The sequence below is a fragment of the Heliconius melpomene genome, chromosome 17, assembly GCF_056956725.1.
Source record: "Heliconius melpomene rosina isolate 202511_hmr_F chromosome 17, ASM5695672v1, whole genome shotgun sequence".
In the NCBI taxonomy this organism is placed as follows: Eukaryota; Metazoa; Arthropoda; class Insecta; order Lepidoptera; family Nymphalidae; genus Heliconius; species Heliconius melpomene.
The window spans coordinates 9,288,469-9,360,557 of NC_140405.1; the positions used below are offsets into that span (position 1 = coordinate 9,288,469).

General features: G+C 31.7%; 5 protein-coding genes and 9 long non-coding RNA genes across 16 annotated transcripts in view; 8 read left to right on the plus strand and 6 right to left on the minus strand.

Moving 5' to 3' along the window:
- Positions 1-9,846, plus strand: part of LOC146530184 (membrane-associated progesterone receptor component 1-like) — a 13,386-nt gene extending 3,540 nt beyond the window's left edge. The window contains exons 2-3 of the mRNA XM_085200674.1: positions 7,167-7,316; positions 9,667-9,846. Of these exons, the coding sequence (XP_085056800.1) occupies positions 7,167-7,316; positions 9,667-9,758 (242 nt within the window). The 3' untranslated portion in view covers positions 9,759-9,846. The remainder of the gene's footprint in view (positions 1-7,166; positions 7,317-9,666) is intronic.
- A 19,826-nt stretch (positions 9,847-29,672) lies between these two features.
- LOC146530185 (uncharacterized) lies at positions 29,673-30,260 on the minus strand. Its single transcript, XR_014878941.1, has 2 exons — positions 30,103-30,260; positions 29,673-29,901 (listed from the first exon to the last, which is right to left on the minus strand). It is a non-coding gene; the product is annotated as an uncharacterized LOC146530185 (long non-coding RNA).
- Positions 30,261-31,224: 964 nt separating this feature from the next.
- LOC146530186 (uncharacterized) lies at positions 31,225-31,742 on the plus strand. The gene is made up of 2 exons (XR_014878940.1): positions 31,225-31,369; positions 31,514-31,742. It is a non-coding gene; the product is annotated as an uncharacterized LOC146530186 (long non-coding RNA).
- Positions 31,743-33,385: 1,643 nt separating this feature from the next.
- On the plus strand, positions 33,386-34,574 carry LOC146530187 (uncharacterized). The gene is made up of 2 exons (XR_014878939.1): positions 33,386-33,543; positions 34,320-34,574. It is a non-coding gene; the product is annotated as an uncharacterized LOC146530187 (long non-coding RNA).
- A 3,784-nt stretch (positions 34,575-38,358) lies between these two features.
- Positions 38,359-38,932, minus strand: LOC146530188 (uncharacterized). Its single transcript, XR_014878954.1, has 2 exons — positions 38,796-38,932; positions 38,359-38,603 (listed from the first exon to the last, which is right to left on the minus strand). It is a non-coding gene; the product is annotated as an uncharacterized LOC146530188 (long non-coding RNA).
- Positions 38,933-39,677: 745 nt separating this feature from the next.
- LOC146530189 (uncharacterized) lies at positions 39,678-40,305 on the plus strand. The gene is made up of 2 exons (XR_014878953.1): positions 39,678-39,838; positions 40,032-40,305. It is a non-coding gene; the product is annotated as an uncharacterized LOC146530189 (long non-coding RNA).
- A 2,184-nt stretch (positions 40,306-42,489) lies between these two features.
- On the plus strand, positions 42,490-43,533 carry LOC146530190 (uncharacterized). Its single transcript, XM_085201014.1, has 2 exons — positions 42,490-42,649; positions 43,277-43,533. The coding sequence occupies exons 1-2, from the start codon at positions 42,547-42,549 to the stop codon at positions 43,456-43,458; spliced, it is 285 nt and encodes a 94-aa protein (XP_085057140.1). The 5' UTR covers positions 42,490-42,546; the 3' UTR covers positions 43,459-43,533.
- A 1,251-nt stretch (positions 43,534-44,784) lies between these two features.
- On the minus strand, positions 44,785-45,389 carry LOC146530191 (uncharacterized). Its single transcript, XM_085201015.1, has 2 exons — positions 45,261-45,389; positions 44,785-45,024 (listed from the first exon to the last, which is right to left on the minus strand). Exons 1-2 carry the CDS (start codon positions 45,358-45,360, stop codon positions 44,840-44,842), a joined length of 285 nt encoding a protein of 94 aa, XP_085057141.1. The 5' UTR covers positions 45,361-45,389; the 3' UTR covers positions 44,785-44,839.
- A 5,298-nt stretch (positions 45,390-50,687) lies between these two features.
- On the minus strand, positions 50,688-56,845 carry LOC146530192 (uncharacterized). Of its 3 annotated transcripts, none has more exons than XR_014878961.1 (2): positions 56,535-56,672; positions 50,688-50,997 (listed from the first exon to the last, which is right to left on the minus strand). It is a non-coding gene; the product is annotated as an uncharacterized LOC146530192 (long non-coding RNA). The 3 variants fall into 3 exon arrangements; XR_014878959.1 differs by lacking the exon at positions 56,535-56,672 and adding an exon at positions 51,151-51,311; XR_014878960.1 differs by lacking the exon at positions 50,688-50,997 and adding an exon at positions 56,098-56,375 and having other exon boundaries at positions 56,535-56,845.
- LOC146530193 (uncharacterized) lies at positions 53,332-53,946 on the plus strand. The gene is made up of 2 exons (XR_014878952.1): positions 53,332-53,458; positions 53,683-53,946. It is a non-coding gene; the product is annotated as an uncharacterized LOC146530193 (long non-coding RNA).
- A 3,311-nt stretch (positions 56,846-60,156) lies between the features above and the next one.
- LOC146530194 (uncharacterized) lies at positions 60,157-62,048 on the plus strand. Its single transcript, XM_085200714.1, has 2 exons — positions 60,157-60,293; positions 61,818-62,048. The coding sequence occupies exons 1-2, from the start codon at positions 60,200-60,202 to the stop codon at positions 61,982-61,984; spliced, it is 261 nt and encodes an 86-aa protein (XP_085056840.1). The 5' UTR covers positions 60,157-60,199; the 3' UTR covers positions 61,985-62,048.
- A 4,576-nt stretch (positions 62,049-66,624) lies between these two features.
- Positions 66,625-67,879, minus strand: LOC146530195 (uncharacterized). Its single transcript, XM_085200464.1, has one exon. The coding sequence runs from the start codon at positions 67,601-67,603 to the stop codon at positions 66,629-66,631; it is 975 nt and encodes a 324-aa protein (XP_085056590.1). The 5' UTR covers positions 67,604-67,879; the 3' UTR covers positions 66,625-66,628.
- A 201-nt stretch (positions 67,880-68,080) lies between these two features.
- Positions 68,081-68,524, minus strand: LOC146530196 (uncharacterized). The gene is made up of 2 exons (XR_014878967.1): positions 68,408-68,524; positions 68,081-68,267 (listed from the first exon to the last, which is right to left on the minus strand). It is a non-coding gene; the product is annotated as an uncharacterized LOC146530196 (long non-coding RNA).
- A 1,393-nt stretch (positions 68,525-69,917) lies between these two features.
- Positions 69,918-70,435, plus strand: LOC146530197 (uncharacterized). The gene is made up of 2 exons (XR_014878921.1): positions 69,918-70,023; positions 70,229-70,435. It is a non-coding gene; the product is annotated as an uncharacterized LOC146530197 (long non-coding RNA).
- Positions 70,436-72,089: the final 1,654 nt, after the last annotated feature.

A 72,089-nucleotide genomic window follows, 5' to 3' on the forward strand; every position in this document is an offset into this window, starting at 1 on the left:
ATATATAGAAGATAACATACATAGAACTACTATTGTTAGAAAATCCATTAAGATAACATAAGCTTTTCGTATTTCATACATAATATTGTAATGATATGTGCGTTTTATTACATTTGTTAACAAATCGCCTATCGGAGGATCTCGATATTACTGCTCTATTTATATTTATATATAGGCTAGGCTGTAGGGGCACAAGTGTGTGTCTGTAAACGCGACTGGTTGTGAGCTCGATCTCCACTCGAGGAAATGAAATATTTATGAAAAAATATATTTTTATTTCTACGCTCTTGTGTCGAAGCAAAAGCGCGGCGTTGAGTTCCGCTACTCAGAAGGCAGAATAGAATTCAGTAGAAAATGAAGAACGGAGTGTCTCAGCACTAGGGTTTTCTGTGCGACGCTGATTATATACATTTTAATATTTACGAGTATAAGTGGCAATAACGTAGCTTATTTCTGTATTATTTAAGGATATTATTGATATTAATAATAATAAATTTATTTAATTAAGACATTGGTCCACTTGTTAGTAACAGTTAAAACTTACCCTATGTTAATACACACACAAACACAACTTTAAGTAATTATAAAATTTGGTTTTAATTACTTACAAGTGATAAATAAATGAATGTTCAAAATATATTTTTATTATATTATCATTGTTAATTATTAAGTTTTTCGCGGGTAGACATCAAAGTGCACAGACGTGTTTTTTGGTAGCTCTAAATTATTTTTAAAATAAACAAATTTAAGTGTATATATGTGCTAAAAATTATAATCCCGTGCTAAGTTGATTATCACAAAGTTTTCTTACACACTTTCCGCACTAAATAACTAATTTAACAATGGAAACATCAGTGAATCAGCTTTCCAAGAATCTGGAGGAACTTTCTTCTATGTTTTCCACTAGAATGGGTGAATTTGAGAAGTGTCTGTCTCAGTCTGGCCCTACAACTTCAACACCTACGGTAAAAACCCTGACAGCTGAATTTTACACATTCAAGACACTTGTCTGGAAAACCCTTGGCATATTAAAATCACAGTTCGAGCTTGTCGCTGATAGCCTGGATCGATTGGAGACACATTCACGGAGAAAGGTTCTTCTAATTCACGGTGTAAGGGAAGAAAAAGATGAAAATGTGCTGCAGAAAGTAACCGGTATATTATCCAACCACATGAAGTTGCCTGATATAAGATCTACAGCAATCGAATCCTGCCACAGACTAGGGGTCAAAAAGGATACATCCCGACCCATTATAGTTAGATTTACTAATATGCAGTTCCGTTCTAGTGTGTGGAAGTCTAAAACTACATTGAAAGGCAGTAAAATTACAATTACAGAATTCTTAACTAAAGTGCGTCAAGGCATTTTCATAGCAGCCCGTAAGCATTATGGAATAAAGAAATGCTGGACATCTGAAGGAGTGATAATTATATTACAACCTAATAAAATTAAGAGTAAAATTTCATCGATGTCCGAGCTCAAACAGTTAACAAAAGAATGTCCGGCTATGAAATCCAATGTCGACCACTAAACTGGTTTTGTTTTGCTTTTCCCATCTTAATTCTGTCGGTTATTGCGTAAATAGAACTAATATTACTATGTTTTCGTCTCAAGTTCAATCTATCTCTTTATTTATTTTTTATTTTTTTTGAAGGGTAGATTCACATCCTTTTATATTGATACATATTATTAAAAAACATTTTTTTTATGTTTACGATGTACCTCTTTATTTTGTATACAATCGTGATGACTTGGTATTAATTTATTTGCAACTGTCAGTATTGTGTTTACATTATTTATGTCACAGACTATCAATATGAAATAACTGTCATTACTTTGTTTATCTTTGTATCAAATTGTCTTTGGTTATCTTACGTTTCGTTTCTTGCTGTTATTTATCTAAAAAAAAATGTTTTTATGTGTGAATTTTTTCTGTCAACTTGTGCACGTGGATTTATTTTAATATCTTATTTTTTTTTGTTATATAAGTTTTAAATTTTTATTGTATTATTTATTTATTTATATTTTTGTATTAATTTATTTTATTTATTTATTTGTATATTAATATTTTATATATGTATATTGATGATGAATATTTCTCTTGTTCTTCCAGCGACTATGACAGTGCCGAAAGCAATGACACTTTAAATTCTGACTCTGAACCGCTTGAAAATAAACTATCAAAGATTTTTACCAATCCCTCTAATTATCTTTCCTTAGTGCATATCAACGCTCAGAGCATTCCTGCTCATCTCACTGATCTTCTCGCATCTTTTGGCTCCGGCGTAGTTGACTGTATACTTATATCTGAGACTTGGTTGAAACCATCCCTTCCCTCTATCAGTTACTCAATTCCAGGTTACCAGTTGTTTCGTAATGATCGTACTTTGCAAGGTGGTGGAGGCGTTTGTATTTACCTCCGCAATAACATTTCTGCCCGTATCATTAAATGCTCCCCCAACGTGTCTATAGGTGACTTGGAATATCTCTTCTTAGAAATATTATTACACCATAAAAAAATCCTTCTGGGAGTGCTGTACTCTCCGAGTGATAAAATAAATTACTTCAGTGCCTTGGATGATGTGCTTCATTTTCTCTCACCGAAGTATGAGCATGTTATCTGCATGGGTGACTTAAATACATGTCTTTTAAAAAATAATGCGAGATCCGATTCGTTGAAAGCCCTAAATGAGTCATATAATTTACACATACTTCCAATGTCGCATCCCACCCACCATTTTCCTAATTGTAAGCCTTCTCTTATTGATCTAATCTCTGTCTCTAATCTTAATCTCGTTGCTTCCCATGGACAAATGACTGCTCCATTCTCTTTCCATGATCTAATTTTTCTTTCGTATAAATTACGCCCCCCTAAGGTTAGAGATAAAATATTTCTTCAGCGCAACTTTAAGCATATGGACCTGGAACGCTTAAGGGAGGATATGAGCAACATCAACTGGTCCCCTATATTGTCATCAACTAATATTGACAGTATGGTAGATTCTTTAACTTCTGAACTGATTTACATTTATGATAAGCACGCCCCTGTGAGACCAGTTCGAATGAAACATGCACCCGCTCCTTGGCTAACACCTGTCATTAGACGTTCAATGTGTAAGCGCGACAGAGCCAAAGCAAAAAACAAGAAATTTCCTTCTACAGAACATCTAGCTGCATACAAAAAACTGCGTAACATTTGCAACAGAATGTGTAGGGATGCTAAGCGCCGTTACATCCATAGCACTATTCAGAATCTCTCTCAAGCGCAAGTTTGGAGATTCTTAGAGTCACTTGGGGTGGGTAATACCACCGATACTAATTCTGTATCTATGTGTCCACATCACTTAAATTCTTTTTTTACAACTCCACCTTTAAAAGTGGAGTTGTAAAAAAAGAATTATTGTGGGGTTTTATAAACCCCACAATAAAATCTGAAACACTTACGCTTCTATCTAAAATTGACCTACCCGACTCTGCTCCCTTTTCATTTAAAACGGTTACTGAGGATGATGTCAGGAAGTATATCAAATCTATTTCCACTAAAGCCATTGGTAGTGACAGTCTAAGTCTCGACATGATCCTTCCTGTGTTGGAAAGCATTATAACAGTGGTCACCCACATATTAAATTTTTCACTGACATGTAATGTTTTTCCAGCTCAGTGGAAAAAGGCCTGTGTCGTTCCTATACCTAAAACTTCCAACCCCACCTGTGTCACTGAATATCGTCCCATATCTATACTTCCAATCCTGTCCAAGGTCCTTGAGTCCATCGTAAATGATCAACTTTACTCTTTCCTTTCCTCCAATAACCTACTGTGTTCTTACCAATCCGGCTTTCGGCCTTACCACAGCACAGTTACTGCGTTGTTGAATATCACGGAGGACATACGGTGTGCTATGGATAATACCAAGCTCACTGTAATGGTACTTCTGGATTTCAGCAGCGCGTTCAACTCTGTTGATTTTGATATACTTCTAGGCACTCTTCGTGCAGTTAACCTTTCAACCTCAGTTATTGAATGGTTCTACTCTTACCTTTTCGGTCGCCAGCAGTGTGTTAAAGCTAACGATGTTGTATCGACGTGGTTAGAACTCACTGCTGGCGTCCCTCAAGGCGGCGTTCTTTCTCCACTTCTTTTTTCTATATTCATTAATAATATCTCTAAAATCATTTCTTCTCCCTACCATCTGTATGCAGATGATTTGCAGTTATATTGTCATTGCAACTTGAACGAATTACCCAAGGCTATTGCATCCTTAAATAAAGATCTTAGTGCTATAAAATCTTGGGCTGAATCTTTTGGATTGCTAGTTAACCCCAAAAAATCACAAGCAATTATTATTGGCAGTAATAAACTTAGAGTTAAAATAAATTGGGATTCAACGCCAAAAATTCTTTATTCAGGTGTTGAAGTTAAATACTGTAATAAAATTAAAAACTTAGGTCTAACTTTTGACAGTAATATGTCCTGGGCGTCGCATATTAATGACATCAGCAAACGCATACATTTCTCTTTCCATTCTCTTAAGCGTCTCCAATATTTCCTCCCTCATAAAACCAAAATTATGCTAGCGCAATCTCTTCTCTTGCCTATTCTTGACTACGCTGACGTCTGCTATTTAGATGTGATGGAGGAGCTACTTAACAAGCTAGAGCGACTTCAAAACCTCACTATACGCTTTGTCTTTGGTCTACGTAAATACGATCACGTTTCCCAATTTCGAGCTCAGCTTAATTGGCTCCCAATCCGACTTCGCCGAGATATGCACGTCCTCTCACTTTTGTTTAAAATCCTTAACTATCAACATTTCCCTTCTTATCTACGCTCCCGCTTTACCGTACTTCCCACTCCTACACGCTCTAGGAGGTCTTGTGTCATACCGATGCTTGACATTCCGAAGAGCAATACCAAATTCCTGCAAAAATCCTTCTCAGTCCATGCCGCATCCTTATGGAACCAACTCCCAAAATCCATCCAGAGAAGCTCATCCATAATCTCCTTTAAATCCAAATTAAAAAAATATTTTCTTGCTTCTCTAAGCACGTAGATCTTGAACAATTTTTAAGCTTTATTACCGCATTTTCATCTCTAATATATATATTATATAGTGTATGTATATTGTGTATATATATATATATATATATATATATATATATGTATTATATGTTTGTGTGTATATGTATGTATTTATGTATATATGTATTATAATAGTTTACTCTTATATATGTACGTATATATATATATTTTAGCTGTATTTTGTTACTAGTATATAATTTTTATTTCTTAAATTGTACTTTGTTTTGCTCGCTACTCCCTCATCCACTTCCACTGGTTGACTGGAAGAGATCTCTTATAGAGATAAGTCCACCTTTGTACACTAAATGTCTATATATTGTTTATTATGTATTTTTTTTAGTGCAATAAAGAATATTATATAAATTGGACGTTTTAATGAATTTAATTCATTAAGCTAAATTATGAAAATTATTTAGAAAAATGTTTTACAAATTTCAAATTAAGAGCTTTTCTATATCATTCTTGAAACTTTATTGTCCCAATTTAGTTTCAATCTTATTTGTCATTTTTTTTTTTTTGTATTTACTTGTCAAACTTTTACTGCAATACACTATGGTAAAATAGGATATACCAAATTAGCAATGTATACACAAAATATTAAAAGTTATTGTGAATGTTTTAGGAGGCTCCAATCACTAGTGATTTTGTAAGAAATTTGCTTAATAAAGTATTTATTATTTATTATTATTATTATTATTATTATTATGTCATATTTTTTTACTTATCAATCGGCTTATATGCTTACAAAATCTGAATATACAAACAGATAAGTATATTTTATTGCAGTATAAGCTCATAATATTTTATGACATATAACGTATGTCTCAGATGTATTAAACTAAAGATTAATTTAGATTCATACAATATATTATTCATAGATATTTTCATAGGTGAAGTTCAATTCATAGATATTTTCTTACGTAAAATATATGTTATATTTTTAAATGAAAAAACTAATATTACATCTTAATTATAATTTCATAGTAAGACTGTGGTGATAACTGACCGGTTTATGTTTGCTTTTTATATCATATCAAACAAAAAACTAATTTCTGACTGACTAATTCGATGACTCTATTATAATTGCATATTACCATACCCCGTACCCCCTTACCTCGTACCCCATATGTAGGTAGGAAAGACATTTGACATACACATATGGGCACAAGCGTGCCCATTCACCACAACGACCAGCGGACGAACAGGCGTTCGTACTGTAAACGCGATGCTTGCGGATTCACTTCCCACTGGCGGGAATGGATTCTTTAAAATTTTAATTTCCTCCCTCTGGTAAATAGGTAAAGTGCGGTATTGAGTTCCACTACTCAACTCACTCAACATGTAATGTCTCTAAAATTCGGCGAAAAACGAATAAAGGAGCGTCTTAACACTAGGTTCCCTTTGCCTACCCTGCTATGTATATAGTACTGAAAGAAAAAAATCCTAAAATCCAAATCAATATTCACAATAGAACGTTTTCCCGTAACTAAGTTCATTGTGTGAACTCAGCAATACACCACTGCATCAAGTAATGCATGTAGTCTGAGAATTAGAATTTGACTTGAGTGCGTCCGATTTCACCGAAGTATTACTTACTATTGTACGCCGTTGTTTATTGATTCAAACTGTGCGGTGAATTGAGTTACTGAGTCAATAACATCCTTGGATATGGATTCTAGTTAATAATTTGCTACAATTTGGACTTGTTTTATTTATGGGACCGTTATGGTGTAGGGGGTTTCAAGATTTGTTCGCGGTAGAGGCTTCCATTCTCACTCCGAGAATGAAATATGTGATACCGCTCTGGTAACGTAATACGCAATAAGAAATCTCGAGAATTTAGCGGAAAGTAGGAAGTGGAATGTCTTAACACTAGGCTCGCTCTGCCTATACTTCCACATGCAGGATATAGCATAAAGCTGAAAAAAATAGATTAAATGTTAGGGGGCCTACAAGGACTTATTGATATTTTCTGAAACAGTGAAAAGCGGTTTTTTTCACTTTGCGTCTTAAAATCCACAAAAATAAAGTTGCTGACAACGACCGGTATCAATAACTGATAATAATGATTGTATTTACATTCCAGGTGGACCTTACGCTGCATTTGCGGGTAAAGATGCAACCCGAGGCCTTGCTACTGGTCAAGTAGCAGCTTCTGATGCTGAATATGATGACGTCAGTGATTTAGGACCTGATGAGGTTGCTTCAGCCAAGGAATGGGAAGAGCAGTTCAGAGGTGATTAGTTGGCCTTTTGTATATGTTTTTAATTTTAAAACTGTATTATTAGGGTCGATGGTGTGGTAGCGTCACAGCATCTGCCTGATAACGTGACGTACCATCCCTCGCTCTGGTAAACAGACAAAGAGTGCCGTTGAGGCTAGCCACTTAACACACAATATTTCTTAAATTGGAAGAAAAGTGAGGTACGGTCTTAGCACTAGTTTACTTCTATTAACATATGTGTTATCTCATATATCACAACGCTCTATCGAGCGTGAAGGTATATACACATATATATATTTCTATGAGAAAATAGTTCAATTAATATTTTTAATTAAATGTATTATTATAAAATACATATTAAAATCTATATGACATTTTTTTTTACTATATTTAAATAATCGAATGAAACCAACATTTTAATATTTATAGAAGTATATTATTTGTACGTTTTTGTTTAGAACATCGTTATCCACTTATAAATATGTATTTATATTTTTTTTTGTGAAAAATACAAATTCAGTTTATTATGCATGCTTCTTTCTTTCGAGGTCAGGGTCGTGTTAGCAGCATCATTAGGCCACGCTTTAGCTTCCAAGCATTTTATTATTCATGTATTGATTACCTCAAAATGTTTAATACGAACGTTGTTGATAAAGTTTTTATTTTATAGAAATTATTTTTGTACGTATAAACAAAAAAAATGTATTTATTTTTTATAAGAAATACATTATTTATAACTTTAAACGTAGGCTCGTTGTACAAGAGTATGACTGTAAACGCGATGGTTATGGGTTCGGTTCCCAATCAGAGAAATTAATTAATTGATTGATTGATCTATACTAATATAATAAAGCGGAAGAGTTTGTTTGTTTGTTTGTTTGTTTGTTTGTTTGTTTGTTTGTTTGTTTGTTTGTTTGAACGCTAAGATCACTGGATCTACTGGATCGATTTACTTTGTTTTTGTTTTGTATGAAAGCTGCATTCTTCAGAAGTGGTATAGGCTATGTAATATTACATTACACATATATACTAATAAATTAAAATACTTTCTAATTTGACGTGCTATTTATTCTGCCATGTTAATAACAACCGTCGTCGCTACGCGACCGCGTTCGTTACCGCGTCATTTTTATATTTATCCTAATGAAAATAAATATAATAGTCACTTTTAGCATTTCATCTAGATTGAAATTATATTTGTATAGAAATTATATTCTTATATTTCAAGCAGGCGTAGCCGCGTCCGGGTCCGCTAGTTATTGATAAATGTTAATTATAATTTTTATTTCTTCGTTTTCGTAACATGGCAAAGCGTGGCGTTACGTTCTGTCATTCAACACACAATGTCTCAAAACTTCCATCTGCGTATCCTGCTATATGCATGATACAGTGTGAAGCTTATAATAATGAAGTTTATAATAGTGAAAAACTAAATAAAATTTATATGCTTAAGAATAGAAAATGTATTCTTGAAGTGACCAATTATTTAATCCTCATATCTGTTTTCCTTAGAACTAATATATTCAATTAAATTTAACTCCCAGAATAGTATCAGATATAAATGCAAATATACAAACTGACATACTCCACCTATAATATTATAACAACAAATCCAAGCCTGGCCTAAGCCAGCGATCCTCAAACAATGGACGTTTGATTGATTAAGCCGTGATCAACATAATAAGTGAAATACCCCGAATGGAATCGAACAGAAAAGTTTTAATTTCCCTTCGATCAAATTTACTGGAACTCATTGAATATTTATATAGACCGGGAATTATTTTGAATATATTATTGCGGTGATTTTACAAGATACGCTGCAGTGGTGTGTTATCGTTTCATCCTCGTGTTTATATTTGTATAAAAAATCTGCTTCACGCTGTATCCTGCATACAGCAGGGTAAGCAGAAGAAACCTAATGTTAAAACACTCCGTTCTCCATTTTCCGCCGAATTTTTTGACGCATTGCGTGTTGAGTAGCGGAACCCAACGCCGAAGTCTTTGCCTTGATGCCAGAGCGAAGAAGGATATAAATAGGAGAAGGATATAAAGGAGAATATAATATTTTTTCATTAATGGTTGATTGACAAAGCAGCTAAAATGGTGTTTGTCTGTTTATTCTGGTCGAATGAATGTCTGTATGAAATAGCCGAGTGTGTGAAGCGTGAATGTATTTAGATACTTAAAATTTAAAATAAACTTAAAATGAGTATAAACATTTTGAACGTAAAAATATTAAAATTTTCGTCTCCATACTTAGACTATACGAGTTATTCTAGGAACAAATTTATATATAAAATTTCAATAAACTTACAGTAATATCTATTTATAACATATTAATCAAATTTTATTGCAATTTCAGAAAAATATGATATCGTAGGAAGACTCTTGAAGCCCGGAGAAACGCCAAATAAGTATAGCGACGAAGACGGCGAAGATAAGAAATCGCAATAAGTGCTAGATATATTTTTGCTATTTTTGTGATATTTTTAATATAAGTGTTGGGTAATGTTTATTAATAAAATATATTTCACATGGAGAATTGTTTGTCTTTTCTATTATAATCAAAATAATGTAAGCAAATTAATATATTTTTTAAAACGATTATTATTATTAAATTAATTGAGACCATCATGGCGCATGGGCATAAGTGTATGAAGGTTAGGGTTCCAATCAATTCCCATTCGGGGAATATATAAAATTTGCATTTCCTCACTCTGGTTCCCCACTCAACACGCAACGTCTCGAGAATTCGAGAAAGTGAGAAAGGGTAATGTTTTAATGGGAACGGAGTGTCTAAACACTAATTTCCCAAGTTCCCTTTGTCTACCCAGGGTGCAGCTGAGAAATTAATTATTATTAGAACACCGTTTTACTCCGTTACTCAATACACAAATTTTGCAGTAACTAGTGTCTTAACACTAAGTCTCCTATACCTAACCTGCAATATGCGGGAAAGAGAAAGAGTCTAATAAACTATCACGTTAGTAGGTATAGACAATATGGTTACAAAGTAATACTTTATATTGTAAAATAAACAAGGAAACATGTACATGATAACAGTTTATAAACAACAGTTTAACAATGATTTATAATGTTCCATGTTGATTTGATTTAAGTCATTTTGTGATAAACTTCACTCGCATATTGCAAGTTACTAAAGTATTCTTTGAACTAACAACGATGATTTTATTAATAAGCACTTTCCTAAAAAATTGGATTTTATTATTACCATATTGCTTATGAGACCAGTCGTGGCGCTACTGGTTGTGGTTTCGATCCTCACTCGAGGAAACGAATTAAATATTTTTTTAAATTTATATTTACATTTCTACACTCAGATGTAGATGCAAGGCACCGCGTTAAGTTCCGCCACTCAATACGCAATGTTTCCAGTATTCGGCAGAAAATGAGGTACGGAGTGCCTTAACAAAAGATTCCCTCTGTCTATTTTACTGGGTGCGGGATGCAGCGTGAAACACAGCTGTTTTTTTTATTATTACCAAAATTAAAGAAATATTTCACACAAATAGAAGTACATAAATAGTAGGTGTGTAACCGACCATCGTGCGTTGGTTGCGGTTGCGGTTGATACGAAGACAACAAAGTGAGATATAAGTAATAATTATGTATACATATATAACATTTATATACTGTGAATTCTAATTATATTATTTAATTTATTCTATAAGGAAAAAACATAGAAAACAAATATAAAATACTTTAGGGAAAGCTTAGCACATCTATATTTTTTTAATGCAAAAGGGGGGGTGTTATAAGTTTGACCTGTATGTCTGTTTGTGGCACCATAGCTCCTGAATGAATGTAGGTACAGTTTTCTTTAATTTAAGTTTTAGCTATGTTTTATAAAAATCGGAATAACAGTTTAACAGCTTTCCTATTAGAGATAGCTATTTTGTTAAATAGCTTAAAATAAAGAGTTATTTTTATTCATACTTATTTAAATTCCCACAAGGTAGGTTAGGCAGAGAGAAATTAATGTCAAAATTCAACTCCGCCCTTTAAAAACAATTTAATTCGAAGTTTAGTTTATCAGATAAAACCACTAGCTCAACAATTTTCTTGATGATCTCGTTTCATTATTTAATAAATTTAACATTTATATATTTCAGTATCTGGAAATCTGACAAGTTGGACATCAATAAGGACAGTTTGCCAAGATGATTGATGTTTTTTTTATTTTCATTTTCTCCAAAACCATCTAGTTACTAGAAATATATATTTTTATTGAATCATCAAATAAAAGGAAAAAAAAAGAAATTAAAGACATAGCGGTGTCTATTATATAATTAAGTTATTTTTCTAAATTTATATAGTTGTACAATAAAATATTTTTCGTTATTGATATAGAGAATATATTCTATACTAATATAATAAAGCGGAAGAGTTTGTTTGTTTGTTTGTTTGTTTGTTTGTTTGTTTGTTTGTTTGTTTGTTTGTTTGTTTGTTTGTTTGTTTGTTTGTTTGTTTGTTTGTTTGTTTGTTTGTTTGTTTGTTTGTTTGTTTGTTTGTTTGTTTGTTTGTTTGTTTGTTTGTTTGTTTGTTTGTTTGTTTGTTTGTTTGTTTGTTTGTTTGTTTGTTTGTTTGTTTGTTTGTTCGTTTGATTGTTTGTTTGTTTGTTTGTTTGTTTGTTTGTTTGTTTGTTTGAACGCTAAGATCTCTGGATCTACTGGATCGATTTACTTTGTTTTTGTTTTGTATGAAAGCTGCATTCTTCAGAAGTGCTATAGGCTATATAACATTACATTACACATATGTACTAATAAATTAAAATACTTTCTAATTTGACATGCAATTTATTCTGCCATGTTAATAACAACCGTCGTCGCTACGCGACCGCGTTCGTTACCGCGTCATTTTGATATTCATCCTTATGAAAATAAATATAATAGTCACTTTTAGCATTTCATCTAGATTGAAATTATATTTCTATAGAAATTATATTCTTATATTTCAAGCAGGCGTAGCCGCGTCCGGGTCCGCTAGTATGATATAAAATGTCAGTAATAATTATTTATCGAATATAGTTTTCTCACCTTTTCTCAAAGCTAAATCTAACCTGTAAAGACTGCTTGACCTCCATTATTCTTACGTTGCCCTAAATCAACATGACTTAAGTAAGGCAATCAAATCCATTTTTTCAGCTTCACGCTTTACCCCACATAAGTATAAAAGGGTAGACTAGTGGGTAGATAGGTAGAATAGTGTAACTCCATTCTCGTCTTTCCGTATGAATTTAATAAATTGCATGAAAATTACCGATTTCTACGCCGTATATTTTCTGTCATCTATTTTGATAGAGATGCGACATAAGAATCAATAATTCTGTGAGTGAAATTGAATCCACAATCATCGTGTTGACAGTCACTATGTTGCAAATGTACTGAAAAAATAGTACTCTAGGTAGGTATATGTCAATATCTCAATGAGTTACGGAAAAAAAAGTATTTCTTGTAGCTTCATGATGTATCCTACACTTAACAGGATAAGCAGAGAGGGAACCTTAGTGTTAGTGCCGTTGCCCACTTTCCGCCCAATATTAAATATTTACTCTTATAAGTGGGAATCAAATCCACAACCGTCGTGCTTCTTGACGCATGGCTGCGCCACGATTAAAGCCTTAATTTTTTAAACCTATATAAACTAATTATTTTATATTAATAACTAAATACAGAGAACCTTACGCAGAAAATCAATCTGTGAATGCGCTGTTATCACACCCAATAAAACTAACCGCTAAGCCGAATGTTATAATAAATCGTTATAATTTATAGACAATAACGCAGTTACAATTTGTCTATTGTATAAACATTTGCGCGGAAACAGAGAATTTCAGGTTTCAATATAGCCCATTTACTCTGCCTAAATAATACTTTATAACTAAGTACAATTATGAATGTATGTATATGGATATGTGTATTTTTTCCCACATGCTCTTGCTATAAGATATATTTACAAATTTCCTACAATATTATACAATTCAATATAATCTTTGATTTTCGCGATTATAACACATTTTAAATCGAGTCACAGAAACTTGTTTCTGTACGCAACAGGTTGTGGATTCGATTCCCACTCGAGGAAATGAAATATTTAATATTTTCATTTCTTTGTTTCGGAATGCCTCCAGAATTTGGCTGAAAGTGGGGAACGTAGTGTCTTAACACTAGGCTCTCTCTTCCTTTTACATTCGAGATACATGGTAAAGCTTAAAAAAAATAAATGAGAGCAACAAATAATAAAAAACAACATAAAAACCAAATCAACAATCTCATAAGAACATTAAAATCCACACGTGTAATATACATTCACTGTAAAATCGTTTTTCATTTGCATAAACTTATCTTCGTTCATATCTGAGTTCTGAGCAAGTGCAAGGCAATTTCCTAGTGATTTCCCTTGTCCGGGACGCGCGATAAAAGAACTAATCTTTGAAAGGAACACTATTATACGGTTCATTTAGTAACGTTCTGTTCCACTCTGGCTGCCTACTTGTTGATTTGAGGTTGACTTAATGGTTTTATGACACATTTTAATAATGATAGAGTATATTTCACTTGCGGCGTTGGGTTCCGCTAGCAACCCGCCACGTATCCCGCCACGTCTTGAGTAGTCTGTGGAATGTGGGGAACGGAAGTGTCTAAGTTGGAACGGAGTGTGTTAATACTATATTCCTAGATTCCGTCTGCCTATCCTGTACTGGGCGAAGTACAGCGTGAAATTTTAAAAAAAATACTCTGTAATTGTAAAAAAAAACATTATAATATAAATTATGATGCAATGTTTTCAAATATATATATATTTGAAAACATTGATAATTATAATTCCAATTTGCATTCAATAAAAAAATGTGCATACTAAATAAAATTAGAGTAAACATAAGCAATATTTTCTTATAACTGTTGAGTAACAGCAGTAAGTCTTCATTCATGATTCCCCTTTGACTCACAGTTCACTAGTGACGTGATATTGGAAAAGCTACTTCGAAGTTAAAGGTTAAATCATTCTTATGAAAATAGATAGTGTTTGTTTGAAATTTTCTTAATTTTAAAATTTTCTTTTCGTCTATAGGTACTATCTATATTCATGATGGTAGTATATCACTAAGTTTCATATATATATTAAAAAAAAACACATCTTTTTTTAAGTTAGCTTTTTAGTTTAATAACTCGCAAATACCAAACGGACTTAACAATTTCCAATTCAATGAGTGGCGGAACTCAACGCCGCGTTTCTTCTTATTACTAGAGGGCAGTATAGAGTAAATAATACATTTTTCAAGTGGGAATTAAACCTACACCTCCCGCGTTTACATTCAAACTCTACATCGCGATGACTAATATAGATAAAGTTTATATGATTTAAAAAAATATAAAAACTCTTTAAAAACAATTTTTAACATTTTTTTTCTTTTAGACCGGTCTTTAACATGAAACAATTACTATGCCATAGCCCAGCATAGTTCAAAACAAGACTAAACTAAATTAGTGGTTAGAAGCAAACTCGCTTTTAACAAGCGCCTTAGATTACAAAGTCCGTCTTTGAAATTCAATTCTACGAACAATCTGCCTTGACGCCGAGGCTATTGTCTGATTTATGCACTATAAAGGATGGGGCCTCTGTGCATTGAAGATGGGGTAAACACTTGATTCTGTGCTAGACGACAAGCCATCTCCATATTTTGATACAATTATAATATTAATGACAGCTTAAAGCTGAATATTTTAACTAAAAATCTGTGGTCAATTTAGTTTCGACTAAAATTAATGATAATTGAAACTCGTTTTCAGCTTAAATACGATTTTCAAATGTAAAAAATATCAACTTCATTGCACAAAAATGATAGAAATATACAATTTTCTTAAAGTTACAACTATAGAAATAATTAACAATCATTAGTTTCTGTTTAACAGTCGACACTTCGACTCTTATCGATTTACTTAGTAGTTATTGCCTCTATTATACTTGGACTCTACCTTACATCTACATAAAAAAAGTTATAAAACCCTTTCTGAGTAATAATTTTCAATGTTAAATTAAAAATATGGTTAAGACTTTTGTTATTACTCCCTAACTATTCTATTTCAAAACAAAAATGTTTGAGAAAGTTAAAACAAAAACGGAAAACTAAACAAAATATACGCAGAGGGAGCCTAATGTTAAGACACTCCGCTCCCCACTTTCCGCCGAATTCTGCAGGCATTGCAAGTTGAGTTTTTGCGTGTGGACGGAGAACGCCGCCCTTTGCCTCGACTCCAGAGCGAAGAAATTAAAATATTAAATGAAAAAAACTATTTCCTCGAGTGGGAATCGAACCTTGTGCCTGCGTGCCATAATAGGCATCACAAAGTAAACTATACATCTATAGATATGTTGTTTACTACGTTGTTAATAAAAAAGGAAGGTAAAATTAAAAAATATTGTTGAAATATTTCGTTATAAAACACATTTGCATATAAATTGCTTACAGTCTACAAAGAGGGTGTATTAAAATATTTACTTAGTGTGACATAAAGGCTCAGAAATTTTATGAACTCATACTTACTTAGGTACTTGCCATCATTGTTGATATATATATATTTACACGCTGTATCCCGCACACAACAGAGCAGAAACTTAGTTTTTAGACACTCCGCTCTCCATTTTCCACCGAAGTCTGAAGGCATTGCGGCTTAAGTGGCGGAACTCTTTGCCTTGACTCCAGAGAATATTTCACGTCCTTGAGCGGGAATCGAACCCACAACCAGTCCCATTTACATTCACATACTGGCCTCACTTATTTTATAAGACTTATCTCATACATATTAATCAATCTAGCTAATTAGCGTACTTTGCATCGAGCTCGTTGGCCGTTAGATAAATTGCTTCGAAGCACCAATAAATAATAGTTATTCCCCCACAGCGAATACATTGATTTGGTATCAGCATCGACAAATTGATACAAATGATTGTTTAGGCGGACAAACAGCAGGAAATATTCGTATAGGAAATAGTAGTTTAGATATATGTACAGTGGTCTGGCCGCAAGATAATAAATTGGCTCCAAGCCGCCCGCCCGTGCCAGGCAAAACTACAAAAAACCATTTAGAGGACGTTGTTTATGGGCTATTTAGAAACACCTTATGTAAGCAATTTAACTTAAGCTTTTACATTTCACCTGAATTATATTGTAGTAGTATATACACATATATCTTTACAAGTTGTTTATTTCTAAAAACAAATATATTTGAGTTACGAAGCAAAGCTCGGCGTTGAGCTCCGCCACACGCAATGCCTCCAAATTCGACGGAAAGTGGGAAACGGAAGTGTCTTAATGTGAACGGACGTAATTGTACTTTTTTTATATAAAACAAGTTAAATATGTGTATGCTGAAAGACTATTTTATTTCCAATATTTCAAAAAATGCAAATAAGTCGATTTTCCACCGAATGAGCGATATAATAAACGTGCATTCTAACAGTTTGATAGTGAATTCGTTATAAATAATTAAATTACAAAAGTATTCATGGGATTTTAATTAAACAAACATTATTGGAAGGAATTTCAAATTGATGTTTTACTAATTATTTTATAATGTACTTATTGTTTTCTACAATAAATAAGCAACTTGAAGATCGCTATTTTCTATGTAGGAAGAAGTACGATGATTTTGTCTTAGCAGTTATACAAAGAAATAATTGTTGAGATAAAATATTATTTAATAGATAAATCGAAATTTTGCTCGATTTGGGTGACGTTTTCTAACAACAAACTTTGCAAGTTGTTAGTTGTGCAACAACTAACAAGTTGTTATTAACATGGCGGAATAAATTGCATGTCAAATTAATAAGTATTTTAATATATTGGTATATATTGAAAATATTACAAATATGAGGAAAAAAGTATCCTATGTTCATCCCGAGACTTTCAAGTATCTTTATATCAGTATTTTATCACAATTAAATTAGCGGTTTGGCCCTGATTGCGTAAAAGACAGACAGACAGAGTTACTTACGAATTTATTATATAGGTATGGATATATAAGATTATTTATAGAAATAAATAATAAGCAAATACTGAAAGTAGTATCAGCATATCCATATACCTAACACATGCCACAGATAATCAATATTATCCACTTATACTAATTGTTATCATAATAATAACATTATTATAATTGTTATTGGAAGTTATGGAAGCGCAATTAAAATATCGTATCGACAAAATAAGCTTATTATCGGATATTACAGATTAAACTCTCACTTTGAGAATATTTATGAAAAATTATGTTTTTTTTTTATTCTCTACTTCTACATATACATATAGTTATATCTAAAATAAACTAAAAGTATTGAATACATTAATGTATTTGAAACCACACGAGGGCGTCGTAGCCCAGTGACACAAGGGTGTGTGTAAGCGACGGTTGTGGATTCAATTTTCAACAGGGGAACGAAATATTTTCATTTTCTCAGCAAAGCGCCACAAAAAATGCCATGCTTATTAATTTGGCGGAAAATGGGGAATGGGAAAAATTTTTTTTAGAGTTACGAAATGGTTATTGATTTTTCCAGGTTTTAGACTTAACTGAACGCTGACGCCTGTCTTGATGTCGTATAAATTCATTAACATTATCACAATAGATTGTATTTTATTGTAACAATAGTAAAAATGGTACCTACTTCATAAGCTAGCACGCGCTGAGGTCTTATTTTCTACTCGCAAAAAGATTCTCAAGATGACCTGACAGATAAATATATGGTTCAGATCTAACTCTAGAAACATTTCTCGCGATTCTTTTTCCGAAGTGTATTTATAGTACGTGATAAATTATAAAATGTTTGTGTTTCTTGAAAATCTAGTTTTATTATGAAATTTTCATCGAATTTAATGATTGGGTCTTATTTAAAAAATATATTTATGCTCATAAATACGTATATGAGGCCGTCGTAGCACAGAAGCACAAGCGTGTTACTATAAACGCGGCGGTTGTAGGATCGGTTCCCACTCGACGAAATGAAATAATTAATATTTTCATTTCCTTGCTCTGGTAACGAGGCAAAGCGTGGCGTTGAGTTCCGCTACTCACTATGCGGTATATCACCTTTTATAAAGCATTGAAAGAAAGTCTAAATACTTATGAATTTCCCATACATCAATAGCAATCGATCAAAACAAATAATAAGAATAAAAAATAAGTAGGCAAATATTTGAGTGGATTACAACTTTATTACATTATACTATAAAATATAAACCAACATTTTACGAGGAACGTATGAAATTTCAAAGTTTATAACTCACAAGACCCATAAAAATCAAAACGGTAACCATTTTTCACGGGAAAAAGGAAGTCAGGGCGAACTTAGTATCCCTTAACAGCGGCCGTTCCGTTCCGTATAACGAATGTCGCTAACTTATTTTATCGTACGGAAACGAATTATCACGAAAACATAAACTGAAATGTTCGTCAATCCCCGAAAGGCCCAATTTGGGTCGACGAATTCAACGCTATCTGATACAGACGGATTACGGGACAAAGAATAGGCCGCGCGTCCTTGCTAAGAAAATCCTTCTGATTAATACTTTCTTTCTACGTAGAAGTGAAAGTAGTAACAGGCCATTTGTCCGTCCCACTGCAGGGAGATTGCCGCCTACGCTAATGAAATAGCTTGGAGTAGTTCTGTTTATCCTTCTGTTTGTTTAGCTAAGGAATAATATGTAGACATTATATTATATTATGTTTTATATATCTTTACTGAGCATAAGGGGTAGACAGAGAGAGAAACCTGGGAACTCAGTGTTAAGAGACTCCGTTGCCATCATGACACTTCCGTTCACCACTTTCCGTAGAATTCTGGAGGTATGGCATGTTGGGTAGAGAAATCTAACAAATGAATTTTAAAACAAATTTTATTTTACAATTTTTAAGGCTCTAAAGATTTTAGGAATTTTCTTATAGCGTAGAACTCGAACTTGTTAGCAAATATACGTTTTGAAATGTCTCGGCAATCAGCATACGAATGTAACATCTGTATAATTTTACACTTGAGAAATGTGTTTAAAAAGAAACATAAACGGTACGCAATTTAAACCGTTGAAAATATATTTATTATTTACATGCTTAATAGTTGAATATTTAGGAAAATTTTGTTTTAGAATTTTGAATAAAACAATATTTTAAAATATTTATTAATAAAAATATCGAAACGATGACGACTTTGATTCTTTATGCAGCAAAAGACATATATATATTTTTTTATACTGACTTCCTACCAAATTGGGCCGTCGCGTCGTGGTGCAGGGCACAACGTTATGGGTTCGATTCCCATTTGGAGGAAAGATAAATTCAATATTTTCATTATCTCACTGCGGTAACAATGTAAAGCGTGACGTTAAGTTCCGCCAATGAACACACAATACCTGCAGAAAATGAGGAACGTAATTGGTTCCGTCTGCCGCCCTTGCTATATGCGGGTAGTAGGAAATAAAAAAAATCCTACCAACAATACAATCAATAATTTAAATATTTTCTGCTTTCTCTATGTAACGCCTGCAAAATACATGCGAACATATAATATGAGAACCTAAGCCTCTTTGGGATGGTCTTAAAGACCTAGTCTGTGAGATTTCCTAACACTGACTTATATTGAACATAATATAATATAATATAATTATAAGAAATATGAATTATAGAAGAAGTTATAAATATTCAAAATAATATTTCAGTAGCGTATTAATTGTTTTCAACATTGTAATGCGTTCACCACTGAAGTGGAGTTGCAAAGCAAGGTTATAAACTAATTGAAATACACTAGGCTACTAGAATAACCACTTGTTACAATTTACTAGATAATTATAATTCTAAATTCTAGATATTATAGTTGTTAATTAGAAATGAGTAACTATAAATTATTGTACATTTAATAATTATATTTATTTAATAATTAATATTTATTTCACATATTAAGTTAATTTCAATGTTGTCTTTTTCTTGCCATGTCGTTTAAATTTCTATATACCATAAGAATTTGGATATAATCTATGCATATAAAAAAAATATCTGTCTGTCTATTTATAATAACCGTATTCTTACAAATGGATATTATTTATTGACACGATACTAAAACTTCGCGAGTGGGAATCGAACCCACCTGTCGTGCTTATAATCACACACTTGTACCGCTGCACCACGACTGGCCTCACCCTCAATTTATAGCTAAAATATTTACATTTATTACGAAAAAACGCGTTTAACGTCATTACAATTACCCTTTAACTGTTTGTCGGTAAAAAAAGTATGTTAAAAATCAAATACGACTGACGCGTTCCACTCATGCAGCGCTAATTGCATTTGTCATTCTCTCTGAAGTCGTTCTAATTTACACGCGCCAGAATTGTTGCCTGTAACGAAATAACGAGGGTTGCGATTCGCGTTAAACTATGCTTTTTTTTGCATATTTTTTTTTGGTTGGTATATAATGTTATAGAATGCGGAACACATCGTGATATAAAATTGTATTTGAACCTGTTCACGTTGGTACTAGTTTTATCTCAATGTGGAGAATTAAGGCAATGGTAAAGAGAGATTTGTCACTACTGCTAGGTTATTTTATGTGTAAATGTAACTTAATGTGACATTGTAATAGTAAAAAATAAATATAATAAATATGTTTGAATATGATTAAAAAGTAATGATTATAAAAAAAGATATAACTTCGGCTCATCCAGCTGTCAGGAGTTATGCTCCTAGCTGATGACGCAGTCTGATTCCGAGCTCATCTCTTCACGCGCCGTCTACTCCATTATTCAAAAACACCCCTACCATAAAATTTGCGCCGGTTGGCAGAGAAATGTTACTTTGCTAAGGACCAGATCTTATTGAAATTTTATACATAACATGAATATTTTTTTATATATTTTACATAAATATTATTTAAAAAGAAAAAAAATATACATGATAATAATTAATGATTAAAATATTTATTTTGATTAAAAATTCATATTTGTTGACAGATATGAAATTATCGAATTTTTTCAACTTTCGTTAGAAAATAGTTATAGAAAAAGCCGACACGAAATATCGATATAGTTATCAAATTCAAATTCAAAATTCAAAATATTCTTTATTCAAATAAACTTTATAAGCACTTTTGAATCGTCGAATGTACATGTCAACAAAAAGCTACCACCGGTTCGGAAGGCAGTTCTGCTGAGAAGAGCCGGCAAGAAACTCAACAGTTGCTCTTTTTAAAGTCAATGGTATACTCGTATTTTACTATACTATCGATATAATATTTTAAAAAAAACTTTTAACTTCTATTTTTCAATATTGATTATTAATATTATGTTTTTTTTTTGTATTTTTAACCGAAATGTGCAATTATAAACGAGATTTTATTATTAGGTATTATATGGCTATCATTTATTTATAGATTATGTGAAATATTTTTATAATTTAATACGTATCCATGCTCTCTACGATCTAGACCACATGTGGCGTATTATATTATAATAATATTCTTTATTCGTACGTGCTTTTAGTTCCACAACAGTAAAACATTTGTTATTCTTGAATTCATTATAAATTTATGTATTTGCTGGAAGCGCTGTACTACATAAATATGATGTGTAATCTTGAAAAAATCCTATAAAACTTAAGGCAATTTTAAAGCAATGCCTCTGTCTTGGAGTGTCTTAACATTAGGTTCCCTCTGCCTACATTGCTCTGTGGGGGTGTACAGTGTGAAGCCGATTTCATTTGAGTTAGTATTTTTTACAATAAATAATTTGTTTTTATATTATAAACCCACAAGAATTTCATGGATGTTATCAAAAACTTCTTACATTCACATATAATGGAGCTCAGGCACGAAGAATCTCATCCCAAGATTATATTCAAATTTTTAGGCAATGTTTATAAATATTTTTTACTTTACGCTTTAAAACACTACGTTTTCCATTTTCAGCATAATTTTGGAGACATTATGTGTTGAGTGGCGTTTTGCCTCAACACCGAAGCGAAGAAATCAAAATACTAAATATTTGATTTCTTAGAGTGGGAATCGAATCCACAACCTGTCACGTTTACCGTCAACATTCTTGTGCACCTATATATGGACCGTTTATTTTGAAAGTGGTGTAAGTCCATTTTTTCCAAAAATTAGCTATCACGTAATTCATGCTTAATTTAATGTATTTTTTTTATATATAACTAGTCCGTGTTTAATTTCTCAAAAAAAATCCATGTTTTGAACAACTTAAAATCAGTCGGTAAATGAAATTGCATAATCGTCGACATACTAACCTTTAATTTTCTCGAAACAAAAGAAAATGGACTTACACCACTCTCAAAATAAACGGTCCATATAGTTTACCCACACTCTCTTACATAATTGAGGTGTATCCAACTATACATAAATAATAAGCTAAGCAAATATTAAATTCTTAATCATTGCATACAACTACGCCAAGACTGTATGTATCAAGACTATAATTGGAGAATTAAAGTATAATATCTTAAGATTTCTTTCTTTCCTCACCTCAAAATTCGTATTTAATATGAGATATCTCGGGGTCAAAATCAAATATGTCGTGACGTACTCCTGACCTTTGTCAAACGCCTGGGCCTGTGTCAAAAGCAGGAGTAAGGTTGGAATAAATTCAAGTACTGCTCACTAAGCGTTGAAGATATCTGAATAATTCAAACAAGCGATTTTTGATTGTACGTATTGTAAGGTTCATCTTAAATTCTTCTCAATTTTGAAGTATTATTATATTTAATTTTCTTTTTGTTTGCTTATTATTTTTATCTTCATATAGCAGGGTAGAGGGTACCTGGGAACCTAGTGTTAAGACACTCCGTCTTTTCCTTTTCCTTTCACAACATTTCCTTTCCCCATTTTCCGCCAAATTCTTAAGGTATTGCGTGTTGAGTCCCCTATGTGGGAATCGAAGCCCTATGACACGAGGGCCTTATAATTTCATGCTTCACAACGCAAGAAGTAAGGTATGCACTGAGAACAAGACATCCGTTCTCTACTTTTCGCCCAAACTCGAAACATTGTATATTAAAAGTTAGAACTTAATGCCTCACTTTGTCTCAATAAAGCGAAAATTGGAACGATAACCTTTCTGTTTCTATGAAATTATTAGAAAATGTCAAGTTTAACAGAACGATCTCAAATCTCTTCAAATTAAGATCGAATCTACAACCACTGCGTGAACAAATAGACACAATCCCACTAGCACCACGACTGTGGATATACACATTAACAATTAATTAACTAATAAATATTAAAATTTAACTAAAACTAAACTAAAGTGATTAAAATCAAAGCATTACTAGTGATTCGCTAAGCTATGAGCTCATATTAAAGGTGCCAAATCTGAAAACCGGGATTAATTCACAAATTCACCCTTTCACAGTCCCTCGTCAAAACGTTCAGATCAGTCCAGCGGTGATGCTCGAACACGAGGATGAACAATAGGATGAGGTCATTCGTGTTAATTAATCATATTTAGTAATAAACAGAATAAACAATTATGGCTAATAATATTTGTGATTATATAGATGTGATTGCAATTTATTTAAATAATCACAATCTCCTAAATCATTTAAAATCATTATTCTTGAAAAAATCATAATACTAAGAAATAAATAAACTACGTACAAACGAACATACGTAGCGTCGTTAGCTTCGTTACGTTTACGCTACGTAACCGTTGTTGTAGGATAGAATCACAGTGTATACAGAATTATTAATGTTTTAAAAATTATTTTTATGTTGGAAAAATCTAGATTAAGATATAGTAATCTATTTAGGCTAAAAAGTGGGCACTGAGCGCTCCAGCCCGCTGTCGGTATTTTTGATGAATCCTTTGACTGTTCTTTTGTCAATTCGACGAATCGTCATAAAGGAACGAAAAAACTAATATTGCATAGTGAATCTATAGCATAGACGAGTTAAGAGTGTGAAACGAGCGTTTTACAAGAAAACGTGATGTGTCATGCATGCTCTCTGAAAATGGAACACTTTATATTCCAATATTGATCAATCAACCTTTATTATCAAGAAGTAGTAGAACGAAACGAACGAAAGTAAAGTCAGGAATATATCGAACGAGTGTAGGAGACAATCGACACTCAGCCTCTAAATCGACAAAATGTTGTTACGTCTGGTACGTAAAAGTTATGAAGAAATGTCAAAGAAAATGTTCTTTAAATATTAAGTTTTTTGACGCATCAAGTTGAAATTTTATTTTTGTTAACCAGATAAATAGTAAACTTTATTCTTATACAGTTTCGGTTTTTTAACAAAAAATTGTAGAAAATTAATTTTAAAATGAAAATTATTTTCTAGATTCTAAAGTTATTTTTTAAATTAAACTTCTACTCGAACTCTATAGATTTGCCAAAAATATAAATCTAACGAAAAGACGACGACTTATATTCGCTAAATCGGAACTTCGTTACCCGCACCCATTGTCAATAATTAATGGCTTTATCTGATTTCCGTCACATAAATTACCCACAAATCTATTGCTGGTTAAATATAATGTTATAGTATGATTTATTACATTCTATTTCAAATTTCACAATTTTTTTAATTAAATAATAATTAAATTATCTTCATAATGTATCCCATACACAGCAAGGTAGGCAGAGAGAACCTAGTGTTAAGATACTACGTTCCCCATACATGAGCGATGAGTGTATTTTTGATAATAATCAAAATAATTCATGCCCTCGAGTGAATATCGAACCCACAACTGTCATAATTACAGTAAGGCCCTGTATCGATGCGCAACAGTCTTTGTAGATGAGTGACTAATAAACTGACAACAATATTAGAAGCATAATTAAAATATTTACCCTATAGCTGATTGATTAAATAATATCTTTTTTAGCTTCACATAGTATCCTGTACATAACAGTGTAGAGCATGCAGAGGACACCTGGGAACCTAGTGCTCAGTAGATACTCCGTTCCCATCAAGCCACTTCCGTTTACCACTTTCCACCACATTCTAGAGACATTGAGAGGGGTAAATACACTACTAACAGAAATTCAAAAGCCCCAAATAAAAGAATCTATACTAATATAATAAAGCGGAAGAGTTTGTTTGTTTGTTTGTTTGTTTGTTTGTTTGTTTGTTTGTTTGTTTGTTTGTTTGTTTGTTTGTTTGTTTGTTTGTTTGTTTGTTTGTTTGTTTGTTTGTTTGTTTGTTTGTTTGTTTGTTTGTTTGTTTGTTTGAACGCTAAGATCTCTGGATCTACTGGATCGATTTACTTTGTTTTTGTTTTGTATGAAAACTGTATTCTTAAGAAGTGCTATAGGCTATATAACATTACATTACACATATGTATTAATAAATTAAAATACTTTCTAATTTGACATGCAATTTATTCTGCCATGTTAATAACAACCGTCGTCGCTACGCGACCGCGTTCGTTGCCGCGTCATTTTGATATTCATCCTTATGAAAATAAATACAATAGTCACTTTTAGCATTTCATCTAGATTGAAATTATATTTCTATAGAAATTATATTCTTATATTTCAAGCAGGCGTAGCCGCGTCCGGGTCCGCTAGTATATAATAAAATTAAGTAACGACCTGAAACACGAATTGAAGCCACAAGGCAATCAACTTTCCATCAAACAAACCGTTCCAAATATCTGATAGCGCCACAAAACTGCAAAACGCGTAAAATTGTAAAAGTTAAACGCCCCCAAGCCTTCCAAAGAAGCTTACACAAACATAAACATTCTGAGAGTGGCTAATGAAAACCGCAGAGGGCCGTTTGTGAATAACTTTAATATTATTACAATAAGCATCTCTTTTAATTGACAATTTTTAATTAATGTATATAGATTTTTGTGTTATTTTAGTTCTTCTTCGGTGGCTTTAGGCGTGCCACTTGCGTTTTATGTACTATTTAACAAAATACAATATGACGTAAATAAACTAAAATAAACTGATTACCGAAATTTTCGAAACTTACATAAAAAAAGATCATTTGAATAACAGAAGTGTTTATTGAAATAAAATGCAAAGAAATTGCATATTTATAGGCCAATTGGTGCATATTATTTTAGAGTTATTTGTTTTCAGAAACTTTAGGTACCTATGTACGTAACAAAGTAGGACTATTATTAATATTACACTATATAGTATAGGTATGTCAATCACGAAATCTACATGAAAAATCATACATGAATAATACACAAAATTTAACACGAACCACGTAAAAATGAAGACTAAATTCACAAAAATGTAAAAATAATCAAAAGACCTGAAAACATCTCGACATTAGTACTGTAGCTTCAACTTATTTAAAATATATTTGAAAATATGCAGCACAGTTTCTGCCAACATAAAATAAGCAAACCATGTCTGTTGCAAGGATGAGCCAATTTCATATTTGCAGCTTTAAAGCGCTTTCTTGTGGCAAAGAATAAAGTGTTTTATCATATTGTTAGCCAATTTATATTATTTATTATTTTTTCTACGTACTCTCTACGTGTCTACTCTCCACTTTTCGCCACAATTTGTGTTAAGTGGCAAAACTCAACGCCGTAGCCGGAGTGTGAGTATCTTTATTGCATATTTACAGAGAAACTATAGTTATTAAATTTAGTAATCCAATAAATTTTCATCCCAAAATAAAGAATTCTAATATTTTTCTTTGTATTTAACTTAAATATGGTAATGAACTTCATCACGAAAAACCGGAAGGTATATTTGGAAGGGCAGAATATTTACTACTTGGAGAGGCGTTAGGTTATAAGAAAACATGAACTGTCGTATCTTTCTAAAGTTTAATCTATATCGAAAGTCAGTTTTAGCAGGTCTAGAGGTGGTTCGAGAGGTAGATAAATAGAAGAAGCATTCACAAAGTTATTTCAGTCTCGCACACTGCCGCACACCGCCTGGAACTGATAGAATTCACTTTTTGTGCATTACTGTTAAATTAAGTGTTTTCATCGACGTCGAATCTATTTGCATTGCAAATACAATTTGTATATGAAATATACGGATTTTTAAAGTGTCAATTTTTGGTTTTTTATAGGAATTGCTTATACACGAATATCCTATTGTATACTAATCCGAATTAAAATGACAAAAGCTATAAACTAAAGCCGTTTTGTATTTGGTTGTTTGGATATTTTGGTTTTAAATGTGTATTTCCTTCGCTGATTTTAAATCTTCCCACTTATTCATCATTATTGTTTTAACATCAGGCTACTCTGGCTAAATGTTATTTACGAATAAATCTTGAATTGCATCCAAATTAAAATAATGGCAAATCATGATAATTGATTCAAACAAAGCATCAAATATTAATAAAAAGATAGAACAATAATAGAAATACATTAATAATGGAAGTTATTTTAAAAATGCGTAGATTTAATTTAAAATGTTGCCCTTTGCAATGATCGTTAATAACATGCTTATCTTCCTTTACTCCCCCGCGGATAAATAAGTATTGTTTCAACTGCAGGTAAAAGTTAATTAAGTTGGGAACGATGCGGGCTATAAATCACAATCTATCTCCGTCAACGGGTAATTTCGTCAAAGAAAGCAGGCTTATCTACATATTTATCAATATTAATTTTTAGAAAACATTTTTATTTTATTTTTACACAGGTTTATTTTTATTTTTTTTTATTTTTAAAGAAGCTGCTTCAGAGAAGTAGAAGAGAAGACACTCTGTTCTCCACTATCCGCGACACTATCCAACTTTTCGAGAAATTGTGTGTTGAGTATTACTTTTATTGACGTCATGTTCTCTATGAAAGACCATTATTCAAATCAGTTTTTTTTTTAGTTTCAGGCTTTATTACGCCTACAGCAAGGTAGACAGAGGGAACCTAGTGTTAAAACAATCAGTTCCCCATTTTGAAGGCATTGCATGTTTAGTGGCGGATCTCAACGCCACACAAACTGTCGCGTTTACAATCACGAGCTTATACCTTATTTTAGTAGTAAATCGGTTATTGATATATATATAAAAATATTTATATATTAGAAAAAGAACAAAGATAACAAAGACTGTGTCGTTTTGATATCTTTTATATTTGTAGAATTTAAAATTTTACACAATGACACTACGCCACTGTGGACTCTGTAAATTATAGTGAAAGATATATTGTACGTACACGTAAAGCCTAAATGATTTACGTAGTCAAAATGGTAGAGCAGAATAGCAAGGCTGTACGGTGAATCATTAATACTCAAAAATGCTTATGCCACTGATATAATCAACATTCGTTATTGAAGTGTTTACATTATAAATTGTTTAGTTATTTATGTATATCCATACCTATATTATAAATTCGAAAGTAACTCTGTCTGTCTGTCTGTCTTTTACGCAATCAGGCCCAAACCGCTAATTTAATTGTGATAAAATACTCATATAGAGATACTTGAGGGTCTCGGGATGAACATAGGATATTTCTCATATTTGTAATATTTTCGATATATACCAATATATAAAAATATTTATATAAATTTATAAATATTTATATAAATAAAACACAACCCCACAACCTATTAAACATTTTCATAATTTACAAATTCAAATATTATTTGTTAATCTATTAATCAAAGAAAAATAATAAATTCCAGCAAATCTCTTCTTCGGTCGTATTTTTTTAAAAAAATAAGGAAATATTTAATTGAGATATATGTAAGTATACAATGCATTTATCAATTACTATAACAAAGATAATGAATCATGTAAGAAAGACATCTTATCAATAATGATGTATTCATTTAAAATAAACTTTATAGCATAATATCAAACTAACATTTTTGGTTTTAATTTACTAAAATATAATTAAAATGTAGAATACATTTTAGTAAAAATTGCAATGTAATTACAAACAATTGTTGTTTACAATTTCAAGTTACATAAGAAAGTAATAATTCATTTCAGTGTAAATATGTAGGGTAGACGCGAAAAACGCTGCTAAAGTACAAAGATATTGCGAAGGATAACCGTGCCATATAAATAAATTAGAACTTCAACTCGCAGGTAATATGAGCACAAGATTCATATTTACTAAGTAAATTCTACGATCCAGTTTAAGCTTTATTTTCTTACTTTTATAATATTAATTATGGCTGTTGATGATGATGATGATGATGATGATGATAATATTAATCTATGAAGTAGAAGAAAATGTAAAACAACGTCTGTAATTATATTTGTGGGTTCGTTTTCCATTCGGATAAATGATTATGTTTAGTGTCGTATAAAATATCATATATGTATGTAGAATATTTTTAATATCTACTCGTATACGGCTATAAAATAAATAATTTAGGAAATTTAAAACTGAAGAGTAAATAATAAAAGTAATGTTCTTAACAATTTTATTAAAAAGTAGACAATATCTTATAATTTAGTTAATTCCTACAAACACAGACTCTGTTCGCGTTGCAGCGACTCCATCTAAAGCCGAGTGCTGCACAGACGCGCGCGCAGAGTACCGCCGTGCAGACGCGGTTACGCTGAGCGGGGGACAACAGAGCTTCTTGAGGGCTCAGTCGAGCGGGGAACGTGTCTGGGTTTTCAATGAATATTATATCTGAAAGTAACAATTAAATCACATACATTATTTATGCAGCACATGAATAGTAAATAGCGTATTTGTTAATATTATTAATTACAAATTAAAAAATCGTAAATTTGTGACTAGCTCTTATTTCAACCAGAGCATTAATATATATATCTAAATGCTCGGAAATAATAATTCTTATGAAAAATAACATAAGTAAGATCTCCTTACCAGGTAATTCATTTTTTTCACTTGGAGCTCCCTGCGCTACGCAGAGTAGAGCAAATAGAGCAACGAGGAAAGGAAAGGTCTTGATCGCCATTATGCTTTCTTTTCAATATTTAATTATACATTTTCTGATATGTTACTGTTATTTATACTAATCATTATCTTTGATTGATAAAAAATCATTTGACACAAATCGTTAATCTTATTTTATTGCATACTATACTACTGATAAACTCGTATTTCCTTTGTTTCACAATGACACAATGCACATAATATGTATATGACTAAAATGAGAAAGCTCCTTGTTTCCTCATACCAATATATACAGATGAAATCCATTGCGAAGACTTAAGACCTAATATTGTTATCGCTATTTATTTATTTGATAATAATACTCTAAATTATAAGTATACAAGATTATAAATTACGAGGTCAGTTCGATTCCCAGTCGAGAAAATATTTAATATTTTCATTTTCTGGCTTTGGTGTCGAGGCAAAACGCAACGTCGAGGCAACTAATGCACCGTAAATGGAATTTAATTTTTACTTCCTTTTTACATTCTATATACTCGTATATGTACATTAGTTTTGTTAATTTATACTACCGTTATAGATCATCTATATTAACATTAATAATTTTGAGTTTTGTTCCTATTTATTAAGAATAGATAATTATTTAGTTTTATCTCTGCTCCTTCATTTTTAACCTCCGGCGAAAACAGAAGAGTATTTTAAGTTTGGTATATTTGTGTGTGTGTGTATCTATATGTTTATCTTTGGCACCGTGGCACCTAAATGGATGATCTTATTTCGATCTAGCTTTTTTTAAAAATGACTAAATCGAGAATGCTCTTAGCCATGATTTGAGAGAATATGCTCAGTTGTTCGTAGATTATCAGATTTTTTCTAGTTGTTTGCTTACTTTTTACAGCCTTCTGCGTCCGGGGGTTTTATATTTTCAATTATTTATTCTCCTTATCAAAATTCATATTACTGATTACATCAAATTTTATGTTAAATATAGAAATGCTACCTTTCGGCTAAATAAGTGATAAGGAAATAATAATAACATGTGTTACAAAGAAATTACATTATCTAGATAAACTAAATTTTTGTATAAATATCAGCGACAAACCTTTTTCAACCAAACACAAGACAAGCTAAGCTGAAACAAGCATAATGGCCATCAAAATCTTTCCTCTTCTTTTAGTTGTTTTGGCACTTATTTTTTTAGCACAAGCAGCCCCAAGTGAAAAAAATGAACTACCTGGTAAGAATATCTAATTTCTATATAATTTCATATACGTTTTCTTAATAATAATAAAAACCTCAATACAAAATTTAAGCAATAAATTGTGAACAACATGTAATATATATAAGACATATTCATAATATTGTATTTTATTATTTTCAGATATAATATTCATTGAAAACCCAGACACGTTCCCCGCTCTCCTGAGTCCTCAAGAAGCTCTGTTGTCCCCCGCTCAGCGTAACCGCGTCTGCACGGCGGTACTCTGCGCGCGCGTCTGTGCTGCACTCGGCTTTAGATGGAGTCGCTGCAACGCGAACAGAGTCTGTGTTTGTAGGAATTGAATGGATCTATTGTATTTAATTATAAAATAAACGTTTTTATAATAATATCTATTTATTTTTTATATATTGTTTACCAACCTCTTAAAATGATTTTTTAAAAATATTATTAGAAAAGACTGTTCTTATTTTTCAAGACCAAAGTCAGTCACGCTACTCAACACATGTAATATCTTTAAAAATGGGCAATAAATGGATAATAAGGGGTCTTAACACTAGAATCCCACTGCCGGCTGCCAAGTCATTTAGTATCAAGGCATAATATTGTCATATATGCGGGATACACTTAGATATACAAAAATATGATAAGTTTTACACACAAAAATTTTACAACACAGATGTGATCTAAGGAGCTGTAACATTGATTTCTGTTTATAATTTAATTAAAATAGCAATAAAGCTACATAAAAGAAAAAGTTAAAAAATAATTAAGTCTAATTTTTTAAATGTAATATATATATTTTTTTCTATATAAATTTTATGTGATATAAAAAAAGGTTCTAAGCTTTTTCTTTTTACTAATTTCCACCATGTGACGTCCGTTCGAATTTCTTCGTGAAAATCACATAAAAACAACACATTTTTAGCTTCACGTTGCATCCCGCACATGGCGTGGTTGGCAGACTTACGTTTAAGAAACTCCGTTCCCCATTTTCCTTTAAAGTTTAAAGGCATTGCGTGTTGAGTAGCCGAACTTAGCGCTATTCTTGTCTAGAAAAGAAGAAGTCTAGTAGAGAAGCGACTGGCTGGTAAACGCGATGATTAAATGTTTAAAATTATTTACTAATTCTCAATTTGGCCAGTCTACGTACAAAGTGTAAAATTAGCGGAAGGTGAAAGAAAAAAGAGTCCCTTCATCTTTTCACTAGGTTCTCAATACCATGCAATACATTTCGAATTTTGAATTGAAGAATCACCGTTAGCTATACAAAAAAAAATAAGCTTACTGCGAACGGATTACGATACGCCGTCAACTACAACTAACTCTATACTAGCTACTCGTACGTATAACGAGAGAACAAACGCAAAGTAGCTAGCAACGGTTGTACGCAAAGATGGAGCACTCCCGTTGGAGACGCCTGGTGTCAGGATGTCTTCGTCCAGCAGTAAACGAGGACAAGGCTGATGGCGATAATGATAATACAAATTAAACAAAAATAAGAAGAAATATTAGCAAAGTACATTATATTACTTTATCAATTTGATAATTATAGAAATCATATTATTTATCATGTTTGTTTAGATAGAGTATTGTTTTATTATTGCCTACAACTTCAAGAAATTCCCCTTGTCATATACGCTGTAATAATTGATAATATTATTTTTTAACTCATATGCATTTTAAAGTTTAAATTTTTATGATTGTTAAATTTGTTTAATTTATTATTTTTTCTATGCTCACTGCTTTTTAGACAAAAAATACAGCTAAGGCACAATTTCTTAAATGTACATAATATCCATTGTAATTTTACTAGTTGTTTTTCCCCAAAGGAAACTTTCTCAGGACTGAACGCGAATGATATGTCAAAATAAAAAAAAACCATATATAACAAGAAATAATCATTTCATCAACCATTAGAGGTTAAAACCGGGGCAGTAAATAGTATGTGACAAAATCATAAAAGCTGCACTTATGTTGAAGTAGTACTTACTAGAACACTTCTAAATTATATTATCTAGGCAATATTTTATATAAATACCCGTATTCAATTCCAAAATCCAGAGAGGAAGGTAATAGTTACATCATGGCGATCAAATTTTTCTTTACGATGGTGTTGGTGCTCGTAGCACTGGTGTTCGCTGTCCATTGTGCTCCCAGTGAAGGAGCAGAACTGAATCAGCAACGTCCGGGTATTTTTTTATTTATTTTAGATCATTTATTGTTTATAAAATTAATATTAATATTTGAATGAGGCTGGTGTCTGAGTGGAGTGATTTGGACTCGATTCCCACTTGATTCATAATTGCCTGTTCCGCTAAGAAGGCTAAGCGCGGATTTGAATTCCGCCTCTCATCACCCATTATTTTGAAAAATTAGATGGAAAGTGGGAAACGCAAAGCAACTTAACACTAGGTTCCCTCTGCCTACCCTGATATATACTTATTTCTTAATAGTGTAATGTTAAAAAAACTATTACTACTTCCAGCTCAATAAAAAATAAATCAATTATTTCTTTCTCAATTTAAAAATCAGAAATATTATTAAAAATATTAACTAGCCGTTATGGCGCAGTGGCACAAATTCTCACTCGGAGGAATGAATTATTATTTATTAATATTTTTATTTCATCGCTCTCGTAACAAGGCAAAGCACCACTTCGGATTCCACCGCTCAAAACGCAAAGCCTCGATATTCGAAGTCAGGAACGGAGTGTTTTAACACTAGGTTCTCTCTGACTGCGTAAAACTAGTTCATAAAAATCATATCTTACTAATATGAATGCGTGTTCTACTTTCACGCCAAAAGTATTAAACAGATTGAGATAGGACATACCTAGGCTACATTTACGTAAATATCTTCTATGATTTGTCTATAACATAACAATAAGTTTAAACGAGCGAAACCACAGGAGAGTTGCTAGTCTACTATAAACTTTAAATAATAAGCGATTCTTTTTTATTTTCAGATATATTATTCATTGCGAATCCAGACACGCACCCAGTAATACTGAGCCCACAGGAAGCTATGGCTAACCCGTCCCAGGACGCACGCGCTTGTACGGCATCTCTATGCTCGTACATTTGCTCTATACTTGGCTTCAAGAATGGCAGATGTGACTCTAACGGCGTTTGTATCTGCAGCAAGTAATAGAAACGATCGATTCTTTATTGAACTCGTTGTTTATCTACTAATGAAATAAATATATAACATGAAGCATTAACTTTTGTTTTCTTTTTAAATCACCTCCTCTGTGATTAATGTTTAGTTATCATTGTATTTATATGTATTTTAATTAGATATTTTTTATTATCGACTTTCAGAATTTTATTTGGAAAGTTCTTATTTCATAATATAACGACAACTTTGCTTTTCTCTAAAATGTTTGTTTTAACTTATCTTTAAGTATCTGTATCTGCTGCTATATTTATGGAAAAAAATATCAATTATTTTTTTATAACATTTCTTATTATAATTCCTTTATCGCAGATTACGGTAAAAGTTGTGTTTATGTTTTAAATTTAAAATTGATAGTTTAATACTGTGAAATTTGATATAGGTACTTTTTTTAATAATCCTTTAATCTGATAAGTTTATTTCTTTTAGGTACGTATCTATCATTTTGATACGAAATTCATTTAATAACAATACTAGTTATTCGCGTCGAGACACTTAGAATGAGAGTACCTACTGTAATAAATAAATAATAAATAAACAGCCTTTATTTCTTAAAAAAAACAACAACAATAAACTTATAATTCTTATTCCTATATTTTTCTTCAACTTCTTCAAAAACAGACAACAATATTTTAAAAAAACATATACTTATGTAGCTATATTTACATTTCTATTTGTTATTTTAGAGTACGTAGGTACAGGTTCAATTCTCACTTGAGGTAATAATTTTTTTTATTTTTTTTATTGTTTATAAAATTAATATTGATAGGAGTGGTTTGGAGTCGATTCCCACTTGATTCATAATTGCCTGTTCCGCTAAGAAGGCTAAGCGCGGATTTGAATTCCGCCTCTCATCACCCATTATTTTGAAAAATTAGATGGAAAGTGGGAAACGCAAAGCAACTTAACACTAGGTTCCCTCTGCCTACCCTGATATATACTTATTTCTTAATAGTGTAATGTTAAAAAAACTATTACTACTTCCAGCTCAATAAAAAATAAATCAATTATTTCTTTCTCAATTTAAAAATCAGAAATATTATTAAAAATATTAACTAGCCGTTATGGCGCAGTGGCACAAATTCTCACTCGGAGGAATGAATTATTATTTATTAATATTTTTATTTCATCGCTCTCGTAACAAGGCAAAGCACCACTTCGGATTCCACCGCTCAAAACGCAAAGCCTCGATATTCGAAGTCAGGAACGGAGTGTTTTAACACTAGGTTCTCTCTGACTGCGTAAAACTAGTTCATAAAAATCATATCTTACTAATATGAATGCGTGTTCTACTTTCACGCCAAAAGTATTAAACAGATTGAGATAGGACATACCTAGGCTACATTTACGTAAATATCTTCTATGATTTGTCTATAACATAACAATAAGTTTAAACGAGCGAAACCACAGGAGAGTTGCTAGTCTACTATAAACTTTAAATAATAAGCGATTCTTTTTTATTTTCAGATATATTATTCATTGCGAATCCAGACACGCACCCAGTAATACTGAGCCCACAGGAAGCTATGGCTAACCCGTCCCAGGACGCACGCGCTTGTACGGCATCTCTATGCTCGTACATTTGCTCTATACTTGGCTTCAAGAACGGCAGATGTGACTCTAACGGCGTTTGTATCTGCAGCAAATAATAGAAACGATCGATTCTTTATTGAACTCGTTGTTTATCTACTAATGAAATAAATATATAACATGAAGCATTAATTTTTGTTTTCTTTTTAAATCACCTTTGTGATTAATGTTTAGTTAACATTGTATTTATATCTATTTGAATTAGATTTTTTTTTTTTTACTTTCAGAATTTTGTTTACATAAATATTTATTATTTATAATTATTATTATTAATTTAGAAAATTGTTATTTCATAATATAACGACAACATTACTTTTCTCTAAAATGTTTGTTTTAACTTATCTTTAAGTATATGTATCTGCTGCTATATTTATGGAAAAAAATATCAATTATTTTTTTATAACATTTCTTATTATTATTCCTTTATCGCAGATTACGGTAAAAGTTGTGTTTATGTTTTAAATTTAAAATTGATAGTTTAATACTGTGAAATTTGATATAGGTACTTTTTTTAATAATCCTTTAATCTGATAAGTTTATTTCTTTTAGGTACGTATCTATCATTTTGCTACGAAATTCATTTAATAACAATACTAGTTATTCGCGTCGAGACACTTAGAATGAGAGTACCTACTGTAATAAATAAATAATAAATAAACAGCCTTTATTTCTTAAAAAAAACAACAACAATAAACTTATTCTTCTTATTCCTATATTTTTCTTCAACTTCTTCAAAAACAGACAACAATATTTTAAAAAAACATATACTTATGTAGCTATATTTTGTAGCTACATTTATATTTGTTATTTTAAAGTACGTAGGTACAGGTTCAATTCTCACTTGAGGTAATAATTTATTATCATTTGGTCTGTAAATATTATTGTATGTATGTATGTACGAACGTATGTACTTGGGTGCATCCGTCTCGGTAGATTCATGACACATTATACTTGGTCCACACGCAAACGGAGAAGACGGGCGCCAAAGATGTAGAAGGAGAGACAACTCATGCACCCTCACTATCAATGAGGCTCAGGAATTAACATGCGAGTCTGTAGTCATCATTTAAACAAAATTCATCAAATGCAAGACATTGGCGTATACTATAGCGACACCGTAGAAGAAGCAATAGCAGGTATATACAAAGGCCGATATAATAAACTTTAACCATATCTCTCATAGAGACTAAGAGGCAATTAGCAAAATAACGGAGAAAAATCAAATTGGGAACCAAACAAACGGACAATCCTGGAGGTTGTCAAGACCACCAAATTAAGAACTCAACTACATCTCTTCTTAACAATTTGCATGATGATGAATCATATACTCAAAGCGACAATAAGGCTGGTGATGCACTTGTAGCTCATCTGGTGGTGTGCATGCTGCGGTAAGAGAAGAACGAAGTTTTAACATTAGGTTCTCTCTGCTTTCTCTGTATAGATTAGCTTTTGATCAAACAAAGTGCCGCCTTGGTTTCAGCTACATAACACTCGATAAAATGGATAGAAATTGTGAATAAGATAATTCTATCTGCCTAAGAAAGTAAAAGTACGCTGTATTTAATCGATAATTATTTCGATCGACAATTAATTTTTATTTAAAAAATAAAAATATGATTATTTGGGAGTTTCAACAGCACAATTATATTTTTATAATGATTTCTAATAAAAACAAAACTATTTTTTTAAAGTTTTTTGTAATCATCTTATAATTCACGCAAGTGTAAAGCTGAGCTAGTTACGAGAGCTGCAGTAGAAAAATTTAAAAATACAAAAATTAATTCAAAACCAATTATATACTATTGTCGTTAATGTTGCAAGGAATCAATAGCGAATGGGAAATCCATTTCCATTGTCGTCCACCAGATCTCCTCATTCATCACTTTATTTTTACTATTTTTTTTTAAGTTAAGGGTTGCCTGTTAGAGATCACCTGTGGGTGAAAATGGCCACCTTTACATCATTTTTTCATTTGTTTTTTTTTCTTGTTTCTGTTTTTTTGTTTAAGTTAATTTATGTTTGTTTTTTTTTATACTACTTCCTATGAGTTTATATTTTTAATGAACATTTCATGTTAAATTAATTTTTATTTTGCGATTATAGACTAGCACATTTTATACATATATTAATAAACATATATTTTTTAAATTATATATATTTATTTATATTATTAAAAAGAAATATTTTTATAATACAAGAAATGGTTTTTAGGTCTGAGAATCTATTTAAAATAAATGACATTTTTTTAATACAAATTCATTTATTTATAAGATTAAACATATTATTTATACTAATGATTACATTTAATTTCTGCAAACACATATTTTGTTGGCATTACAACGGCTGAATCTAAAGCCTAGTGACGCACACACGCGCGCGCACAGTGCCGCCGTGCAAATACGATTACGCTGAACTGGACCCAATAGGGCCTCTTGTGGGCTCAGGATGGCAGGAATTGTGTCTGGGTTTTCAATAAATAGTACTTCTGAAAAAAATAAATTAATATATAAAATTTATATAGTTTTAAGGTAATTAATGCCCAAATAATGATATATTACATAAAGTTACCAAAACTAATTCGAGCGAAAAGCGATGAATATAGGACAAAGGGATAAAGTGTAAAAAATGCGAACATTTAAAATCAAATAGTTTCTTCGCTTACAAAATATTTTCTTACCAGGTAGTTCATTTTTATCGATTGAGGCTGCTTGAGCTAAAAACAGCAGACAGAATACAGCGAGTAGAATTAGGAAAATTTTATTTGCCATGATGGTTTCTCGAACTTAGCTTCTGAAGTATAAATTTTGCATTTTAATGCTGGTATTTATACCTATATTTATCAAGATAAGAATAATTTACATGTAACCTATGCAATTATAACATTCCCTTATCTTTGATTTACCAGGACTATTTCTTTAATATGAATTAGGTTGATAAGATAAATCTAACTAAATCTGATATCTGTACAATTATACGCTACACAATAAAATATAATGAAACGTTTTAGATTTTTTCTAATTAATTATTTAGCGATTTTCTTTCATTATTACATTAACTTCAATGGATATTGACTGTAAATACTTCTCCATTCGGGTATAATTTCTATTATAAAAATTAAGTAATTTAAAATCTTATAAATCAACAGACATCATCATTTTATATTTTATTTTTTTATTGTATTATATGAGAAAAAAGGATATATCTTCAGAATCTTTTAGAGTTGGATTATTACAAACCTATAGATGTTATCAAATATAAACATTATAGTAATTTATTGTAAAAATATCTTTTCCTTCATCTTCATGCGTATTCCAAACAATGTTAAATATGTAGAGAGAAGAGAGTCACGACTCTCCGTTCTGAAAAAGAAACAATTGTCATAAGTGGAATAATTTTAATAATATTATCTATCTGCATAATCTATCTGCATTTATTGCTATACAATCGATTTAGACTTGGATATATTTCATCTTTAACAGGTAATGTTTGATAAAGGAATAATTGCATACATTATTTCTTTGAAATCCTCTTATCTTGATTTTTTTTTCAATATAAATAGCACCAATTCAAATTGATATGCACAGTTGACATCTAAAAGTCAAGTAAACCTAAAACTAAAGTAAAGAACTATGGCAATCAAGATTTTACCTTTCTTCGCTATCGTCCTAGCATTCGTGTTGGTAGCACAAGCAGCTTCAAGCGAAGACAATGTCCTGCCTGGTAAGATTATATTAAAATTAATTATAAAACAAACCTATAGAGTTTATATATATTTTTATAAAGTATATTAATAAAAAAATAGAAAATATTATTTTTTTTTTTTCATTAAAATGAGCTTACAATGGAATCCAAGGCGGATTTCAACTTGTGTAATAGATAATATTCAATTTGTTGTCAAATTATCAATTTTCAGAAATAGTATTCATCGAAAACCCGGACACGTTCCCCGCTAGGCTAAGTCCTCAGGAAGCGTTGCTGGCCCCCGCCCAGCGTAACCGCATCTGCACGGCGGTCCTGTGCGCGCGCGTCTGTGCTGCACTCGGCTTCAGGCTCAGCCGCTGCAATGCGAACAGAGTTTGTGTTTGCAGGAATTAAAAATATATTTCTATTTGTATTAAATCAAAAAAGTATGTAAAATGTAATTATAACATAAATAAATATATTTGTAAATAAATATAACCTTATTATTTGCATTGTTTTTTTCAAAAGAGAGAAATTTCCAATCAAATAGATTTTTGTCTAACAATGGTTCTAAAAGAGTGCTAACCAAAAGCGCAGCTTCACCCTTTTGAACTTTACGAATATTTATTTAATATTATTTGTGTTTAAGGAAAATATATAACTAGCTGAAATTAATATATACTAATACTAGCTGACGTGCGCAGCTTCGCTAGCTAATGTAGGGGTGAATTCTAATAAACCACGAAACATGTGTTCAATGAAATACTTTTAAGAGTCTAAATTTCAAATTTTATAAAAATCGGTGGCGATTTAAAGATTTTTCCATACAAACTTTCAACCCCTGATTTGCACCCTTAGGGGCAGAATTCTAGAAAACCATGAAACATGTGTTCAATTAAATACTTTTAAGAGTCTAAATTTCAAATTTAATAAATATCGATACCGATTATTTTTTTTCCATACAAACTTTCAACCCCTATTTCACCCCTTTAGGGTTAAAATTTTTCAAAATCCCTTCTTAGTGGATGTCTAGAATACGAAAGTAAACATCTGTCCAAATTTCACGTTTCTACGCACAGCGGTTACGGCTGTCACCTCAGTCAGTGAGGACAAGTCCTTTTATATATATAGACTAGCGGACGCGCGCAGCTTCGCTTACGTATTTAGGGGTGAATTCTACTAAACCATGAAACATGTGTTCAAAGAAATATTCTTAAGAGTCTAAATTTCAAATTTTATAAAAATCGGTGGCGATTTAAGAATTTTTCCATACAAACTTTCAACCCCTTATTTGCACCCGTATGGAAAGAATTCTAGAAAACCATGAAACACGTGTTCAATTAAATACTTTTAAGAGTCTGAATTTCAAATTTTATAAGAATCGGTGCCGATTTAAATTTTTTTTCCATACTAACTTTCAACCCCTATTTCGCCCCTTTAGGCTTAAAATTTTCCAAAATCCCTTCTTAGTGGATGTCCAGATTACGAAAGTAAACATCTGTCCAAATTTCACGTTTCTACTCACAGCGGTTACGGCTGTGCGTGCGTCTTAACTCAGTCAGTGAGGACAAGTCCTTTTATATATATAGATAATATAGCAGAAGAGTTTGTTTGTTACTTTAAAAGCTAAAATCTACATCTTGAGTGGCGAACCTCAACGCCACTCTTAGTTTATATCTAGAAAAGAAGTGTAGTAGCGACGTAGCGGTTGGTAAATACGATGATTGTTGGCCGGTACATGTTAAAAATAATATAATATTCAAAATTATTTCAAATTTCTCATTTTGGTAAAACTCGCCACTCTACGTACAAAGTGAGTCTCTTTCGCTTTTCACTAGGTTTTCAATATTATGAAATACAATTTTACTAATAACGTATTTAAGAATTATAGTTAGCTATACAAAGAATTTAAGCTTGCTACGAACGGATTACGATACGCCGATAACACTAACTAACTCTCTCTAGCTACGTATAACGAGAGAACAAACGCAAAGATGGAGCACTGCCATTGGAGATGCCCAGCATCAGCCTGTTCTGGTTCAGCAGTGGACGAGGACCGGCTGATGGTGATAGTGTTAATACAAATTAAATAACGTAAATAAGAAACAGAAAACTTTAAAACAAAATTTTCAGCGTAATAGAAATCATAGGAAAGTTAATTATATTACTTTATCAATTTGATGATTATAGAAATCATATTTATCATGTTTGAATAGATAGAGTATTGTTTTGTTATTGCCTACAACTTCAAGAAATTCCCCTTTTGATGATTCATATACGCTGTTATTATTGATAATATTATTTTTTAATTCATATGCAATTTGAAGCTTAAATTTATATAATCGTTAAATTTGTTTAATTTAACATTTTTTCTATGCTCATTGGTTTTTAGACAAAACCTAGCGCTAAAGCAGTTTCTTAAAGGTACTTTAGAATATGTACATGTCCATTGTAATTTTGCAAGTTGTTATTCTGTTATTTTTTCCAACGGCCTCATTTTGAGGACCTGGCAACGTGGTTCATATATGAATATAAAAAAAAACTTTTCATATATTAAGAAAAAAATATTATATCCACTAGAGGCTATAACTGGGGAAGTAAATAGTATGTGACAAAATCAGTAAAGCTGCACTTATGTTGAAGTAGTAGTTACTAGAACACTTCTAAATTATATTATCTAGGCAATATTTTATATAAATACCCGTATCAAATTTTAAAATACAAGGAGAAGAGGTAATAGTTACATCATGGCGATCAAAATCTTCTTTATGACGGCGGTGCTCGCAGCCCTCGTGTTCTCTGTACACTGTGCTCCCAGCGAGGGTTCAGAACTGAATCAGCAACGTCCCGGTAAGTTTTTATTTATTTTAGACCATTTATTGTTAATAAACCATTTATTTTAATATTCTAAAATTGAACGAGGCTTTAATTCCCACTTAATTGATTTAAATATGTACTCATCATTTTCCTCTCCCGATAACAAGACTAGGCGCGGATTTGAGTTCCGCCACTCATCACACATTATCTAAAAAAAGGATGTTTTGAAATAGAGACTGTAATATGTTAACACTAGGCTCCTTACCCTGATATGTACGGGATAAAAATATCATCCCTTGCATACCTTTTGCTTAGTTAAAATTAAATGAAACAAAAAAAAAACAGATAGTTTTTATTGTTTGTAATAAATGTGAAAATGTGTGTCGATGGATGAATGTTTGTTCTATTTTCACGCAAAAACTACTGAACGGATTTAAATAACTTTGCAGTAATATAACTTATCCATTATATTCTAATGTATAAGCTATATTACTGTAAAGTTACATTACACAGTTCATACATAGGCTACATTTATGTAAATATTTTGTATAATTTGGCTATAATAAGTATAACAATAATTTCAATTAAGCGAAGCCGCAGGTAAATCGCTAGTCTACTACAAATATTATATAGTAAATTATTTTTCTCATTTATTTACAGATGTGTTATTCATTGCGAATCCAGACACGCATCCAGTGATACTAAGTCCACAGGAAGCTATGGCTAACCAGATCACAAGAGGATGTAGTAACTCTGGCTGCTCGTACGCTTGCCATACACTTGGCTACAGGTACGGCAGGTGTAATACCAAAGGCGATTGTATCTGCAGTCATTTCCCGTAACGATCGATTATTTATTGAACTTGTTGTTTATCATATTAAATTAATAATGAAATAAATATTTAATATGGAGTATTATTCTTTTTGTTTTCTTCTTAAATAATTTTCTTTGTGATTAATATTTAGTTGTCATTGTAATTTTGTTCGAATATTAAATAATATTTCTATTTTTTAATTATAGAATTTTATATTAAACTAAAATATTTTGAAAGTTGTTATATCAAAATAATATTTAGAATAAGCTTATCAATTTTATTCATTGATTTCACTATAATCTTTGATAAATTATTATTTTTAGTACATGTACTCATATCTGGGAAACACCGGAATTAACAATTATGTTGTAAATCTACATTTATCTTTGTGATATCTGATAAAATATATAATATATTTTTATTAGATATACTTAACCTATTAATTAAACAATCATGAAGAATAATTTAAATAAAAGGTCAAGTTTAGGGTTAGCTTAAAGATTATTAAATAGTTGATTAGATTCTGTATTTTTTTCATTTTGCTAATAAAATGTAACTATTTTTAAAAAGTTTATATATTACACTCGTTGAATGAACTAGCCTACACCAAAATATTTTTACAATTCATACAAATAAAGTCTTCATCTTCATAATATTTCTATAGATATATAAAGTATATAATACAAATTATAGTTTTATAGATAAAGATTATTAATTAATAAAATCAATTTACAAATTATGATATCACAGATTAAACAACCAATAGTAGACAGGAATGTATATTACAAATTATACCAAATAAAATTATTTTATTAATCTGATAATATCACCAATAAATCCCCTCCCTTTCTTTCCAAAAACATACTACTGTTGATAACAATGTAATAAATCTTGATAACATATCGATAATAATCCAATTAATTGAAAATCACCAATAAAATCTACTGATAAATTAATTGAATTAAAAGTTTATCAGATTGATTAAATTTATAGTCACAATAAGCTAATTTGAACAAAATTGTTTCTGTGTCAAAACTACACGGTGTAATGTTTGAAAACAAAAATCAGCAATTAGATATTTTTAACGTTTTTAATGTATTATTCCACTCTTTACATGTAGCGGAATTTGAACGCGCGCCTCTCGGAACGTATAGCTTAGCGGTTAGAGCACTTAGACAGATTCCACAAGGCGCAAGTTCAAATCCCTATAAGTTAATTTTTTTATACAAAACACATAAACGTTTTAAAAGGTATTTCAAATAATAATTCATTCATAATTGACATTAGTTTAGTGTAATAAAAACAATTCGATGACATTTTTTCAAATATTTTAATTCATTTACAAACTAATTAATATTACGTAATAATCACAGATTGTCACAATTTTCATATAAAGAGGGTAAATATCACTAAAAGTTAGAGCAGACGCACACTCTGTTGACGTTGCATCGTCCGAATATGAACCCGAGCGCGTTGCACACGTTGCGGCACATGGCCGCCGTGCACACCAGGTTGTTGCGCTCCGAGACTGATGGCAGGTCAGCTGGACTCAGGATCACCGGGAACGAGTCAGGGTTTTGGATGTACAAAACATCTGAAAATTAAATAGCATATTATATCAAAACAAATAATTATAACACAATTAAACATATTCTGTTAGTAGAGTAACAAAGATATTATTGTTTTTTTCGTCCATTTTAAGATCCAGAGCCTATTCAGAACCAGATGCAATCAATTACAAGACTAAAGAGTTGCGGTACTCAACGCCGCGTCTTTCAAGTCAAATTTGTAAAAAAAACACTTAAAACCTATGAGTTAAATATAACATACCAGGTCGCTCGATGTCTCTATTATTTAGGCTTGGAGCACCATGTGTTCCCACTGCTACTACTAAAGCAATGATGAAAAATATGTAAATTTTAGACGTCATTTTGATTTCTTCACAATTCACTTGTATGCTTTACAACCATTAAGCACATAGTATTTATAGCCGAAATAATTGATAAGGTAAATACCCTATGCCCAAAATGTAATTATCAATAAGAATTATTCAGGACAACACTGATTATGTAAAATTAATAAAATTTGGTTTTGTTTTTTTTTCTTTCTTGCTGTTATATATTAATCTGTGTAGTATCCAGCGTTGCCAAATTTTCTCCAGATTTTCTCCAGATCCGGAAAGCGGGATTTTTCTTTCGCCAAAAGCGGGACAAAAAAATATGAGTAATACATTTATTACCAACAACGTTAACGTTAACAACGTTCTTCACGTTTATGTTACTTACAGCTCCAGAATTTGGCAGAAAAGGGTATCTAAAAACTAGGTTCCCTCTGCCCACAAACTTTGAATTTCTTTTCTAAGTGTGAATTTACATTTTAAAAATGTTAATAATAAAATGTTTTTGCTTTCTCTGTTCGTATGTAAAAAAACGTAGATGAAGATAGAGTCTATTCTAACTAAACAAAGACATTTAGTACGTGAGATGTAGATGAAGTGAGATCTACGTATTATTTTATCTTATATCAGAAAACTTTTTTTTATAAAGGGAGAATTGTTGTAAAGTTGCTAGTAACGCAAAGAAGTACAATTAAACACCATAAACTGGCAAAATATTTGACTACTTAGTAAAATATATACCAGTCGTGGGGCAGGCGCACTGGGGGGACTGTAAACACGGCTGATGTGGATTTGATTGCCATTCGAGTTCGTCACACAAGGTTCCCCGGTTTCCTCGGCCTACCAAAAAAACTATAAAAAATATGTTATGTGGGCCAATCTATGCGACTTAAAATTTTTCATGTAACAATGAAAACAACAATAATTAACATAATAGAGCTCATAACAATGCACATACTCAGGTAAATAATTTTTGATTTTACGAAGAATACTGCGATGATATCTAAATATACACGGCGTTGAGTTCTGCCACTTAACACGCAATGCCTCCAGAATTCGGCAGAAAGTGGGGAACGGAGTGTTTTAACACTAGGTTCCCTCTGCTTTCTTCACGCTGTATCCCGCACACAATAGGGTATTATTGTGTGCGGGATACAGCGTGAAGCTGAATAATATAATATTAAAAAATCTTCGAATCAAAACAAACCTCAAAACGAACTTAACACCAAACTTATCACTGTCCTGAATGTTTGTTTCTGTTTATTGATAAGGATCTAATACTAAGGGACAATACCTATATTTTGGAGGTTTCTTATCTTAATTAAATTTTATTTTGCATATAAATATCGAATAGTAAAAGAAAACGCACAGTTGAATACTACGAGCAAAAAGAGAAACATGGCTTTTAAACCTTGCCTTCTTCTAACTTTCCTTAGTGTAGCTCTTCTTCTAGTGCAAGCTGCACCGAAAGAAGAAATTGCGGATATTAAGAGACCCGGTAAAAATAACTTAAATAAACTGTTTTTTAAAATAACGCTAAAAGTATCGTTCATTTTTCGGATCATTATATGGGGAACCGCGTTTACCACTTATATCTTTATATTTCTTAATAGATGTTTTATATATTTTATTCATAAAGTTGTATCCGTATATATCTTTACTTCTTTATTACAGGTATCCTCTTCATACAAAACCCCGACTCGTTCCCGGTGATCCTGAGTCCAGCTGACCTGCCATCAACCTGGTGTGCACGGCCGCCATGTGCCGCAACGTGTGCAACGCGCTCGGGTTCATATTCGGACGATGCAACGTTAATAGAGTATGCGTTTGCTCTAACTTCTTATTATTGAATGAATTAATATTAGCATAATTTTACGATTAAAAAATATACTTTAAGCAACTTTAGATATTAAGAAAAAAATAACTGTGATTTTAATAAATTGTTTATACTCATTTATAATGCCTTGTATTATTTTAATCTACAATTTTTTATTTGAAATATTACGTGGTTTTCTGCAATTAATTCTTGAAATGATTTTTTTTAATTAAATTTATTTATAATTGTAATACGTTGTTATAGTCCATTAAAGCTACCTCCAGGCTTGGCATCACTGCCATTTTTTCTAGATTTTGGATGGATATATGAAACAAAAACAAAATAAGAAAAATGACAGATGTAAAGTACAGATTAAATTTATTGAAACACGCATGAACCGATATTTACACAAAAAAATCTTATCTGTCAGATAAGAAATTAAAAGTAGTTAAACCAATCAATTTCTTCACAGCCTGCTTTCACTTTGTGTAAATTTTATCTTATTATTTATTATTTTAAATTATAGTTTTGTTTGAACAAAAAAAGTATTTAATAATTGGAACGAAGTTCCTTACGGCAGGCTTGGAAGGGATAGGGATTTCGCTGCGTGACCGAACTAAAAAAAATGTGATAGTAAAACCGTAAGAAAAATGCGTTTTGTTTTTCGTTTTTCGATTGAGCAGTATGCTGTTGGCCATATCGGCCTCTACAGCGTCACCGGACTTGGGGAGGCCGAGCTAGACGAGCTCTGACCTTGGCATGGCTACCGTGGAAGGTACCAACAAAAGAGAACACAGTGGCGCAAGGGCGTCTCCTTTGAGACTCGGACCGCGACTTGCGAACACCGTTCGTAGTGGGGGGCTTTGCTTCGATCGGTTCGACCAAAGCCTACTGGGGAGGGCTCTTGATGCCCTATTGGATTAATGAGTGCGGGCTCCTCTCGCGCCGAGGCGCGATTGGGCCACAGTAAAGCTGGGACCTCGTCTCCACCGGCGGGGACGGTGTGCGTAGCGTGTATGTGTGCGATTGTGTGTGGCCCTACCTACAAATTTAGGGTCGTTCGCTTTAGTGATGGGGTCAGCATCATCGGTTAAGATATCCCGGGGTCGACGGCGATCCCACGGGCGACGTTTGGCGTAATTACACGAGTTTACCACCAGCGGATTCGGATGCGATTCGGCTTTAGTGAAATAACTACTAGAGAGCTTCCGACAGTGCTCTTTTACTGAGTCTAATTTGACGTCTCTATGGAGATCGGTATTACGCATGTACCACGGGGCACCGGTAGTATTACGCAAGAATCGGTTTTGAATTACTTGTAAACGGCTAAGGTCTGTCTGTGCGAACACAACACAGGCGTAGGCGAAAATGGGTCTGACGCATGCTTTATAGAGTCGGATTTTATTTCTAAGTGAGAGTTTGCTTTTAGCACAAATGAGTGGATACAAACAACTTAGGACGTAGGCCGCTTTGCGGCGAACATAAGTAATGTGGGCTTTAAAGGACAGTTGACTGTCGAGAATGACACCTAAGTATTTGGCCTGTTTGGCCTCGGGAATTATTTTGCCTAAAAGGCGGACATGTGGCAGGTAGTCTGTCCTACGAAGGGGGAAGTAAATGATGTTACTTTTATCGGGATTGACCTCTATGCGCCATTGAAATAGCCATTGACCTATGCGGTCCATGGACTTTTGGAGTCTGTTAGCTATGCAGACTCAGAAAAATGCGTGGAATAAAACCGTTAAATGAGACGTGCCCAGGCGCGACAGTCGCATACACAGACGAGTAGTGTATAATACCTCTCTCTTTCTCCCTCTTTCTTTTGGGGTGGAGTGGTAATAGAAAGAAGTGTGAAGAAGAAAGTGGTAATAGAAGGGATGAGAGTTAAAATTATTTTTATTTCTATTTTTCTATTCTATTTCTATGTAATTTTATAATGTCAAACAAAAATAAAGAGACATATTTTGTTATTTTAGTTGATAATTTGAATTACGATGTTTTTTTATTTTAAATAATTTATTATTTCCTAAAATACTGAATTTTCTAAATACTTTCTTGTACTTAAATAAAAACTAATCAGCAAAATTTAAGAGAAAAATCAAGAAAACCTACATAAAATTGAGCACGACTTTTTTTGCAATTTGTGTCGATTCTGCATTAGCCGAAGGAACTTCGTCCCTACCTGGTGTCCCACGACACCACATTAATATATTTTTTTTTAACCATCTCATTAATATTAATAGAGCATTTAAACAAAAAAATACTTCATAACAGCCAGAGCAAATTTGCTCATTAGCTCAGATTTGGTTAGACGATGCAAATTAATGACAATCCACACTGACTTATTGTAAAAGTTTGTACTGACCGACGTCACGCGGCACGTTAAAAAAAATAAAAATGACACGCTCGTTCCGAACTCATCACTCGCCTGCGCCACCATTCATACATTCGCAATGCAATGTTGCATGTATATGCATTTATGACAATTTGATTTGGTGATACGTACTGACTAAAACATTTACAGGATTCACCAAAAACCAGAACAGCGGGTTGGAAGACTCGTGGCGAGCAACAATCACCTTTATGTATCTACAAATTTGACTGAATTATGTAATGAAGTATGTGAAAAAAAAATGTATTTTTTACTTTCTCGTAATGTCGCATAAGGCAGAATAATAAGAGGACAAGACACTCTTCCTCATATGAGCCATTGCCTGTTGAGTGGCGAACTGCTTTGTCTTGTTAGCAGAGTGAGGAAATGAAAATAGTTCATGCCTCAGAGTGCGAATAGAACTCACAATCGTCGCACTTACAGTCAGACACTGTGCTGAGCTACAACGGTTTATTTATTATATAAAATATTTGTCACTTATGAATTATGATTGTGTAATTAATTTACAAAACAACAATAAGTCTCGCTACTTTTTGTGAAATTGGTAAAAATAACTGATATAGAAAACTATGTTATAATATCAACAGAATTTTCTACTTAGATTAAATTTTATGTATAAAAAGCTAAATATTATTTCAGTTTCTCCTGGAATAGTTACGACTACGTAATTTAAATTCTATTTTAAATGAAGAATAATATTAACGTTCCATTACATTCACTATTCGTATTGGATATTGAGTGTATATTGTGGATATAAATTGTATTTTCGAATCGCAAAAGAAAATTAGTGTTTTTATGGTAGGACTTAAATTTTCAGTATTTTTACTATTTCATAACTGATTGATTATTTATTATCAGAGAGAAATTATATAATAGAAACTAATATATTCTTGTATATTAACATAAATATAATGATATTTTTTAGGGATCCGTACCTTAAAAGAAAAAGAACAGGACCCTCATAGGATTGGTTGGTCCCTTAGAGCACAGAAAAAATTAACTTATAAGTAACCGCAATCAACAGATGAGTAGTAGTTCATAAGTTTTGACAAAAAATATTGTATAAAATAAATTATTTGAGATTAAAATTAGTTCGTTTCACAATAAGTTTTAATATAATGAAGTTTATTATTAATAAAATAATACAAGATGTTGTAAATATATATAGACAATTTATTAAATCACAGTTAAATGTTTTTACAATTACTTAAATATGTAAAGTTTCTTAAAGTATTCAAATATGTTCTCCTACAACTATTCTGTTCATTTAATTAGGAGTTAGAACAGACGCACACTCTATTGATGTTGCAGCGTCCAAATCTGAACCCGAGCGCGTTGCACACGTTGCGGCACATGGCCGCCGTGCACACCAGGTTGTTGCGCTCCTGATGCGAGACTGATGGCAGGGCAGCTGGACTCAGGATCACCGGGAACGAGTCAGGGTTTTGTATGAAGAGAATATCTGTAACAGAGAAAATAATTAAAATATGGTCTGATAAAATTCAACGTCGACTTCCGTCATTCAACAAAGCAAACTAAGATGCAGTAAGTAAGCTAAGGTAATTTAATGTACTCAAAGCTGTCAATAATACATAAAACTTAAAATGGAATTTACCTGATTCTTCTCCACCCAAAGAAGGACTTGGAGCACCATATACAAAGAGTACAACTGACATAAGGGTGAAAAGTACAAAAATTTTGGAAGCCATTTTTTACTTTAGCTATGAGTTTTTGAGTTTGAGTGGCTTTAGCGTTGAGTTTTCAATTATAATTTTAAAATCGGTTGCCTAGTATTTATATTAAAAATGTTTAAGATAAGAATGCTCCAAAAAACGGTACTGGCCCTTGCATTGCATAGTAGATGGTTATCGAAGTAAACAAATTAGTGTTTTAGGGCAACGATAAAGATAAGTTGATAAGGTGTTTCCAAGATGTGTTTTGAATCGAAGTCTTTGTTATTTTTATGATTTAAACCTAATTACAACTTATTAATACGTTCGAAGAAACAAAATAAATAATACTCTGTACATAAAATTTACAATTAATTAACAAACGTAATTTCGACGTATATTTCAATATCATTATTTAGGACGGATCCTACTTTTTAATTGTACATATTCCCTGAATATAGAAGCGTGGCTTTAGTAAACATTACTTATATATTGTCTCTCTGTTTTTCCACTATTTTGTCTATATTCAATGCACATGTCGTCGACAAAAATAAATGGTCACGATAGATTTTTTATTTTATTGCAATAAAAGATGGACTTATAAAATTTTAAGTTATTTTTATTGAAATGTATATTTTATAAGTATTTTTAGAAATTAAACTTCCTTTGAAAATAACAGTTAAACCATCTAGCTTTATAAATCTATATTTATCATAATTATCTCATTTTTGACATTGTGGCACAGTGCATAAGAAAATCATTTATCGGCCTCTGTCATTAAACTCTCCTTGCATATCACGTAGCCTTCCTCCAGTATCAACGATACTGACTTCTCGGAGTTCAATCCAGCTCTCCGTTTCCACCTAATCCATTCTGTATATAATTAAAAATTTTAAAAAATATTAATTTGTATTATTTTGATAAAGATAAGACAAAAGATTTCGAGTGGCTGTTCTTTGTTATCATGTATGATATACTACAAGTGATTAATTAAACTTTTATAATTAAAATAAATTGGATTAGCTAGTTATATCTAATCATTATATTGACATAGTAATTATATTAACTATTACCGATATTTTATAGTGATAAAATTGTAGTAAAAAAATAGTAGAAATTAAAATATCGAAGCCTTCAAGGAATAGAATGAAAATGTATCAATCTTAAAATCATTCAAAATCACCAAGACAATGCCAGATTTGGACAATCATGTTTTTAAAAGAAGTTTCACGTACGACCGTCTCTTGAGAAATTACGGATGTCCCTTTTTTTACACGATAGAATCTTGAGTAAACATACCATAGTTCAGAGCCGTGTCTAGTAAATAGTAGTTTACGCACGTTCTGTGTTATACTTCTATAGTATTATATGATAATATAAAATAGTACAAAGTTAATACAAAGCTATGGCTTAAATAAAATCATCTATGAGTTACATTAAAGAAAATTAGGCAAAACGTGGGTAAATCTTCTATTAGAAAACATTTATAATATTTATATATAGTTTATTTAATCTGCTAAAAAAAAGATTTCTGCATTCAACACAGTTGGCACAAAACTTTTGTACCGAAAAAATTTGAACAAAAATTGTGCGGACGAAAGAGAGAACTGGGCACAGTTGTAGTTTATATAGAGAATTCTTTTTCTATATAAACTGCAGAATGCTTATATTTTTCACAGTGCAAGTACATTAAGTATAATAAATAAAAAATATATATATTTTCGTCACTTCATTACGATGACTAATTTCGCTTCGCTATGCTTTGTGTAAACGACTAGAACCCATAATCATCGAGCGATGTGTATGTAATGAGTATTTATTTTTTGTTCAAATGGTCTACTAACTGAACTAAGTTTAGTGTTAAACTAAATAAAATTCTTGAATATATGTAAAATGTAATTGATATGTCAATATAAATAATAAAAATATTAAATTTAATCAAACGAAACCTAAATAAATGATAATTTTAAATAATAAATAATTAGATAAAAAATTAGGGGAAGTGATAACTCAAGGGGGTATTGATTGGTTTACCTACTTTTAATTTCTTATCTGTCATTTTTATATAAATATCAACGATTCGTGCTTAGTAATATCAGTTGAAAGACTTAATTAAAGAACAACAACAACAACAACAAGACTTAATTACAAACATCAATATGGCAACTAAAATTTTCTATTTCATTTCTGCTATCATAGTAGCTCTGCTGTTGGTAGAGGCAGTCACATGTGAAGAAAATATTGTTCGACCTGGTAAGTACCTTTTATTAAACAATTAAAAATGGACTTTTATGTATGTAAACAAAACAACGTGTCAAAAACTCTCTCTCTCTCTCTGACTAATTTAATCTGAGAGTCACGATGTAAATAAAGCTGGTCCAAATTCCAAAGAGCTTGCAATTAATTTGAGATGCCTAAAAGTCGCTTGAAAATCTGTATTTTTTTGTTATTATTATTAATAAAAATTTCTATTACAGATATATTATTCATCCAAAACCCTGACTCGTTCCCGGTGATACTTAGCCCGGAAGAGGCTTTAATAGGTCCTCCCCGCAACAACCTGGTGTGCACGGCCGCCATGTGCCGCAACGTGTGCAACGCGCTCGGGTTCATATTCGGACGATGCAACGTCAACAGAGTGTGCGTCTGCTCTAACTTTTAATTAAATTAATTAGTAATAACGTACTTTAAAGAGAGCATACTTTAAGATACTATGTATTAAGAAAATTGTAAAATATCTGTGATTTAATAAAATTTTTATATTTATTTACAATTTCTTATTTTAAAATTATGGTTAGAGATATTTATTTTCTCAAAAGATTTACATTGAAATCTAGGTGATTTCAATGTAAATCTTTTGAGAAAATTACAAAATATTAAGTAGTAAAGTAATATCGAATAGTAGTCTTTGATAGTCATTTTAAAATTATGTTTTTTTTTTATTGACGCTTAAACTCAGTTATGTATTTGAGTGCATTTATAAACAGTGCAGGTGTGACAACAGTTTGTCTCGGCGGGTCTTGCGTGATTTAAACCGATGCTAGTTGCGATACATACCTTATTTGATACTTTAAATGTTAATATTTTTTTTAAGTAAAAGAAAAAGGCCGCACGATCACTGTACTAGAATAGAAAAAAATTATAGTCACAACGCTGTAGGTGGTACATGATGATATAATAGAACTTTCATCATGCTGCATCACGCATATATGATGAGATATAATTGTTTTTCATTTGAAAGCTGGTGCTACCCTGGTTTCATTTTAAATTGGTCGATTTTAAAAGCTTTTATTTAACTTGTAATGTATGTATGTGGCTTCGGGTGAAATCTTAGAGCTCAATTTTGAAGTAGATAAGATATCTGTCGCGTTAATCAATATTTAATTAAATTGCAACTTTGAAAATTTAATCTTTGCAGATTTTACATAATTAAATTAGTACTAGTTTATTTATACAAGTAAATCGCGTGACAAGCTTTTATGATCATATAAATTGCGTACAATGAGGTTATGAGTTGATAGTTAAAATTTAAAAGACAAATTTTATTTTCTCCTTTTTAGGGCGTTTAAATAAAAGTTTTTCTAAAAATGATTTTTTGCTTATAATTTATTTGACAATGATATCCATCAGAAAATCAAATAAGTCTTAAGTCATATTGTATACACATATTGTATTATTATACCAAACTCTTTTCAAACTACCTTTTAACTAACCTCCAATAAAAAAATAATCATCGAAATCCGTTGGCGTGATATTGAGTTATTCGTCTATTTGTCGCGCACATACCTAATGCAAATTTAAGACTTATGTGATTTTCTCATAGATACCATTGTCACACGAAGACCAAAAAATAATGGGACCATTCGGGAAGCTTTACCTTTCAAATAAAAAAAAATATCAAAATCGGTTCACCCAGTCAAAAGTTATAAGGTAACAAACAAAAAAAACAGTCGAATTGATAACCTCCTTTTCTTACAGAAGTCGGTTAAAAAAATACAAAACATTTGGAGTATGTATTAAATTAAATTATGCATTGACAACATATCAACATATTTAACTGTCAGTCAATTCTGTTTATTAAATGAATAATAATCATGTAGTCCAAGCGGGCGAAGCCACGGGCGGGTCGCTAGTAATTTAATAAATATTACAATGCACTAGGAAATTTTATGATATAAGAAATAACGCAATATTTTTTTTATTACATCTACAATATTTTACATTTTTTCTTTTTCTGAGGAGAACAAGGGAATGAAACTTATTTTACAAATTCACACTTAATTAACGACCTTTAAAGTTTACATAAACTCGGTTTTGAAAGATTGTTCTAATATAGATGGAGAAAAAATACTAAAAATACATTTAGTATTCTTATTTACCTTATTTGACTTTTATGCCAGATAATATCATTATTAATTAGGAGCTTATCTACTCGTCAAGCATTATATTTGAGGCTGTTGTTCGTAGGCTTAACTAAATAATATTTATTTTTTTGTCGTTGTGGCGTGTGGGTTCCATTCCCACTCGAGTGAATGATTTATTTATATTTAAATTTATTTGCTCTGGTACCAAGATAAAAAGCGTGGCGTTGAGTTAGCGGAAAACGGAGTGTCTCAACACTAGGTTCTCTCTGCCTACCATGCTATATGCGGAATACAGCTTCAATGGAAAAATACTATTTTTTATAATTTATTCCTATATAATCCAAAAAGCTTTGAAAGTTTTAATCAGGACTTTGTGGAGAGAGTCACAAAATAATGAACTTCTTATTTTTCTTTATATGATTTAAATCGTTTAAAATTTGATTCACTTAAACTGCGAAATAATTAAATATCGCCTATTTAAATATAGTAAAAATTCAGTATCAATATAAGAATAATAAACAAAAAACGTAGTGCTTAAAATATTTATTAAATCACAGTAAAACAAGTTTCCTAAATTACAATTTCTTAAAAATATTCTATTACTAGTTTATTTAATTAAAAGTTAGAGCAGACGCACACTCTGTTGACGTTGCATCGTCCGAATATGAACCCGAGCGCGTTGCACACGTTGCGGCACATGGCGGCCGTGCACACCAGGTTGTTGCGCTCCTGATGCGAGACTGATGGCAGGTCAGCTGGACTCAGGATCACCGGGAACGAGTCGGGGTTTTGTATGAAGAGGATATCTGTAAAATACAAAATAAATTGAATCTGAGAAAATTCAACGTTGTAAAGAAAAAAGAAAATGCATAAATAGCTAAAGGAATATTCGATATTCTTCGATGTAGTAAGCAATAGCCAGATGCTATTCTTATTTTAAATATTTAAAAAAAACTGAAAATTACCTGATTCTTCTACACCCGAAGAAGGACTTGGTGCAGCCTGTACAAAGACTACAACTGACATGAGGGCGAAAAGTACGAAAATTTTAGAAGCCATTTTACTGCTTTAGCGTTAAGATTGCGATTGTAATTTTAAAATTAATTGCGTATATTTATATAGTTTTTTTTATGATAAGAATGCTCCAAAAAACTGGTAGTTCCCCGTTACATTGCTTAGTAGATGGTTATCAAAGTAAACAAATTAGTGTATTAGGGCAACGATAACGATAAATCGATAAGCTACTCCTAAAATATGTTTTGATTCAAAGTCTTTATTGTTTCTATTATGGATATCTAATTACAGTTCTTCTATGCGTTCAAAAAACAAAAAAAAAGCAATTAATATACCGTCGTATATACAAATATTACATTATAACTTACATCATTGTTTAGAGATTCTGGTAAACTGAGAAAACTTTACATACATATAGGTAGTTTCTCTCTATGTATTAGACCTATGAAATAGCGGTTTCAATGTGAGATCATTGTGGCACAGCGAAATATTTTCCGACTGCACACTATGTGGGTTCGATTCCTATGTAGGAAAATAATTTTATTAAAAAACAAAGTTCTTATGTTGCAAGCGTGATTTTTCCAATTTATTATAAACTGTCAGCCAATACAAACAACAACAAAGCTGTCAATGTCTCGAAATGGATAGAAAGTTAATAATAAAATCTTTACAAACTCCCAAATTTTACAAGTACAATTTTGGATACCGTTCTTAACATTCAAAAATGTAAGATTTATTTATCTTGTATAATAAAAGTATATTTAGTGTTTTTCGGAACCAATGTTTCCTCATGATTCTGCAAATTGTAATTATATGTCATCAGAACTGAAGTTGTAATTTTTCGCTTGTTTTATCCAGTTCAATTCAGTTCTGTGTTTATATTGAACATTTTAAAAAACAAACAATTTAATTCGTTTACTTCTAATAATAGATAAGATAAAAGATTTCGAGTAGCTGTCCATTATTATAATTTATGATATACTATAAGTAATCAATTGATCTGTTCATATTAAAGTCACTTGGATATATCTTCTTATATCTAATCGTTATATTAACATAATAATATAATATCGGTAATGTAAATTTTAATATCAAACCTTACGTTACTGATGTAGATTATATGGAAATAATTATGTTCGAATCCATGCCTCACTTGGAACAATGTAGCTCAAAATTATTTTTTAATCTTCACGCTATATCCTGCTATATCCGGGGTTCATAGGCAGGTAGGAAAGAAAATCCTTTACCAAGACACGAGACTCCAAAGCGACAAAAACCAAAATGAGCAAGAGAACTTGAGAACCTAGTGTTGAGACACCGCGTTCCCCATGAAGACACTTCCGTTTTTCACTTAAAATAATTAATAAAACATTTATTTTTAAACCAAAATTTAAGTATAGTATCGTGGAAAAATTGAGACTCAAATATATTATACTAGCGGACGCGCGCAGCTTCGCTAGCTTATTTAGGGGTGAATTCTAATAAACCAAGAAACATGTGTTCAATGAAATATTTTTAAGAGTCGAAATTTCAAATTTTATAAAAATCGGTGGCGATTTGAAGATTTTTCCATACAAACTTTCAACCCCTTATTTGCACCTTTAGGGGGAGAATTCTAGAAAACTATGAAACACGTATTCAATTAAATACTTTTAAAAATCTAAATTTCAAATTTTATAAAAATCGATGCCGATTTAAAAATTTTTCCATACAAATTTACAACCCCTATTTCACCCCTTTAGGGTTATAATTTTTTAAAATCCCTTCTTAGTGGATGTCCAGATTACGAAAGTAAACATCTGCCCAAATTTCACGTTTCTACCATAAGCGGTTACGGCTGTGTGTGCGTCTTACCTCAGTCAGTGAGGACAAGTCCTTTTATATATATAGATAATCATGATCTCAAATGGTGTAATGAGAAAATATTTATAGTATTCAAATATAGTTTATTAATTAATCTGCTAAGCAAATAAACATCGCTACAATCAAATCAGCTAATAATAAATTATTTATTTATAAAGAAGGAAAATTATTAAAAAAAACTAAATTTTGCTGTATATTTTAGAGAGATTCTAGAGATGTCTGAAAAGAAAATGTTTGTGAAATATTACACTTAACATTATGTTTCACAAATATTAAATCCAATATATATATATATAGAATTGACATACAAAAATATATTACGAAGTAATATAGTAATAACAAGCTAACAATATAAGAGACAGATTCGCCTACTGGAAAAGTAATTAATTTGATTTATACACTTTGTATACAGTCGTAATTAAGTTTAGTATGACTTCGTTAATGTACGACGTACCTATTTCCAAAGTTTTCTTATTGCACAAGTTCTAAGTCTAGAGTGTTTTTATTTAAAGTTAAACAACATTGTCTTGATTTTCCATTATTACAAATTTAAAATCGGATAAATATTGTAGATACAGTATTAGAAAATTTTTTATTACATGCATATAGATGACCTCAGTACTTCGTAGGTACGTTAGACAGGTCATCCTAACATTCATTACATAGCATCTAAGAACTGTGGTTCCGAGTACCACTACGTTCAAAATATTGATGTTTCACATATATTTAAAAAAATATGCAAAAATGCTCGTACTTTTAATAACTTATCTCACCGTAGCCCTCCTCAATTAATGTTAGAAGTATGTAGTTAATAACAGGACTTACATGTAACAATAGTTTGTTTCCTAACAATAATGTGATTTTAATCCTTAATTCAGAATGTGTTAATATTAAAACATTTTTTTTTAATATCGGTGATCTCTAACAAATATTTAGCTAATATTCTATGAAGAACAAACTCTATTTTTTATATTGAAATGCACAAATTAATTTTAATATAAACAGAAACAAAATATAATATTATCTTTTGTTTTGAAATGCTTATCTATGCAGTTCTGCATAATATTATTGTTTTGGCGTTGATAACATTTCTTGTAATTTGATTAAAATAAAAAACTAGTGAAGTGAGAGCCGTATTCGCGTATTGAAGGTTCCGTACTAATTTCGTAATTATAGACCAAAGGAAAGTTAAACTTAAGGAAATTGATTAGTTGACATACTATATAAATATAAATCTGCAATGGTTTTTTCTGTGATGTACTTAAAAAATACTTTTTTTTTATTACTTTGTTTATATTGTTAGTTCTCATGTTTTGCAAAATTTCATGATTATTCTAGATCGACATAAAGTGCCCTATAGGCTTTCATAACGCAGTGATTTTTTTCATACATTTTAACTGGAGGTAAAATATTATTTTTTCTCTGCTCCAAGAGACTTACTTGGATATAATATGACATTAATTTCAGTTTAGTGCCCCCACGACTTCCTGAAGAAAATTACAAACAGTAACATACTCAAAAGCGAATACAGTCTAAGTGTGTGAGTTTGTGTGTGAGTGTAATATAAGGATTCCATTTAATTCTGTATGGTAACCCTAAAAAATATCAATATTAATGTGAATTCTATATGTTTGTTAGAAAATATATCTGCATACTTCATTAATAAGGCTTAACGGATAATTTATCAGTTATGAAATACTATAAATGCTGAAAAAAATTGTCAGGATAGTTTAACAACTAATTTAAAATAAAAATGGCAGTTAAAATTTTCTCTTTATTTTTTGCTATAATAGTAGCTTTGTTTGTACTAGAAACAGTCACTTGTAACGAAAATATTAATCAACCTGGTAATTGTTTTACTATATTTACTAATTTATTATAGTAACTAGCGACCCTCCTGCGGCTTCGCCCGCTTTAACTACTGGATTATTCATGTAATGTATGTTTGCAAAGCACTTAAGATAATGTGAAAATTAATTAAACCCTAATGCAACCCGCATTTTCGTAGTTTCAATAAGGATTTTCCAATTGTTTTACACAGCAAGGATTTTTTAGTAGGTACCGTAATTTTAAATCTGTGCTACTAATCTTTTCAAGTACTTATTAAAATATATTTAAATGACTATTTTTAGATAGTTAAATGACTATTTTTAAACGGAAGAAATTATAAACAAAAACCTACCTACTAATAACTACTACAAAAAATGTGAAACCAAATATATCGCGCTTAAATAATACATTCAACTCTAATTATCCAATACGTGCAAACGCATCTAACTAAATCTTCGTTGCTATAAAGGCAGCCGGGTTTTTTTTTTCGAGCTTGTGGTTAATGCTGAAGGGGGTATTCTGTCCCTGATGAAAAGCAAGCACGACGTGGCTGCCTGTGAGGAAAATTAAATAGAATGCATGGGCCGGGAATCGAACCCGGGCCGCCCGCGTGGCAGGCGAGCATTCTACCACTGAACCACCGATGCGGGTAAGGCAGGCGGGCGCGGTGGACGCATGGCGAGTGGCGAGCCGTTTCGCAGCAAGGATTTTTTTTGATATTGTAACAACTTCTAAAGTATTTATTAAAATGAAAAACAGTAAAAGACAGTTTTGGTCTACATTAAATGGCCAACGTAACTAATATACTTATTTATATGCTGAGAGTAAGGGATAAGTGAAACTTGAGTAACATACAGCTGATGTGTCAACGGCGGGATGTGTCAACAATTAAATGCGTTTTTCTGTAAAACTATTCGCAATTTCGAAATATTGTAAAAAGCAAATTTTATCTTCGTTTAACGTAGAAAATTGATAAAGTATTTTAAAGGATAAGGATTAATACCATTATGGAAAAATATCCCTCACAATAAAAAATATATTGAAATTATTATTTTTAGACAGAAAAATGATCACTACACATTATTCTTAAAAGATATGAATATGCTCTCGCGGACTTTTTTGTAGATCTTATTAAGAGGAACCATACTCCAGTACATTTTTTTCATGTAGTACTTACCATTAGAGCAGCGCATGCGCGAAAGTGTCTCAACGGGTAGGACTTTATACACATTTATCGTATTTATGTTAATTTACATAAGAATGTACAAATAATAAACTATATATAAACCTTCTACGAAAAACATTCGACTTAATGGTGAAGACCGCATCAAAATCCGTTGGGTGGTTTAGAAGAAGAAGAGTTAGAAACAACAGACAGACACGAAAAGCGACTTTGTTTTATAAGATATAGGATAGGATACAATATCAATGCATTTTTTTCAAAATCGATAAAAATTTAAAGGCTCATTGCTCCTTTTATAAGAAAAAGAAGATATTAATATAGCATTTTTTTTTAATTTCAGATGTATTATTCATTTAAAATCCTGACACGGTGCCAAGAATCCTAAGTCGAGAGGTAGCCTTGTCAGTACCTCAGCGCAACAACCTGGTGTGCTCGGCCGCCATGTGCCGCAACGTGTGCCAGGCGCTCGGGTTCAGGTTCGGTCTCTGCAACATCAACAGAATATGCATCTGCACCAACTTATAAGAATTTATTATATAATTGTGCTACAATATAACTTAAATTTTTAATAAACTGTTAATTTAAAATATTTTGGTTTTGTATATTTTCGCCAATAATAAAAAAATAAAAGAAGCAATAATTTGAATCTTTTGGGAACTGTTTGACTTTGAGTTTCGTCACTGCTGGTACCATTTCTCTTATTCGGACTGTTTTGACTAAAGCTATATTAGCAAAAATCGACGATTTTTACAAACATTTCTCTAAACATTTACAATGTTTTAATATCATACGTGATGAAAAGTTATTTAATAATTATAAATCTACCCACATACTACCTACATATATCCACAACTGTATTACTATTTAGTTTACCATATACCTACTATAGTTTTATACATGAAATACTAAAGCAATACATTTCATAATTAGTAATTAATCTCATAACATTTTCACATTCAACATTCGTAATTGTAATTAAACACCGTGAAATTATTGTACTATTCTCCATTGCAATACGAAAATAGAATTTATATTCATAAAATATACTCAATATCAATAGGAATAGTAAGTGTAGAGGAATATTAATATTATTTCTCATTTAAAGTAAAATTAAAATTACGTAGTCGCTACTATTCCAGGAGCAACTGAAATATTACTTAGCTTTTTATAAATAAAATTTAAACTAAGCACAAAAATGTTCATTTTCCATATATGTATGCAAAAAAATATAAATGTGGACTAATATGAAAATTGTAAGTAATAAGAGGCAAGCGGCATACTGTACCTAAACGCGACGGTTGTCGGTTGGATTCCCGCTCCGTTAAAATAATTATCTTCAATTTCTTGCTCTGGAACAAGGCTATTGAGTTCCGCACCTATACGTATATATTAAACGCCAAGTGAATCACAAAGTAAAAGTACTGATTTATTTTTTTTACATTTCAATTCTTAACTCTATTTTCTGTAATGTTAATTACAAACAACTACATGTCAACTATTTTTTTTATTTTTTTTTTTTTTTTTTTTTTTTTTGATTTATTGAGGTAAACTAACAATATCACAATAAGATAATTTATATATAATATAATTTATACATATAATAATTGTGAAATCAACATCGTTTACCCTAGATATAATAAATAAGTTTTAAAAGTTGAGAGTCGATTGTACATTATAATTCTGTAGTTTATTAAGTGTCATCATACAGTTCCTCAAATAGCAGTCTTTTGTAAACGCTTACAGTATTTGCAAAGATGTCGATATGGCTAAAGTTGCTGTTGTAGGAATTTAATGTGTGCTGAATAGGTGCACGTAGGCCTGCATTAGTACGAGTCGTTCGTGTGGCAAAAAGATGATGGGTGGAACGACAGGCCCGCCTATATGATCTAGTAGGCACTCCATAGCTTATACTATTCACAATATCAGAGCAATCGTATCTGTTATGGCAAATGTCATATAAAAACATAGCTTGCATTTGTATTCTCCTAGACTTTAACTCTAAAAGATTATATTTCTGCAGTAATTGATAGTATGGTTTATAATTACGACAGGATTTATAGTGCATGCAACGCAAGAACTTCTTTTGCACTCTCTCCAGGCAGTCTGAGTATTTGTTATATAACGGATCCCAAATACACACACCATGCTCCAATTGTGAACGGATCAAGGTTTTATAGAGATGTAGGTATGTGCTTGGACGGACGAAGTCATTACTAGCTCTCATAACAAACCCATACATCTTGTAGGCCTTACTACATATGTTATCAACATGTGCATCCAGTGTCAGCTTATTATCTAATGTGACTCCAAGGTCACGGATGGTTTGAACTCTACTAAGGTTATGGCCACCTATGGAATAATTATAGGTACTAGACGCTTGTTTTCTAGTAAAGGTAATAATTTTACACTTGTCAAAACTTAGCTGTAGTTTGTTAGCAATGCAGTAATTATTAAATCTATTCAGGTCCTCCTGAAAATCCAGATGGTCATTAAAATTAGTTATTGTGCGGAAAATTTTTAGGTCATCTGCGTATAGTAAAAAATCACAATGCTGGAAGCACATATGGATGTCGTTAATGAATAGGATGAATAACATCGGACCAAGGATCGATCCCTGGGGCACCCCAGACGTTATAATAACCGTACCTGACTCATATCCATTAATGACAACCTTTTGTGTTCTGTTTGTTACGTAAGATTTAAACCACCTCCAAAGATTGCCACGAATACCGTTGAAAGCCAGTTTTTCTAAGAGTATCCTATGATCTACTCTATCGAACGCCTTCAGAAAATCTGTGTAGATACTATCCATTTGAGCATTAGCATCAATATTTTCAAACAGTTTAGAAGTATAAATAAACAGATTAGTGATAGTAGATCGTTTACGAACGAAACCATGTTGCTCTGGAAGAATAGCTTTATGCAACAGTGGATAGACGTCATTACGCACCAGTCTCTCTAGAACCTTGGATAGTGTTGATAGGATTGAAATTGGTCGATAATTAACTACATCTTTTTTTAAGCCTCCTTTATGTATTGGTGTAATTCTAGCTGATTTCCATAAAACTGGGCATATACCCTCTTTTAGGCATTTATTAAACAACATGGTCAAAGGTTTACATATAGACATAGCAGAAGTTTTAATAAAAATAGGAGGAATATTGTCAAGACCTGCGCTTTTAGTAGTATCTAGAGACTTTAGTTCCTTAAAGACATTTGATTCCGATAGATGTATATCACTAATAACAGTGTCGTTACTAGTGTATCTGTCTATGTCATCTATATCTTCCATACAGAAGGAGTCACATACGTCAGAAGGTTGGAAAACAGATTGAAAAAAAGAAGAAAACAGACTACAAATACTTTCGGGAGTATCTGCTTTTGTTCCGTTATAATGGACACTGTTTGGTATATCTGATTGATTTTGACGATTTTTTATATAAGTCCAAAAGTATTTAATATTTTTGAGAATACTGTCTTCCACAGAGTTGATATATTTATTGTAACAAATTTGTGATTCTGTCTTGAATCTATCACGATACATTGAAAATATAGAATAATCGGATTGGTTTTTATATACTTTCCATTTAATCCAAGCTTTCTTTTTATTCTTAAATATGTGTATTAGTGCTGGAGTAAACCATACAGGAAATTTAAAATTGTTGGCTCTTTTAAAAGGAACGCGTTTCCGTATAATATGGAAAATATATTCATAGAAGATGTCAACACTTTCTTCAACAGATTTATTTTGAAACAATTTACACCAATTAATTTCCAAAATGTCGCTATTAATTTGCTCATAATCGGCATTCTTAAAACAGTATCTAAAACATGGACTTTTCGGTGTAGGTTTGGATGAGTTTTTATCAATAGGTATTAAAATATAATAGGGAGGATGCAAAACGTCAGGTGGAACCAGAGTGATTGGCGCCGAAAATGACTCAGTATTATATACGCTAGTTAGGCATAAGTCAAGTATTCTATTCATATTGTTTTTAAAAATATTTATTTGTATGCAATCTATGATGGACATGAAGTTTACTAAGTGAGTATACGGTGGCGTAAAATTGTCTATGTTTTTAATTTTTGCTCGTGTCCCATCAATACACCAATCAATATGAGGCAAATTGAAATCACCTATCAAATAAAAGTGATCGTATTCATGTATGTAAATAATTTCTTGTAGTTTATTAAAAAAGGCAACATATATCTCAGAATCTGTGGCGGGTGGTATATAAATGGCACTTACTAAGTATCGAGAGTTACCGATACGCAATTCCAATAGTACATGGTCTACGATCCGTGGGATGTCGAGTGGGGCGGTAGCCAGTGCAGGCGTGCAGACTACGGCACATAGCGAGCGCAGCACTGCCACTAATACTCCGCCACCGTCTTTGCGTTTTGTTGCTACGCGATCACGGTCGCATCGGTACACGCTGTAACGGGAATCTATGAATTCAGTATTTACAATGCCATCGTGGAACCAAGTCTCGGTTAATATAATAATGTCATAATTGTGCGACAATATATTCATGTAAATAGTATTTAATTTAGTCCTTAACCCGCGGCAATTTTGATAGTAAATTGAAAGTACATTGTTATTTATGCTATTGAATTTTACGTTTAAAAATATAAAGAATTATGTACAAGTAATTAGGTTCATAACTAACAAATCGGTTTATATTCAATGTAGATGCACATGTTGAAATATATAAGCGGCGGCTTTGTTTATTAATTAAAAAGAATAGGAATGACAACAGTAACAACACATAAAACATAGTAATTATTATCTTTGCGACACAGTGTGTATCATTATTATTGATGAAAGCTAAAAATATTTCAAGGTTATCAGACGTGCAGTAAACTACCCAACACACATACCCTACATATACATTTATTAGTACACTAATTGGATTTAAAATAATGCTTTGTAGATGTGAGAAGCGATAGCATAGTAAAGTATTATTACTTTTACCTACTTTTAACCAAGTACTGGTTTCACTTATGCAGGTGTTATTAATTAGAGCATAGTGTGTGAAGCTAGGACATAAAATACATTTATGAATTGTGTCTTTCATATAACATAGATAAAGATACAAACTGTTGAAAGTTAGAATAACCCGAGCAAATAATATAATTTGAGACATATTTCTAACTTTGCTAGGCTGTTTATTTGATGCGCACGATGTCTTGGAGTGATCTGATAGCAATAGCGGGTGAAGTATCTGTTTTGCGAGCCAGCACGGTTCCATGCTTAACCCAAACATATTTATATTCGTTTTTCTTAGCAGCTTCACGGGCTTTACGAAATAACAGCTTGTTATCTAAAGTTAAATGCTCGTTGACGTATATGTTGACAGGTTGGCCAGATATAGATATTGATGATGAATTTAACCCCCTCGTAGCTCGCGAGGCGGCTATTACATTATCACGTAGTGTCCTGTTGGCGAGTTTCACAACAATATTCTTCGGGCGTCGATCGTCTTTATCAGCGTGTGGTACGCGATGAATGGTTATTATGTCGGATTGTTTTATAGGGTGTTTAATAGCATTACCCAGACATTCTATAATGCTAATAAGGTTTTCACCTCGCCTATCAGGTATATTAGTTATTTCGATATTGCATTGTCTTGCCTGCTGTTCCATAGCGTGTATTTTATTTTCTAGTAGTTGTATTTGAGTTTTATAGCAACTAGATTGTGAAATATGTTGTTCTACAGTTTTCAATCGATCTTCAAAGAGTTCTTGTCGTTCATTCGAGAAGCTAAGTGACGTTTCGATTTCACACAAACGGGTGTTGACTTCATTCAATGATTTATTGAGGTTAATAGTATCCGTATTAAGTTTTAACACATTAACATTAAGTTCAGATAACGCAGATGTTATTTTCGACAGTTCGCCGGTTAGGGCCGTATTTACCGCAGTGGCAATACTATTTGTGATGCAGTCGCCAATGGTTTTATTCCATATTTGCATTTGGTTGTTGAACTTTTCCTCAATTTGAAGCATAAGCGTCTCAGTGTTATTTTCTATTTGTTTTCGTTTGCGGGTATTTATGAAGCTATCGCCGCCAATCTTATTAACCGATGCAGGTATATCGCCATCTGATAAGAAGACGTTCGGCGGTGTTCGTTGTAAAGACATCGTCGTTGCTCGTTATATTACCAGTCGCACAGGTGTGACAGAGATGAAAAATATAACGCTGTCCTTACGCACCGTCACGGCCGGCAGACGATATGCGAAGACGAAATTGTTTTCACCTTTTTTCACTTAATCCTTAATTATAGAATAGGATCTCAGTACACTAAACACGACACTATTGTTTATACTATTATTACTATGAACGTTTTTTTGCGTATTACAAATTAAATATTTAAGGAAGATTAACACAGGGTACTACTCTCAACGCTTGTCGCGGACGGAATGAACGGACGGAAATTTTTTTTATTATTTATTTACTTTCCTTGATACGATCCAGTTAGATGCTCTTCTATTTAAATATTAACATTTTCTGTATTGGTGAATAATAAACAAAAAAATATTACTTAAAATATTTATTAAATCACAGTTAAACAAATTTCCTAAATTACTATTTCTTAACATTATTCTATTACTAGTTTATTTAATTAGGAGTTAGAACAGACGCACACTCTATTGATGTTGCAGCGTCCAAATCTGAACCCGAGCGCGTGGCACACGTTGATGCACATGGCGGCCGTGCATACGTTGTTACGCTCCACGACTGATGGCAGGTCAGCTGGACTCAGGATCACCGGGAACGAGTCAGGGTTTTGTATGAAGAGGATATCTGTAATAGAGAAAATAATTAATATTTGGTCTCATAAAATTCAACGTTGACTTCTGTCATTTAACAAAGTAATATAAAATGCAGCATGCTGCTAATGTTATTTAAATATTAATGTATCAAAAATTTTAACTGGAACTTACCTGATTCTTGTTCGCCCAAAGAAGCACTTGGTGCAGCTTGTATAAAGAGTACAACTGACAAAAGGGTGAAAAGTACAAATATTTTGGAAGCCATTTTATTACTTTAGCGTTGTTTTCAGTTATAATTTTAAAATGAGTTACCTAGTATTTATATTGAAAATTTTAAGATAAGAATGCTCCAAAAAAGCCGGTAGAGCCCCTTGTATTACATAGTAGATTGTTATCGAAATAAACAAATTAGTGTTTTAGGGCAAAGATAAAGCTAAATTCGATAAGCTACTTCCAAGATGTGTTTTGATTCGAAGTCTTTGTTGTTTTCTTGATTGAAACCTAGTTACATCTTATCTATGCATTTGGAAAAAGATAGATACATTGCACAAGATCTGACCAGCGTGAACGCAACTACCTAGATTTAATACAAATTTAAATTTTAATAAAAAATCTCTAAACAAATATTTTTATATAAAAACACAAGTAACTGATTATTTCTGTAGGCCACGGAGTAGATTTGTCGGTCTCGGAGAAACTAATTTCGATAGTCTTTAATCACTATTGATTACTATTAATAGGAATTACTATTAATAGGACTACTATTGGCAGGAATTCTATTTCTTCCTTCTCAGTGATATGTAAATTGTTAAACTACTATATGTACTTCAACTAGCTCTGTGCCCTCATTCATAACTTACATACCAAAATTACAATATTATTACATTGTTAAATGTTTATTAGAAACGGACGAACGGTTGTTATATCGTAATCGATGCTTGTATGGCGTTGAACATAGATGTAGGGAATTCAATTGTTATTCTACGATTATACTTCTAGATGTGTGATGCTATTTTATATCCTATTTCCGATATATTTAGTAATATATAACTATTTATAGAAAATTTAAAATACTTCTTTTTTCTTAGCTATAGCCTTATTTCTTTAAAAACTTTAGCCATTATTCCAGGTATCACCATAGTTAAAATACTGAACTGTGTTGCTTGTAAAGAAGTAACAAGAACGTAACGTTGAGTTCTGCCGCTGTATGTTTATATTACGCGTTGAGTTAGTCCCAAGAGTGTCTTAACACTAGATTTTCTCTGTCTACTTGCTATTGATAGAAAAAAAAATACAAAAGGCTCTTGTCGCTCCCCTTATCACATACATTCGCTTTATTTGACCATACTTGGGAAATGATCATATTTTTGTTATTAAATATATTTATCCGAATAAGATTTACATAGATCCATAACTATTGTGCTTAAAAATTTTATATTCTCGAAAATAAATAACAAGTTAGTAGTCTTTCAATGTAAAACAATAAAAATAAACAAATTAAATTAAACAAAATCTAAATTAACGATAATTTTAAATTATGAATAATTAGATAAAAAAAAAATAAGGGAATTGCTATCTCAAAAAGGTATTGAATTGATTACCTACTTTGAATTTCTTATCTGTAATTTTTGTATAAATATCAACGATTCGTGTTTAATAATCACAGTTGAATAACTAAATTACAAACATCAAAATGGCAACTAAAATATTCTATTTCATTTCTGTTATCATAGTAGCTCTACTGTTGGTAGAGGCAGTCACGTGTGAAGAAAATGTTATTAGACCTGGTAAGTACCTTTTAATATATTTTTCAGATTTATGCTTATCCTGCATATCTTGCATATGGTAAATGTAAAGCATATGTACGTGTACAAATGAATATCCAAAAAAACACGTTGACTTTAAATTGCAATTTTCATTTTTTGGTTGCCAAAAGCTACCACAAAAAACTGTTATGTTTTCTTAATCAACTTATTCAAATTTTTGTTACAGATATCCTCTTCATACAAAACCCTGACTCGTTCCCGGTGATCCTGAGTCCAGCTGACCTGCCATCAGTCTCGCATCAGGAGCGCAACAACCTGGTGTGCACGGCCGCCATGTGCCGCAACGTGTGCAACGCGCTCGGGTTCATATTCGGACGATGCAACGTCAACAGAGTGTGCGTCTGCTCTAACTTCTAAATTGAAAATTACACTTTTTTTCTTAAGTTAAGCCGTTAATATCAAAGCTTTAATTAACTTTTAATTAATAATAAATTTACAAAATTTTATGTATAACTAGCGGACGCGCGCAGCTTCGCTTGCGTATTCAGGGGGAATTCTAATAACCCATGAAACATGTGTTCAATGAAATATTTTTAAGAGTCTAAATTTCAAATTTTAGAAAAATCGGTGGCGATTTAAAGATTTTCCCATACAAACTTTCAACCCCTTATTTGCACCCTTCGGCGGTGAATTCTAGAAAACCATGAAACACATGTTCAATTAAATATTTTTAAGAGTCTAAATATCAAATTTTATAAAAATCGGTGGCGATTTAAGAATTTTCCATGCAAACTTTCAACCCCTTATTTGCACCCTTAGGGGGAGAATTCTAGAAAACGATGAAACTCGTGTTCAATTAAATACTTTTGAAAATCTAAATTTCAAATTTTATAAAAATTGGTGCCGATTTAATTTTTTTTCCATACAAACTTTAAACTTCAATTTCACCCCTTCAGGGTTAAAATTTTTGAAAATCCCTTCTTAGTGGATGTCCAGATTACGAAAGTAAACATCTGTCCAAATTTCTCGTTTCTACGCACAGCGGTTACGGCTGTGCGTGCGTCTTACCTCAGTCAGTGAGGACAAGTCCTTTTATATATATAGATAAGTCTTGTGGAATAAAATTATTAGTAAATTACACATTATAACTTTTATTTGCCCAATACAATATTTAAATATACGAGTATAAATTTGTATAGTTTTCATAAAGCATGAAATAAATTGTTTATACGAATTTCTAGCTATTTCGTAGGCTAGGTCCATATGATCCACAAACTTCTCACACCTACAAAATCCCGAGAAATACTAAAATTCAATTAGAAAACACGCTTATAGTCTCACGAGACACATTTTTGTCCCCCAAGAACATATAACAATATACAAGGAGGTAAAATTGCAAGACTCCTTGCCTGCAAAAGCTAAAAGACATTTCTTAGCTATCAAATAAACTCGACGTAGTGCACCGTTTTAGAATTTTACGAGAGACCTCGTCACTGCAACGTACGAGTATATTACAGTATCGAGAAACGCCTATTGGGATTTACGTCCCGTCTTCAACGGGTTTAGTTTAAGCAGCGTTCTGGATTATTTAGACTTTATTTTTACTATACGATCGAATGCTAGCATAGAGCTAGTTCTAAGTTTTAAGTTTTCTTATAGATTTTTTTATTATCAACGTTTTATCATTACCATTAAAGGATTTTTTACGTAATAAAATATTTTTTTATGAAACTTTTAACGTCTCCTGCATTTTATTATTGGCTTGTTAATGGCTATTTATTTATATATATTTTGAAAATTTTAAATTAAAAAAATATGCATATTACATATGAAACAGTAAATACTATAAATTGGTGGATTGTAAAAATACATACTAACAATTTTTTTGCGAAACGAAAAGGAAAACTTTCTATCAAACAAATTAAAGTATACAGAATTAGATTACCAAACGTTTAAAACAAGCGAGTCAACCAAACCATTATTAAGTAGTAAAAAATAAATTTCCAGTACCAGCGGAGTACCGGAGAGAACTTGAAAGTATTAGGTGAAGTTTTTACTCGCTATATTTACTCCGAGAACGATTAACG

What these genes read in the sequence shown, in the direction of transcription:
- LOC146530190 (XM_085201014.1), top strand. Translation starts at nt 42,547, where the DNA reads ATGGCGATCAAAATCTTCTTTATGACGGCGGTGCTCGCAGCCCTCGTG. An exon ending in ACTGAATCAGCAACGTCCCG is followed by an intron (nt 42,650 to 43,276) that starts GTAAGTTTTTAT and finishes ATTTATTTACAG; the next exon opens with ATGTGTTATTCATTGCGAAT.
- LOC146530195 (XM_085200464.1), bottom strand. Translation starts at nt 67,603, where the DNA reads ATGTCTTTACAACGAACACCGCCGAACGTCTTCTTATCAGATGGCGAT.
- LOC146530191 (XM_085201015.1), bottom strand. Translation starts at nt 45,360, where the DNA reads ATGACGTCTAAAATTTACATATTTTTCATCATTGCTTTAGTAGTAGCA. An exon ending in TAGAGACATCGAGCGACCTG is followed by an intron (nt 45,025 to 45,260) that starts GTATGTTATATT and finishes TTTAATTTTCAG; the next exon opens with ATGTTTTGTACATCCAAAAC.
- LOC146530194 (XM_085200714.1), top strand. Translation starts at nt 60,200, where the DNA reads ATGGCAGTTAAAATTTTCTCTTTATTTTTTGCTATAATAGTAGCTTTG. An exon ending in CGAAAATATTAATCAACCTG is followed by an intron (nt 60,294 to 61,817) that starts GTAATTGTTTTA and finishes TATTCATTTAAA; the next exon opens with ATCCTGACACGGTGCCAAGA.